At 38.4% G+C, this 72,089-nt stretch overlaps 2 protein-coding genes across 6 annotated transcripts; one reads left to right on the forward strand and one right to left on the reverse strand.

The window, feature by feature from the left end:
• The first annotated feature begins 396 nt into the window (after positions 1–396).
• LOC110157986 (solute carrier family 41 member 3) lies at positions 397–30,840 on the forward strand. 5 transcript variants are annotated; one of them, XM_020922401.2, is made up of 11 exons: positions 397–525; positions 2,580–2,887; positions 11,562–11,669; positions 12,458–12,529; positions 12,617–12,761; positions 13,081–13,227; positions 15,432–15,576; positions 16,125–16,204; positions 22,682–22,816; positions 24,746–24,894; positions 27,639–30,840. In XM_020922401.2, exons 2-11 carry the CDS (start codon positions 2,585–2,587, stop codon positions 27,810–27,812), a joined length of 1,458 nt encoding a protein of 485 aa, XP_020778060.2. In that variant the 5' UTR covers positions 397–525; positions 2,580–2,584; the 3' UTR covers positions 27,813–30,840. The 5 variants fall into 5 exon arrangements, with proteins under 5 accessions (XP_020778060.2, XP_055022471.1, XP_055022469.1 ...); XM_055166496.1 differs by having other exon boundaries at positions 510–520; XM_055166494.1 differs by lacking the exon at positions 397–525 and adding an exon at positions 629–753.
• A 3,297-nt stretch (positions 30,841–34,137) lies between these two features.
• Positions 34,138–58,854, reverse strand: LOC110157995 (carbohydrate sulfotransferase 11-like). Its single transcript, XM_020922411.2, has 4 exons — positions 58,385–58,854; positions 42,337–42,416; positions 39,655–39,816; positions 34,138–37,972 (listed from the first exon to the last, which is right to left on the reverse strand). The coding sequence occupies exons 1-4, from the start codon at positions 58,521–58,523 to the stop codon at positions 37,289–37,291; spliced, it is 1,065 nt and encodes a 354-aa protein (XP_020778070.1). The 5' UTR covers positions 58,524–58,854; the 3' UTR covers positions 34,138–37,288.
• Between the last annotated feature and the right edge of the window lie 13,235 nt (positions 58,855–72,089).

Below are 72,089 nucleotides of genomic sequence, written 5' to 3' on the forward strand. Positions count from 1 at the left end.
TGCACAGTGACAGAAATGCATGCTATTCAACTATATATTCTTTATTGTCTAAAAACTCAGCACAATGTAAAAATTTGCATTGGGAACTGGGAGTATTAGACTGTTAGATCAATGAACAACTAGAAACCTAAACCACATATGAGACTATGAGCATGTCTAACATCTAAAATAACAGCATTTGCCACTTCCATTAGGGAAAGTTTACAGTCGTTAGGTTAATTAAATGTCCTTTGCTTCCTAAATTTAGCAGGGATTCCCTCGGCAGCTGCTCACTCGCTGTCATTGGCGAAAAGAGGGCGGGGCTAACGTCAACACTAATTTTGGTCCAATCAGAGCGCGCCTAGTGGGTAACCCCTAGTAACGGGGGCGGGCTTTGCTGGAATGGGCGGAAGTAGAGGAATGTGGAAAGAGAGTGACACAAATCTGGTGGTGTCAGTGTAGATTTAGCGGGTTTTTATCTTGCTAATCAGAGCGAAATGGAGCAACTGAATGCACTTTGATAGATAACACCGGGCTTAAAGTAGGGTAATGTATAGAGTTTTCTGTATTTGCATGTCCTGTTTTAGCTTTGACCATGTGCTGTAGGCTGTGGATAAACAACATACAGATGTGCACGTACTATCTTCTCCGCACAGCATGTTTCAAAAGGGCTGAAAACGTAATATGTTCATGTTTTTGATCATCTGTATGAAATCAGTGCGGTAAATTAATGCAAGATTATGTCAACTTTTCCTGTCAGTGTCTACAATCTGGGTATGTTAATTATATAAAGGTTACATTAGTTTATTCGCCATATGTAGTTAAAAACATGTCAAAGTGCACCATGAGACATTAAAAACAACAATGTAGACAATCATAACAGACGACATGAAATGACTGTGAAATAAACAACATACAAAGATTAAGTAGCCAAAAAAAGCTGCACTAGTGTGACCAGATTTTCAAAAGGAAAAACTAGGACACTCCCAGTTTGGACTGGTTGGAATAATAAAATTGTCAAACAAGTGCATAATTATGGAAAATTGTTATGCACTCGGCCCATTCATGATGTAGTCACGACTAACATGTGAGTCAGTAGTCACATTTTCTGTGTTTTGGTGATTTTTAAGCATTTACTAATCATCTGTATTTTTCCTATACACATGACAATTTATGCCTCTACTGTTGGCAGGTATCAAATTTGTCAAAAATAGGGACATGTCTTGTATAAAACTGGGACAAATCAATGGTTTTGGATAAATCTGCAGGGACTGGGTACACAGGACTCAAAATTAGGACTGTCCCAGGTAAATAGGGACATTTTTTTTTTTTTTTTTAAGCATAACTGCAACATTTTGACCACCTTTCACCATATATATTTATTAATTGATAATTGCCCATAGATAGGCTACTTTACGACAATATTAGGTGGTCGCAGCAAGGAGATGAGGGGTAAATTCAATAGTACAATCTATTTGACCTGGTTCATTTATATAGAAACTGTCCATTTAGCTCCATAACTATATTATGTCATATGCGATGTCTATGACCCAACCTGGGGTACAGGGCCTCCTAGGGGCCTATAAGCACTTTCCAATGGGTACTTGGAAAGGTTTAAAAGAAGTTGAAGTTAAATGGCATAATAAAAAAAAAAAAAAACTACTTAAGAATCATTTATGAGGATTCTACACGCCAATATCATTTAAACAAGAATGAAAAATATGAATATATTAGTGGTAAACATATTTTTTTGCTTGTTACTGGAGTTAGGGGGTTACTTGGATTGTGAGACAAATCTTAGTGGGTACTTGAGACAAAAAAAGGTTGGAAAACACTGGCATAATACTTACATTAGATTACATTAATTATATTTTATTGATTTATTTACAATAGTGGCAAAAACAACATTCATTCGCACACATTAAACCTGCAAAAACGCATTTAAGAGCAGCAGGAACAAAAGTCTTTCTGAAATGCTCAGATTTGCACTTTGTTGCCATCTGTCTGTGATTGAATGTACTGCTACTACTTTGCTATATGCAGTGGTGGAACATAATTTACATAACAAAACAAAAGTAGTTAAATACTGAACTTACTAAGTATCAATTTGAGTACATATGTACTAATACTTTACTTCAGTACATCTTAAAGTGGATACTTTTTACTTTTACTTAACTACATTTGAGAACAGCTATCTGTACTTTCTATTACTCTACATTTTGAACTGCACTGAAAAGTAAAAGTAAAGTAAAGTAAAGTAAAGTATTTTTTACTATTTTCCGAAACCTGTTAAAAGGACTGGGGGTGTTACACATTTTTTATTTTTTTTTAAATCAAAATCTTTATTAAAATCACTGCATTTTAAGTTTTATTAGATCTTAAAATATGCATGAAATACTACTCTGCGAACATTTTTAATGGGTACTTTAATACTTTTACTCAAGTAGTAAAAGTAGTAGTAGATGTGATATTTAACTTTTACTTAAGAATTCTTTTGCTCTGGTATTTAAACTTTTAGTTAAGTAACAAAATTGAGTACTTCCACCGCTGGCTATAGGTTGACTCATAAAGTATATGTGTACATACTCTTTTCTACACAGGCACGATGGCAGGAGAGGACAAGCCCCCAACCAAAACACGACAGAGGAAAAAGGGAAAGAAGTCCCGCTCTAAAGAGAAGAGTCCTGGTAGCAGTCCCAGTGCCCACCTCCAGGATGACGACGACTTCCTGGTTCCCCCAGCTCCACAGCCTCCTCCCCAGAAGAAGAAACAGGAGGAGAAGCCCAAAGTGGCAGTGGCCAAAGTGGCGGAGGAGTCGTCCATAGCCATCTGTCTGCAGGTTCTGTTCCCCTACCTGTTAGCCGGGATGGGGATGGTGATGGCTGGTATGGTGCTGGACATGGTGCAGGTGAGTGGAGGTGCCTCTACACAACCCCTTTGTATATCTCTTGTAGTACTATTTGGCAAAGGCATAAGGTTACTGTAGTACATAGACATATGCATTATCTCTCAATCCAATAGGGAACTCCATATATGACTTAAAATACCATTAAAATTACAGTGTGACTTATTTGTACAAGCTATATGATTATTTAAAGAGAGATATTTTAGTGTAATCGACCGCCTGTCCCTTGTCACTTAGAGAATGCTCCACCTTTTATTGATTCTACATAAATAGTAAAAAAAAAAGTTACATTTACATAAAAATCTATCATTTTCTGGTGTACTGGAACCTTCTAACTGATCAAAACAAAAAAATTATGTGTTATTGCAATTTTTATCAACATGAAAAGGATCTGGCTGTGTAACAGAAACAGAAACATGTGGAAACTATTAGTAACTTCCTCAGATGCATTGTTTTTATCAACCCACTTTCTTACATTTGTCTCACATTTGCATTTATAAATTATTGTGTAGGTATGTTGGTAATGTTGGGGTACTATTTTGCAGTTTTATATTTTCATTACTCTCCAGGACATTATAAAGGCTATAAACATTTATTTTGTAAAGCATTACATTACATTGGTCACTGTCAAATTACTTCACACTAAAGGCCACCACACACTACTGGAGAATTTGCTCGATTTAGGCTGTGATTTTCTTCTCCCCGAGTTCAGGGAGGCGTGACCCGACTTTGTGTCTTCGTCTGCGATTTTGAAGTCACTGCGCTCCTCCTGTATGTGGTGTCAGTGTGACTCTGAGCTACTCTGTCAGACCGTAACCACAAAACATCAGCAATGTTACAGTAACAGCCAATAAAACACAGTGTCAGGGGCAGAGGAGTGACGGACACAGAGACGCAAGATACAGAAGCAGCATCCCATCCATATTGTCCATAGAATTTGTCCTCCACAAGTAATGACCCTAGTCCACAAAACAGCTTTTAATCCAGTTTGAAGTGTTCTTTAAAGGTAAAAACACGAGAGTAGATCCTCATGTGTGTCTGTTTACATCATTGCAGGGCGCGTATTGGGGTGAAGTTGCAGATTAGCGATCAAGACTATTTCCTGTGTACTTTATTGCCAGTTTTGACTTGCATGTAAACTAAAAGTGCACTGCTCTGATCTTTTTGAGTCTCAAAGCGAGTGGTTTTACTCCAGACAGGAAACTGCAGACATGAGGTATGCTTACAACTTTATAGTCTGTGGTACGCAGCCATATCCCATAGCAATCTTTGCAATCGCAGATTTTAAATCTCATAAGATTCTCCTCATGGCTGTTGTGTGCACTTTTTGTCACATTTAAAAATTGTTTAAGACTGAAAAATCCTGTAGAGTGTGATGGCATTAAGGCTGTGCATTTAATAGGCCAAACAGGGCAATCAAGGTCATTTCTGATGCCACACTGTATCTTTTTCGTAACTAGCTTTGACTAAATCTTAGCTATTTCATATTTCGTAAGTTGCAAGTAAACCTTTCAGATCGTCCATTGTGCACTTTCTTAGAGACTGAGACTCATGGACATTCTAGGCACAACTAAATGTAATTCTATTATGTGCGTGTTTCTTCTGTTCTGGTTTCCAAAGCTGAATTGCGTGTATTGTGCAAAATGCATTTGACTCTGAACCTCTCTTGATATCTTTAATTCCCCCTGTCTGTTGCTGATCAATTTCATAGCGTAACACTTATTTCCTCTCTCCATCTGCTGCTTATCAGTATGTCTTCCACTCTTCATTGCCTCTGTCAGGAGCTGCGAGAACAATTAGTCAGGAGGTTGGCTCATAGCCTTGTCCAGAACTACAGCGGACAGTGAAGGACATAGAAAAGGTGGCCTAGTTTGTTTCAAATTGGCTAGGAGAAAAACACAGGAGAATGTTATTGCATGATGCAGATGTAATGGTGGAGTTGTAGTGCAGGTTTTTAGATGTCATATGTCAAAAATTCTTAAGCCCTTGGTGGAATATAGTTGGTAGAAAACTTGTACACAGTCATATAACTTTATGTACTTGTTACTGAGAACATGAAACCCTCACCAATATTAAACAATTTACTGGCAGTAGATTTTTAGTGCAAATGTTTATGATGAGGTTTTACTGCTCTATGACTATACTGTCTTTCCTAGAGCTTTGTGATGGGGTTTATGTTTACTGCTGAGTCATTTCTCTCAGATATCTACCAGGCAAAGAGCTTGTGGTGAGTGAGTCAGTTAGCAAGGGACCTCCTTTTATGACTAGATTTTTGCTTTTGGGCTGACATTTGGGGTGAAGGGCCATATATGATGTCAGTTGCTGTCAGTCTTTAAAGGTGCACTATGTAACCTTTCTTGTGTAAGGTCTGTCTCCTGCTTGTCTCCATGGAGATCATGTCATTGCCACAGTATGGCATTAAAAATATCTTTCATGCATTAATTATGTGTTTTTACTGTTCAAAGATCCCTTGATAAACAGTCATTCTAACTGTGAGTGGGCTCAATTCTCCACTGATCTGACCCGTAACTTGGTCTCATGGTGTCACCTGCTTGCCATGTAGATGGATAAGCTTAATGCCATACTGTGGAACATGCCAGCAAAGCAATAACAGCTCAATGTAGACAGATCAGTTTACAGACCTTGCTAAGTCATACATAGTGCACCTTTAAATATCAGTATGTATAAGGTTGTTTTATTTTATTCAAAAACAGAACTGACCTTTTCTAAGAGCTTATTAGACGTCCTGTGATTAAACTCTAAAACATCAGGCTGAACGGGGGAAGTGATGGAAATCATGAACGAGTGAGTCACGACCAGGAGGAGGAGAGAGAGAGAGTAAATGACCAATCACAACGAACGACACAAGAGGAAGGAGTCAAATCTGGGATGAGAGGAAACGCGCAGCATGAGATAGAAATGATGTTAGTGGACGGCAAAGGACCGGCTGTTCCGCTCCAGAGTGTGCACGTCTGAAGGAGGAGACAGCCTCTTTCTCTGCTACGTCACTACAGACCGAGCATGATGCCGCTGAAGCTGAGGGAGCTGATATGCACTCACCACACACTCTGCCGATAAGAAGCAAGAGGAGAGATTTTCTACTGCTACAAGATTGTTCTGAAAAGGATTTATTAACAGGCGAAAAAAAAACTGCACTGTCGTTTTTTTTTTTAAAGCTACTTTGAGTAAATACGATGTGCCAAGGTACTTAAAAAAAGTAGAGTGATTTACAACCCAAGGCGAAAGTCAAGAAAGGAGGATGTCAACAATCATAAAGTGTCAACTATCTTTATATTAACTTTCATTTTTCCAATTGGACTTCAGTCGACTCAAAGTTAAATCAGATTGGACTGCAAATCTGAATCGACAAGGCTTATGTGGAATGTCGTGACCTACAATTGCAAAAGGAAGTTAATAACTGTGTTACCCAGTGGTGCTGACAAATGAAGACATCATCAATGCTGACTCACCACAGGATTAACAGGTGCCACGCTACTGTTGGCTCCAATTGACAGCAAACTTTCTCATCCTTTGAAGACTATTTTCAGTATTAAATCCTGGCGTTGCTGGCAGGATTATCCGGCTATCTCAATTTACTAAATCTGGGTCATTCAACATTTTCACGGATTTTCAACATGAGACTTTATTCGATGTTGTCTGGACATAGATAAGTGATACAATGGTGGTAACGCGTTTGGAGTTGGAGTTACGGTACCAGGGGGAGAAGCTGAGAGGCGTCACATGGAAGTTGACTCGATCAGAGTATGGGTTCCTTCCAGAGAGTCCCTGGCTGATCGCGGCACAGGTCACGGTGCCCCTGCTGGTGTCTGGGCTTGGGATGGTCTCTGCTGGAATCGTCATGGATCTTATACAAGTATGAGAATGGTTGAAACAACAAGGAATATAATAGTTGCCTAAATTTTGAAATCATTTGAAATATTTACCTATAATAACAGAGCAAACTTAAGGTGCACTATGTAACTTTTTGGTTGAGGGTCTGTCACCTGCTTGTTTCTGTGGATATGTCATTGCTCTACCTAGAATGGTCCACAGTATAACATTAAACAACTCTACCTCACATGTATTCAGTTATAATTCAATTTAAAAATACCTAGAAAAACAGGCATTCCGACTGTAAGCATGGTTGCCTCTCCACAGATCTGACCTGTAACTTGGTCTGGTTTGGTCAATACAATGTAGTTTTAGCGTTTAACTTTTTGGTTCTTATCTGGCTTAATAGTCAGAACAGGACTTGAGGTTTAGCACATCAAAACAATTTCTATTTGGTTTCATGAAATGAATAATTAGATATGTTATTTTATTACAACTTACTTAATCTTTTACATTAGATGAAACCACATCAAATGTCTTCTTAGTTCAGGTTTTAACGGCACTTAAGGGTCATTTACTTACTTTATGGGTTTCCTCATTAGTTGCTCATCTACACTGCTTGCCAAGATTGAGTTTATTGAACGAGTTATTGGTAGTGGAGGATACTAGAGTCTTCTATACAGTCTTATCCCTGTGGTGCTATTGTGTTCATACCCTGAGTCAGAGCTTTTCTGTTTAATGCACCTTTTTAACGCTTTCGCATTTTCTTAGACACTTTCCCCCACCCACTTCTCTTATTTGTTAGCCTCTGTGGGAGTCTGAGTGAGTGGCAGGTGGGTTTAACCAATCACAGTGAAGAGTAAACTTTCAGGAACAGAAGGTGGCTTAGAGATACTTGCAGGGAATATAAAGATATTTGGGTACCATGATCAAAAAATAAAAAATTTGGTATATTGCTGAGACGTCTAACGTCTGAGAATGTAAATGGCCCATATTACTTTATTTTCTGATCTATGTTATAATGTTGTTTCCTAATCACAATCATACCTGGACTTGTGTTTTGTTTCATTCACACACAAACCCTGCATATTTAGGCTGAATTCTCCTCTCAAATAAAAAACATTGTTCCACCTTATGATGTCATGTGGTAGTACAGGATGTGCTCCACTTTGTTTTTAAAACTCCATACACCTTCACTGGAATCATGTGGATGATTTCAGTCCTGGAATTCCCAGTCTACTGAACAAAAGGTAAAAGGTAGTAGGTAATTTGAAAACTACCACTTCATGACATCACAAGGTGGAACAGAGCATTTTGGGCTTTGGATCAATGCAGGATTACTCAAACATGTGTGAATGAAACAAAACACAACTCCAGGTATGTTTTTGATGAGGTAACTGCTAGGGATGTAGCGATATTCAAATCCCTCGATATGGTATTTTCACGATATACATTCCCTGATATGATATTTATTGTGATATTTTGTAGATGCTAAGAAAATAGTGAAATGCAACTTTTTCCTTTTAAAATGCCTTCACAAGACTTTTGTTCTATCATAAACCAAAGAATTAAGATTTAAATTTGCTTAAAAATTATGATTCTGTTTATTATTTTTATTAATTTTCATGTAGTCTGCACTGTAATGTAGCAGAAGATCATGGTATATGTAGTTCACTCAGTTTTTGCTGCACCAAAACAATGTTTTTAAGGAAAGAGACATATTGATATATTGTTTTGGCCCACGGTATTATTGTGAGACTTTTGACAACACGATATCACGATATTTCAGTTATTGTTACATCCCTAGTAACTGCATTATAACACAGCTTAAAGCTCGCATAATAAGGGACCTTTAACATGATTTATTTGTTTTTATAAACCTAAGAGCTTTCTCCTGTGTTACCTATCTGGTTGCACAATGAATAAGCACAAAAACAGCTAACCAAGTTATTTGCAACATTGATATTCTTTGCTGTCGAATGAGTTTGAAATGCAATGCAAATGGATGTCCGCTAATGTGGTTACTATTAGCATACTACGATGATGGTGCAGTTATATTGTGCTGAGTGCAATGGATAAAGTATCTTTCCCTGTTCAACAGATGGGGCCCACGTCTTCAATTTCCAAATCACATTAGACGTATCAGATTGAGCTTAATGTAATGAGGTCTGCTGGATGAAAAATATGTTATATAGAAGAAAGGGCTGTAGTCTGGATCATATCTCATTCATTTGCATTGAGGTAGCATTTGGAGGAATATCGTACAGTCAGCACAGTCCTCCTTATGCTCAGTGGTGGAAGAAGTACTCAGTTTTGTTACTTAGTAAAAAGGTACAAGAGCAAAGAAATACTCAAGTAAAAGTATCACATGAAAAAAATCTACTCAAGTAAAGTGCTTGTTAAAAATTGTACTTGAAGAGTAAAAATTAAAAGTATTTTTGCGCATATTTTGAGATCTAAAAAAGCTTCAAACGTAGGGATTTGGATAAAATCTTGGAATTTTGCTTCAACAGAAACGATTAACTCCTCCTGTGTGGAGGAGTTCAAGTATCTTGAGGTCTTGTTCACAAGTGAGGGGAGGACGGAGCGTGAGATTGGAGGTGGATCGGTGCAGCGTCGGCAGTGATGCAGTCGCTGTATTGGACCATCGTGGTGAAGAGGGAGCTGAGTCAAAAGGCAAAGCTCTCAATTCACCGGTCAGTCTTCCTTCCTATCCTCACCTATGGTCATGAGCTCTGGGTAATGACTGAAAGGACGAAATCTCAGATACAAGCGCTCGAAATGAGTTTCCTCCACAGGGTGGCTCCTCGCTCCCTTAGAGATAGGGTGAGTCACACAGTCACACGGGAGGAGCTCGGAGTAGAACCGCTGCTCCTCCACGTCGAGAGGAACCAGTTGAGGTGGCTCGGGCATCTGTTCCGGATGCCTCCTGGGCGCCTCCCTCGGGAGGTGTTTCGGGCATGTCCCACCAGGAGGAGGCCCCGGGGAAGACCCAGGACACGCTGGAGGAACTATGTCTCTCGGCTGGCCTGGGAACGCCTCGGGGTCCCCCCGGAGGAGCTGGAGGACGTGTCTGGGGTGAAGGAAGTCTGGGACTCCCTGCTTAGACTGCTGTCCCCGCAACCTGGCCCCGGATACTGTCTCAAACAGTAATAAAAGTCTACTAACTTTTCAATCCTGTTAAAAATTTAGTGGAGTAAAAAGTACAGATATCTGCTCTCCAATGTAGTGAAGTTAAAGCAAAAAGTACCCACTTAAACATGCACTTAAGTAAAGTACAAATACCCTCTACTTTAACTTTGTTACGGCCGAACACTGCTTACACCAGACCTCTTAAAATCTTTTGCTTTCATCCTATTCCTCATATACCTTGAGCTCTCGGTCGGTGGTTCTTGGCTAGTGGCCCATCTCCTTTTGGCAGCAGTCGCACAGAAGTGGGCCATGTCCCAAGATAGCCTCGTAATATGACAGCAATCAGCCAGACCCACAGTCCAGAGCCCAGGGTAAAAATAGACTGACAGTGAAGTCCGTAACTGACGAAGATAAGTGAAATCAAACAACTTATGATTTTCTGTTACGTGACACATCAGTTCAAGTGCTGACCCATAAAACAGACTAAAATAAGGTAAATTGCTACTGCTATTGCAATATTCAGACATTTAACTCTCTTTTCTTAACACAATGTCAAAGGATAACCAGATATTTCCATTCAAAATTGTCTTTAGAGCAACTGCTGGGTTTAAGATGGCATTGCGTCCTCTAATCCGATAATATTTAATATAGCCAGAGGGGTTCCCCTGAAATTAATATTGTTAAAATGTATGTTTTTGTTGTAATATAGTGAGGTCTCAGGTTCACAGCAGGCTCAATGATTTTAAATTAATCTTTTTCAGTGGAAAGTAGACAATGTGGACAATGCATTTTACTACTGTGTATGGGGCCCCTTTTATTAGCTAAAGTAACTTCTAAAAAAAAAGAAAAAATCATAGAAAGTGAATTGTTTTCAAATATTTTGGAAATAAATAAATAAGTAAATAAGTAGGGAAAATATGCTATTGACTTGACATTCTATAGAATCTGAAAACCTCCAATAGGGGAACATGGCTACGTAATTGTCCTATAATCACAAAGTTTACTGTCAAATTCTTACTTAATATTGTTAGTTACTTCATCAAAGTAATGTTGATGTGGATACAGAAGTGGTTTTCCAACATAACCAAGCATAAACATCATAATTTGCGATGAGAGCATGCTAATATTAATAAAATGTCTCCACCGCCTTTTGGTAAGTATCCAGTAACTAACAGGTACATATCTCCACTTGCCAAATGTACCATACTGTCCTCAACAGACCCACATTCTCAATCCATTATTTATCTCTTCCCAATGTGAGTTTATTTCAGGGAACAGGCTAAAAAGGCTATAGAAATGCAAAGTGTGTTTCTTGGCAGACCTATTCAATACCCTCTGTCTTTTTTGTCTAATTTCAAAGTTCGATTCATCCACCTTCCTCATACAAATCATCACATCCGACTTGATGAATATTTCAGTTAAGCCATTTTCTTCTCGTCTTATTCTCATGCCCCTTATCAAGTTTGTTCTAACAGCTCTCTTATTTTAAAAGTGCTGGAGTCTGTGACAGTGGTTCAAACTCGCTGAACCTGCCCGATGTGAGGTTGCGTGAGGCAATGCTCGGAGATGTGGAAACGAGGCTACTGGGTTAGACTAGAATATGTGATGTGTCAGTTAAAGTGCTATGTCAAAGAGTTCATATGTACTGCCTGAACCCTGATTCATGCCCTGTTTTTTCCTTAGTTTAAATGGATGTTTCTTTTGTGTGTTGCAGCATTGGGAGGTATTCAAGGTGATCACTGAAGTGTTTATTCTGGTACCAGCTCTGGTGGGGCTCAAGGGAAACTTGGAGATGACCCTGGCTGCTCGCCTCTCCACTGCTGTAAGGAAAAATGCCACTACTTCAACACTCTTTCTATCATTACATAAATCTACATGTTATGTGATGACAGCGCTAGTTTCGCCCAGTTCTACTCTTGGTTTAGTCCTGGTTGTGTCCAAGTTTATAGTTTAATCCAAATTTCAAAGGAACTGTATGTAAGCTGCACTTTAACTGATTTTTCTTTACTACAGTCAAAATTACTACAGTTGTCAGTGCCTAAACCTGCATAAGATATACACGTTTTTGTCATTCTCAGTCTGTGGACAGGTCATGCCTCATGTTAAAACTCAAAACCTCCAGAATTCCCTCACTGAGCTGCAGAGGCTGCACTAGCACTGATGAATGACTGGCTACAAATGCTGGGGTTTAGGTAGTGACAATTCAGATCAGAGAGAGTCCTTTTATAGTACAGTAAAATTTAAATAAACAGGACATTGTGTCTAATTTTTTTTGTAATAAATAAGCATTATAATTGTTTTTAGTAAAAGCATATATGATTTTAACATGTATTACGTGTATCTGGTACATCAACTTTATAAAATTTCAAATCTAAATCTTACATACAGTTCCTTTAATGTGGTATTTATGAAAAGTTCTATTTTATATCATTTACTAAAACGTTTGCTCATTTGCTTATTGGCTGATTACAGAGTACCAGGTACACACTCCACTGTACAGTATTTTTTGTATTATATTAGGGAACATGATTAAACATGATGGTGTTGTTGAGGTGGTCTGGTGCTCTGCCTCCTGTTGTTGATGAATGAGTGCTTTTATTTTGTTGACAGGCAAACACAGGTCAAATGGATGATCCAGACAAGCAGTGGCTAATGGTGTACAGCAATCTGGCTCTTATACAGGTAGCATTAAAGTCATGTGTACTGGTCTGGTGTCTGTTTTTATACCAACACAGATTTCATTGAGCGCGTGTGTTCCTCTGTCTCCAGGTCCAGGCTACGGTGGTGGGTTTCCTGGCTGCTGTCGCTGCCATTTGTTTAGGAGCCATTTCCAGAGGAGGAGTGGAGCTGGACCAAGCAGCTGTCCTGTGCGCCAGCAGCATCACCACTGCATTTGTAGCAGCTCTCTCCTTAGGTCTGACAGTTGTTTTCAAAGCTTAGAATAGTTCTCCTTCAATGTTTTTATCTTGCAATGTCAAACTGGGAGTGCAGTGGCCCCATCTAGTGGTTACAGATCAAGTTAAACAACGGTACATAGTAAATAAAACAATAAACAGAACACATTTGATACTTTAAATTAATACAAATGGTTAAACAATAGAAAATCATAAACTATGAAATGAATAAAATACAGAGAGGAACTGGTACTCCCTGGTTTTAAGTCTTGTCTTAGGCACCACAGGCTGGAGTAAAATTAAAGAGTTAAATTCATGTGTTTGGATTTGTTCTCGTAGGTCTGGTGATGATTGGAGTAATCATCGGTTCCAAGAAGGTGGGCATCAACCCCGACAATGTGGCCACGCCCATCGCTGCCAGTCTGGGCGACCTCATCACTCTGTCCCTGCTGGCCGGGGTCAGCAGCACGCTCTATGAATATATTGGTGAGTGTTGTTAACATGTAGCCCGCTAGCAGTGTCTTTAAACAGTGATTTGTTCTTTCGTTTTTTCTTCCGGCAAGAGATTACGAGAGAGGGGAAGTGAGAGAGGAGGGAAAAAAAAAGTTTGTACTGTTTCTCTGTCACCTGCTGTATGTACACAAAAAAATAAACTAGGTCATAAAGTTGTAATAAAAAACTAACAAAAAATGTGATTGTCTTTGAACTTGAAAATTCCCATGTCAGTAAATATATGTTTTTTCTTCTAAAAAATTGAATTCCCAAATTTGGTACAAATCCGACAATGTTGACTATTCATGTTATGGTAGGGGGCGCTATAATGTTCACTTTTCATATGTTTTATAGTGTATTATATTCAGACTGAGATCACACATTAGTGATTCAAATTTCAACACGATCGGACTAAATCTGTGCGAACAGGAGCAAATAATGTCACCTTGAAATTAGGCAAAATTTTTATCGAAATTTGTGGCTTCGCCGCGCGTAAACCGTGACAGTTATCAAAAAAAATCAGCTAACTTTAGATGTTCCACTTCTCTGGATGATGTACGGTGATTTTCAGCCCTGTGGGTGAAGCGCCTTCAGAGGAGTTCGTTCAAATGCAACGTCAGCGAAAAGCGGACTGAAATTTCAATCCAAGATGGCCGCCTTCTGGTTTGTCAGGGGGCGTGGCCATAAAAACATTTTTTGTTTGTCTTCACATGATGAATGTGTGTACCGAATTTCATGGCTCTACGACAAAGTTGACCGGGACGTCTCCCATAGGCGCAAAATTGTTGAGTCTTTGCGCCCTGCTGGCCAACAGTGAAATTTTAACATGGCCATAATATACTTTTTTACTCGTAATCATATATAGAATTTAATTGCCAAATTTGGTGCAGATCCGACAATGTTGACATTTCATGTATACGGTAGGGGGCGCTATAGTGTTCACGTTTCATATGTTTTATAGTGTATTATATTCAGACTGAGATCACACATTAGTGATTCAAATTTCAGCACGATCGGACTAAGTCTGTGCGAACAGGAGCAAATAATGTCACCTTGAAATTAGGCAAAATTTCGACCAAATTTTGCGGCTTCGCCGCACGTAAACCGTGACAGTTATCAAAAAAAATCAGCTAACTTTAGATGTTCCACTTGTCTAGATGATGTACGGTGATTTTCAGCCCTGTGGGTGAAGCGTCTTCAGAGGAGTTCGTTCAAACGCAACGTCAGCGAAAATGCAGACTCAAACTTCAATCCAAGATGGCCGCCTTCTGGTTTGTCAGGGGGCGTGGCCATAATAACATTTTTTGCTTGTCTTCACATGATGAATGTGTGTACCGAATTTCATAGCTCTACGACAAAGTTGACGTCGGGACGTCTCCCATAGGCGCAATGTATTTTGACTTTTCGAGGTGGCGCTGTGTCGCCATTTTTTTATGCCCGTGCACGAAACCTATATTTTATCGAATTTTTCGCCACTTCTGAATTTTGGGCAAAGTTTGGTGAGTTTTTGAACGTGTTTAGGGGGTCAAATTAGGGTTTAAAGAGCAGAAGAATAATAATAATAAAATAATAATAATAATTCGAGCAAAAACAATATATCCGAAAACTTTAGAACAACATATTATACATTTTTTGAAAGCTCTCGACCTTCCCCACGTCACCGTGGGGTCATTGGTGAGTGACGGGCGCGTCTGGACCATCTCGCTGGGGTCACCCTCTGACCTCCCATTGACTTCCATTCATTTTAGCAGTAGTAAATATGAGCCAGGCCTTGGACGTGGGTGACTGGGATACTGCTGTTCGTGCCGGGGGCGACCGTGGACATAGTTGCATGTCGTCTTGTCGCATTCGGACATGCGCACGTCCCTTCCCATTTGCTCCGCTGAGCGGAAGCAATAGGCCCTACGCCCTGTCGGGGCTCGGGCCTAACTAACAAAAAATGTGATTGTCTTTGAAAAAATTCAAAACCTCAACCAAATGAACATTTTATTTATTTGTTTTTAATTACTTTTTGACTCTTATGCAAACATATCAAATATTAGATGGAAAGAATATTATTAAGAAGCCCTCAAAAATGCCCACTAGAAGCTAAAATGAACTAAACATTTTCTTAGACTTACATTCTTGTTATTTTTACTTGCTGTCACACAAACTAATCATTACATATAGTGATATTTCCTCTCCATGTTGCTCCTCAGATGTGTGGTACCTCTCTCCGCTGGTGTGTCTGGTGTTCCTGGCCCTGATCCCTGTGTGGGTGCTGGTGGCCCGTCAGAGTCCTCAAATCAGAGAGGTGCTGAAGTCTGGGTGGCAGCCTGTTTTAGTAGCCATGTCTATTAGCAGGTCAGTGAAAAAAAATTTAATCAGTGATTAAAAAAAATATATTACACGATTATACGTAAATATGTGCATAGTGTGTATTAAATGGCCCATATTACACTGATCTATGTTATAATGTTGTTGTTTCTATATCAAAATATACCTGGAGTTGTTTCATTCACACATGTTCAACACACAAACTCTGCATATGTGAGTTTTTCTCTCAAACAGAAAACACTTTATTCCTCCTTGTGATGTCATGTGGTAATTCAGGAAGTGCTCCACTGTGGTTTTAAACTACATACACCTTCACTAGAGTCATTTGGATAATTTGAGTCCTGGAACTGCCAATCTCTGCTGAACAAAAGCTAAAAGACAGCTGCATAACATCAAAAGTTGGAACAGACTATTAATAAAGGATTACTCAAACATGTATGAACGAAACAAAACACAACTCTGGTTTGAAGCTCACAAGAACCAATTTAGCGTAATATGGGACCTTTAATCAAAAGCTAGCTTGCAAAATGTCTTGCAGTGTCATCAAAAAGTGTACAATATGCGTCTCTACACAGTTTTGGAGGCCTTATACTTGACAAGACTGTCAGCGATCCAAACTTTGAGGGAATGGCTGTCTTCACACCGGTTATAAACGGTAAGAAAAATATTAAGCTCAAAGTGAGACTGACATTTTGGCTGATGAAATGGTTCAGCTATTATCGAACCGTCCATCTTTGTACAAATCTGAAATGGAGTGTTGGAAGTGGATGGAGTTATAGGCCAGTCAATATTGCCCCCAAGTGGACATAGTGTGTTACTGTCATTTTATTAGGGAATTTTCTTGGAAATTGAATTAAAGTTTTTTGTGCATGTCCTTTGCAAAACATGATTCTTAAAGCAAATTTTAATTTAGTTAATACACTTTTTGTCTCAAACTTTAAAGGTGCATTGTGTAACTTTTCTTGTGCAGGAGCCGTCAAATGCTTTTCTTCATGGAGATGTTATTGCTTTGTCTGGAATCTTTATAGTATAGTATAAAACATTTCTATATTTATGGAGACCAAACCAGATTAAGTTACAAGTCAGATCTGTGGAGAGGCGACCCCGCTCACAGTCAGAATCCCTGTTTTTCTGTGTATTTTTGAGCAGTAAAATCACCTATAATTGAATATATGTAAGGTAGAGCTTTTAATGTGTTACTGTGGAACATTCCAGGCAAAGCAATGACACAATGTGTATACTGTGTATACTAATGTATACTCTGCAGTCAAGGCTAAGGAGGAGAGAGTATGGAGGAAACATACTGTATCTGTTACACTCTTTCATTTTTGGTAGATGACTCTGCACTATCTGTTTATCATGGCTCTGATCTGGTCCAATAGGGAACCAGAAAACTAATTACAGAATACCACAGCATTACAGAATCATGGACATTTCAGAATTAATTAGTTGTTCCAAACCAAAAAGCAAGTTGTCCATTCTACTTAAGTTTCTTTTATATTCTTAACCAGCATAAGATATATTAGATGATTGTTATGCAGTAGAAGTTTAAGAGCAATGATTAAGACTTAGTGTGGATTTTCTGAGTTTATTTGTCAAATGTAACACAAGATGGAACATCTGCTACAACGTTAAAACCTTGAACCGAAATATGCTATTTGAAGCAAATGGACTAAAAACTGTCTCGGCTAGGTTAGTAAATGAACCTTGAAACGTAGCATTTTCAGAAGCAGTTGGAGCTATTTCAGACTGCACTCCTGTGGGTAAAACTCCCATTAAATCCCTGTGTGGAAAAAAACTGTACAGCTAACTTTTTAATTTCACTGTGCCAGCTGAGTCTTAAAGTTGAGACACCATCTTGAAATTGAATAAACCACCAGATTTAATGTTCATAAAGAACTCATTTCTGTTAAATAATCCTGGATTACTCAAAATCACAAATACAGTATTGACAAAATCCATTGAGACATGTTAAGAAAAGTTGTGTGGCTGTGAGATGGTGCGTGCAGGCCTAGGAGCGCTGGAAAACTGGAGATAAACCACTAATGGTGCTGCCCAGAGCCTTGGCGTCTGACGTGCCCGTAATAGGCAGACTCTCACCGTCACCACTGTGCGTTTAGTCTGTGCCCATCTGGACCTGTCCTGCAGCAATGCCCAAATCTCCCATGCTCTCCTCTCCATTCACCAATCTGCTTTAAATTTCCCCCTTCTCCTCCAAGTGTTTTTCAGCTCACAAAAGAACCGTGTGTGCTGTTTTGGCACAAATAAAGGGATATGTGTTTGTATTTAAATGAAGCACAGATATTTCTTTCAACAGTGCAGTAAGTTTGGTCTGTAGTGACTGTGGTTCTGTATGCACTGGTTGTGTTTTATAAGGAATTAGGAAAGTTGTGGCTGGAGCATTAGGCGTCATTATGATATGTTCCAAGTTGTTCTTTGGACACTGGATGTTCGGCACAATCTGGAAATTCAAATAAATATCACCAATTTAGGTACTTTTATACTGTCCATGTACCGAGGAGGCAGATACGTAGCCTGATTCATCAGCCGGTTTCACTTCATTTCACTTAGTTCAAACCACCTGACCTCACACTGTTAGAATTTGTTCTCTTGACAGTAGGTGGGTACTTTTTATCATTTAACCAGTCGCTGCTATTTGGTAGTCATGTATGTAATGCGCCGCTAACAGGGCTAACAGGTATATTAAGCTTTTCCCAAATCCCATAAGAAGAAGGGCAATAATGTCTTTTCCCTTTGATGAAATTCACCATATATTCTCTTTATTCTATCTTTAAGTCCTCGATCTCAGGAATCATTGACAACACTGAATATATGGCTCTTTGCTGACTGGCTGGTGCCCGAACTTGCACTTCCAGGGTTTTTGTATTTTGAATCCTGACCTAGTCGCTGCAGAAAAATTAAATTAAGTGGAGGCACTAGGTGGCACCAGTCTGACTAGCTGATACGGGCACTTGTCCTTGTTCTTAATTCATTTCTGTTTGTCCAGCTTCTCATAAAAGGGAACTCTCAATCTCATGGACATGTAAAACGTTAATGGATATTTGTAACCCACTTATTTGCAGTCAAATCAACCATTCTGTGAAGTATCTGGTTTGTACTCCAAACCCACAAATTAAAATAAATAAATAAATAATTAATAGGAATTTTATATGAATTCCGCCTTGCCTTTTTGCTTAATCTCAAGTTTAGTAAGATCTGCTTCAGCTTTGACGTGGCCATTGTCAAGACCTATCAAAAGCAATCAATACCTATTCTTATATTTACCCCATAAAATGTGGGCGGAATTTGAAATCTGACTTTCCTCTGTGTAGAGCTTGTTCCCATTTCAAATCAGAGTACAGAGAACTATTAAAGTACAGCAGAGGCCAAAACTCCAGAGCCTCAGCTTCACAAAGAGTCCAGTCATTTGTTTGTGCTACAAAGGGCTCAGAAACAGAGTCTGAATTGAGAGTCGTTTTGGTCAGGCATTTTAAGAAAACTAGGCCAAAACAATAATGGACAATATAGTAGGAGATGAACTGACCTTGTTGATATGTTCCGGCTGCTAGCTGCAAGCCATCTTCAGAAATCACCGGTCTTTGTGGTGACCATAGACTGTACATGCATTGTAATACCATTTTAAAAGATTTATAAGGGTTGGGCTACATACATACAGTTCCTTTCACCGCATTATTTATTCGTAGAGGTGGGTAAGCAAGTACATAATTTATTTAGTAAAATCCTTTGTCCTTTGTATCACTTAAGTATCATTCATTTCACTTCATTGTGACCATGCCAACCTCCTGGATAAACTTTTCAAATGACTGTACAACCATTGCCATAGCGATTAACAATCTAAATCAAATATTTATATAGTTTGTATGGAAAAAGTCCTCAAATGTTGCGTATACGAGAACGCTGACGCCCATGAATACCCTGTCCAAAGTGCTAGAGGGTTTGTGGAAATTAGTCTTAATCATTCCACTTTTTGTGTGTGTGTGTGTGTGTGTGAATGCAAACCACCAGACCATGCTGTGTTAGAACCATTAAACCAATTCACCAGTCCATTTCAATTCAGCAACTGTTTAACTGTCTACATCTACAATAGTTTGATGTGACAGCAAATTTTAGATATATTCCTTATTCCAATGAGTGCTAACAGTTCAAATCTGTCCCTGCACTTAATGGGTTTAGCACAACTTAAATCATCATTCACAATAAGAACCATATGGCAGAGTCGGATAATGGTCTTTCCTATTGTGGGCTTCACCATTATCTGTGAACTGTCTCCACCAGCCGTTTTTATCTACTGTTCAGCCTCTCCTGCCTTTCAGATGCTCTTCTCTAAATCCTGAACGGAGCCAGGCCTGCGTCAGTGCTTAGTTAGACTTACTCGTGAAGCCAAAAAAGAAAAAAAAAAAAAGAGGGAGCATTACTGATTTGAAGCAGTGTTCATTGCTTTTGGTCTGGTGTAAAAATGCACACGCTTCCTGTTTATGATCTGCTCTGTGATGTTTTGAAAAATAGAATGTGTGTCTTTGGATATTGCAAAAGAAATTGAATTCTGTCAGCTTTTGGAGTGAATATGTCTTATTCTGCCAAGTAGCTTCTATAGTTCTGACAGTGTTCTGGTCACTGGAGTAAACATCTCCCTGAAGGGAGGAGCCGACTACACTAACACTAACACTGTTATTGGTTAAAGATGCACTGCTCATCTTTTCTGGTGGAGGATTTGCTACCTACTTGTCTCCATGGAGATGTTATTGCTTTGCCTGGAATGTTACATGGCATGACTTTAAACATATCCATCTCACAGTTATTAATTACTGGGGTTTTTGTTGCTTAAAAATACAAATAATTCCTTCTGTGAATAAGGGCGGCTCTCCCCAGATCTGAATTGTAATCTAGTAGTAGTATGTTGTCTCCCTTGTGATATAGGTTTAATCTGTACTGTGGAACATTCTAGAAACAGCAATAATATTTCCATGGAGACAAACAGGTGGCGGACCCTATAAGTCTATAAAAATATGAAATATGAAATACCCTAGGACAGATATTTTAGGTGGTGACTTAATACAATCCTGGCAGTTTTGGATAAAGGGTGAAACTATTTTAATTTTCTTGTACAATAGGACCTTCCTGAGAATTTCAGCTTCTGTGGAAATATTGGAATTTTGATTTGGTGAGATATTTCTCTAAAAGTTCTCACAAATTTTGGAGCCCCAAAAGTTTGATAAGGATTTGGACGACACACTCTGACTCCGATAATATAGCGGGGGAGACCACAGGAATCATAAATCATTTCTGCTTTTGTTTGTTGCTTATGTTTGGCTCAGAACTCGGTACATTTGTGGGTCATTGTGATGAAGGGGTGCTTTAGAGCCTCATCTGGACTAATCTTTTTGTTTGGGTTCTAATCCAGCACTATCTGGACCAAATCTAGAAAAGCCGTCCTGTTTTATACCCAAGTCCTGATCTAAATTCACAATAATTACAACAGCAGCTTTGAGGTCAGATGCAGCTTGTACAATGCTCTTTCCCACTGGAGTAGTCTCTTTGTTGTCTCCTTGTAGTCTCGTAGTGTTTTAAAGGGCCCATATTACACTGTTTTCAGATCTATGTTATAATGTTGTTTCCTCATCAAAAACATACCTCAGATGTTTTGTATCATTCACACATGTTTAACACAGAAATCCTGCATATTTAGACTGAGTTCTACACTCAAACGGAAGACACCCTGATCCACCTTGTGATGTCATGGAGTAATACAGGAAGTGCTCCACAGTGTTTTTTGTTTTGTTTTTGCCAATCTCTACTGAACTAAAAGTAAACGGCAGCTGTTACCTTGAAAACTACCGCTTCATGACATCACAAGTTGTAACAGAGCATTTTGAGTTTTGAGATGCAGACAGACTAATAATGCAGGATTTCTCAAACATGTGAATGAAACAATGAAACTTAAAGCTCACAAGAGTCAACTTTACATTAAAACCACAATACCAACAAATCAAAACATAAATAATCATCATCAATTAACATTAAGAGAGAAAAGTGCAGAATGAAAATATCATCACAGGAGGCAAAATCCAGCTGCTTGGCCATTTAGCGAATTTCACTCAGAAAATGCCGTATTTTTATTCTTCTGCATCAAATTCCATGTACTCACCGCCAACTCCATTTTGTGGTGTCCTGCAGCAGATTTAAAATTGATTAAACTAGACGTTGTTATTTTTGTCCAGGTCCAGGCTGCTAATTACTTTGAGCATCAACAGCTCTTTATTAATCACATAATCTATGTCTCTTCTCATTTTTACCTTTTCAGAGCCACAATTTTCCCCTTTTCCTTATTATTCCTAAGTATTTTGTGATTTTACCTAAAAAGATTCTTCCATACTTTATAATTGTTCAGACATATCCATCCAGTCTGCAGTTGTATTCATGTTTAGGGTGTAGATGTTAGACACCGTGTGTGGCTATGCTTGCAGGAAATTGTTGAGAGATTGTTGCAGACAGATAAGGAAGGACAGTAAATATCGGTTTTTAATATTCACAAGTGTCTCAAGTTGAAGTTCAACTGAAGTGAACTGAAGTGAAGACTGCTGCTATACACTAAACTCAAAGGCTTTGTAAAGACTCATTTAGACATCTAGACACATACAGATATGCATAGAGGCTTGTATCCATCCTCTGCGTTGTTTTGTCCATAATCCTTAGAACATGTGGAATCTCAGCAATGGAGCTGTACATGCGCTGACCACTGGGGGCAGTAGTGAACACAGCTCAATGGTGGAAGCTAAACTTTTTTAAACATGACTAGAATCAGTTGTAAAACAAATAAACCTAATAAACTTGGCTCTTTTCCTACAGATGTGATCTAAAACTAGCCGTGGGCACCTTCATGTTTGTTTATCTGTTGCTCTATTTTGTCTATTTTGGTCATAGAAAGTCGTGATGTCGTACTCTCAGATGGGGGAAATTTTTTTTCTAATACTGTATGCTTGAACTCACTGTATTACGATAATTATCTGCATTTTAACTCTCCATCTCCATCTGTTTTGTATCATTGATCTATAAAATATTTTACATTTGGAACCCAGTAATTCTGATGTTTTGTCCATTGTCGTGTGTGCAGGGGTCGGAGGTAATCTGGTGGCGATCCAGGCCAGTAGGATATCCACGTATCTACACTTCTGGAGCATCCCTGGTGTGCTGCCATATCAGATGAGGCAACACTGGCCCAACCCTTTCATCACATTCTTTTCCTCAGGTACACGTATAGACTGTATGAACATCACTAACTCGCTAGCCGCCGCGTTCCAAGTAGGAAGGGAACATGGGTGTGCTTCTGGCTCCAGTTCATTTTCTATTGAAAAACTGTCACATCACTGTAACTGCTGCTGTGAGCCTCATCATTTTGGTCTTAAAGAGACAGTCCAGAATTTTGGACACAAGACCTCATTTCCTAGTTAACCAAAGTGTTGGAGACTTGTAAAGACACGTCACGTTTTAAATATTCCATCCAGTCCTTGTATTTGCTGAGGTCACTGGTGCTAGGCTAGCACATGTCAATGGCCATAGTTAGCCTGCCACTTAAAATAGTCTTACCCACTCCACAAAACACCCGAAGCAAATCTATTATTATGCCAGACTGTCGATGTGAATATCTGTGTTAGTTTTATTTCAAACATTATTCTACTAACCTTGCATTACCTGAATTGTTGCATGTTGAGGGACTATTTTCTCATATGCCAAGCTTTCTATCAGGAAGCACAACTCACTGCTGCTGCTCAGACATAAATCCTTCAAATGCAAGGCTGGTTTTACTTCTAAAATTATTCTATCGACACAGACATTCACATCGACAGTCTGGCGTTGTAATAGATTTGCATCGGGTGCTTTATAGAGTGGTTGAGACTGTTTTTAGTGGCAGGGTAACTATGACCATTGACATGCACTAGCCTAGCACCAGCGACCTCTGCAAATACAAGGACTGGATGGAATATATTAAAAAGTGTCTCCACACGTCTCCAACGCTCTGACTAACTAGGAAATGAAGTCCTATGTCCACAATTCCGGACTGTCCCTTTAAACCCACTCTACATGATCCTGAGGTTTTTAGTTTGCTATCTGGTCCTTAAATAAATTCCTATTCCTAATACGAAACTTGGATCCAAATTCACTCCTATAACAGAGCCTTGTGAGATTCATTTGACTGGAGTGAAACGCTATGGCTGACATCACACTCTCTTAGTCCATTTCTTTGTATAGCCTATGGGTACAAGTCAAGTTCTAAAACAGAAAAATAGGTAGGTGGTGTTACATAAAGGGGTAGGTAGAGTAAAGTTATAAAATACATTTGGGATAATACCTGGTGACATTCAACTAATCCGATTCATTGCCTTTTTCTTGATGAAGCAATCATGGGTACACTTTCCAACGCCCACACCTCTTATCCAGGGGTTCAGAATCATAAAAAATCATTTAATAAGTTAAAACGAGATATTGTATCTGTTGAATGGGAAAAAGTCTTCAATAAATAGTAGGAACTAAAACAGGAAATAAATAACAGGAACTGAAACACATTAATTTATTAGCCTTCTTAAAAGCAATACAAAGCTCTTATGTTCTTTTCATGATGTTGGGACAGTAAAAAAAAAAGCATATTAAACTGTCCCAGTCCAAATCAGGTCAATTTTTTAATGTTGTGTCCTTTTCACAAACAGACCTGGAGCTGGATTTTGTTTAATTTACACATTTAACTCACAAACCCTGGATATTTAGGCTGAGTTCTTCTGTTCAACCTTGTAATATCATGTTCAGTGTTCAATGTTTTCATACATTTTCACTAGAATCATTTGGATAATTTCAGTCTCATAATTGCTAATCTCTACTGAACTAAAGGTTAAAGGTGGCTTCTAACTTGAAAACTGTCACCACAAGACATCAGAGAGCATTTTCAGATTCAGTTTTTGAGGCGGTAACAACATTCTAACATGAATAAACGCTCTCAAGAGTCAGTTCTGTGTAATATACTGTAGGACCTTTAATTCTAGCCTAGCTGACAGTCTCCAAAACTTCTTATTAAGAAAGCCACACAGATGGATAGGATTAAAATATCTCTGCACAGCTCTGCACTTTGGCTGGTTTTCCTTTGTTATATGAATTCTTTTCTAAACACACTTTTGTTTTGTCCCAGGGTTGAACTCAAAGTCTGCGCGGGTGCTGCTGATGCTGGTGGTCCCGGGGCACCTGGTCTTTCTCTATGCCATCTCTCTGCTGCAAGGTGATGAAGCACCCATCTCTCTGGCCTTCGTCATCTGCTACCTGTGTGCTGCTCTCCTCCAGGTAACAAAATGCACATTAAGATATCAACTAGAATTTCAGAAGCAGCTACTTTTATTAAAGGTCCCTATGAATTTTAGCAAAATTTGTATTGCTCCAGTATATAAGCAGCTCTTGGGGTCAAAATATGTGTGCTGCCGTGTCAAAGTCTGATTATCAGGAAGTGCACGTTAGCATGCTGTTTGCTGATAGATTTACAGTGACCCCAGTCTTGTCTCTGAAAGCTGTGAAAAGCAGTTAGAAACTTGTTTTGTTTATAGCCAAAGAAAAATTACATTCTGTCAACTGGACAAAAGTGTTTTTGTTTTGTTTTTTTTGAGTGATGATGTTCTGCAGCTTTTCGCAGCCAAGTAGTTTCTTTATTTCAGGCCAGACATCGTTTTAGTCTAGTTTTAATTCACAAATGTCATGCTTCAGTTATATATTTTTGACTATGATGAATTGCATTGAATTGTTTCTTCAGACTTGTACAGACATGTCCCTTCGACACTGAGTTTGTTCATGGTCTGTTTGGGGCTCTGGGATTGAACAGTAGAACTTAGATCTAGTCTCTACTCGTTCTTTATATTCATTCGTTTAGTTTTTGTCATTTTAACTTTTTGTTCAGTTTTAGTTAGCAAAACTATGATATTGACAACAACTATGAGGAAAATATTTTAATCAATGAAATTACCACAGGTGTCTAGGACTGGGAATCATTAAGAAGTTGCTAATACAGTACATACCTGTGCATAGGCCACGATACAATACATATCTCGATACAGTGCACTTTCGATTTGATATGATATATTTCAAATCGATTCAATAAAAAATAACAGCTAAATCATCGTTGTCATACTTAAAGTCTTTCTTAAACCACTTCTCGTGCAAAGTTCATATAAAACACATACACTTTAATCATCAGAACAGTGAAAATGTCAAATGTGTTGCATAAATGAGTTTCCTTCCACTGAACAAACAACAAAATTGTAGCACTTTAATGAAATAATTTTGTAAAATATACCAAAAAATACTCTTGGCGATATATCGATACAGCAGTCCACGATATCGATACTGTATCATCACTTTAAACAACACGATATATTGATATTTCAGTATTTTTGCCCACCCCTACTGGTGTCACCAAAATGTACTGTTTATATAATTAAAACAATTGCTTCTTCTTACTTATAGTTACAAATTGAATGACACAATTTGCTATAATTGATTAGCATTTTAAAAAATGATTATTAATCATGTTTTTGTATTATATAAACTATATATCAATATATCTATTTCTATTTATCTATTATAGGACACTGGACATCATAAATAATTTAGGAAGTAAGAAAAATAAAACATTAACACATAAACATATTAAAAAATATATATATATATATATATATATATATATATATATATATATATATATATATATATATATATATAATATATATATATAATATATATATAAAATTAAAACAATAATAGTAGTAATTGGTTTGCATTACGAAATGTTTGAAGACTTAAAACGCTTTGAGGCTTGTCTTGATATTTTTACGACAAGTGAAGTGCACATATTTACGTAACACGTGGCCATCATAGTGTTTACTCCATAATCCCATACTTCCTTTAGCTTGTAGCTTTATTCTGACCACTTTTGCAGAAATAGTGACTGGTTGAGTTGTTTTAAATAGCAGTGGTTCTGGTCTCTCCAGTCTGGTGAGATAACGATTAGTTCTAAAAGTGTGGCATTCGCCCACTGAGTATTTAAACACGAGTCAGCTGTAGGAATATGAGAAGATCTGTGAATCATTACAAGCTGTAAACAAAAGATTCTTCAATGAATTATTGCCATTTCACAAACTGTTTATTCTTTGGAGTGAACCTGGAGATCTGGGCAGTACAATATTTAGCAACACTTTTGGCATGTTTTTGGTTTGAAATATGTTTGTGCAGACTTTGTTATACATGGCTGATAATAAGGATAAATGGAGGATCTTAAAATAGAATTTGATAATTTGTTACTGAGAGTGACCTTTAAAGCAGGCCTATTATGCAAAAATTGACTTTTCAGAGTTTTTAACCATGCTACGCTTTCCTCTTACCATTTACTCATATAAATTTGTATTTGGAGTGATTCATGCATGTTTGCGTAATTTTTAATCGCTTATATTCAAGACGCCATATTGGTGATCAACACCTGTTTTCAACTACAACTGCTTTGTACTTTCTTTGCCCAATTTTATTTTCTTAATCGGTGATGCACATAGGATTCAGCAGTGTCATGTTGTCATTTTTGTACAGACGAAAACAAAAAATCCTCTGTTCACCAGCAGGATCTGCAGCTATCCATCAGAGGTGCTGACTTTTTGTTGTGATGACGTTTATGGTGGTCAGTGCACTTGTGTCTTTTATTAAGTCCTCTTAGAGATGTGTGAAAAATCCCTCAGTCATCCAGGTAGAATCCATGACAAATTGCAATTTAAAATGTCCAAAGTACAACAGTCCACGGGTGCCATAGATTATAGCTATAATATAACAGACACAAGCACAATAGGTCCTCTTTAAAATCGGCGAAGGCTACAAAATGTATTGCAATCAAAATCACAATTTGAGTTGGCACAGTTATCAAATTGCAAAGTCTGAAACTAGTTGGACGTCTTAATGTCTTCTAATCATGTAGCTCTATTTTACAGCCTAGGTGCCACAGAGTAATTTCGGGATACCCTTTTTTTTTTAAATATCAGTCCTTTTTTTCTTTGCAGGTGAGCATCCTCCTGTACGTGGCAGACCTGATCGTGCGCATGATGTGGAGGCGCAGTCTGGACCCTGATAACTTCTCCATCCCGTACCTGACCGCTCTGGGGGACCTGCTGGGCACTGGCTTCTTGGCCCTGTGCTTCCACGGCGTGTCCCTCATGCACAGCCTCGGCCTCTGAACACAAACAACAGTATTATTCACACCGCACAGAGATGGACTGCACAATGTTCTGTTCCTATTCACTGGGCCAGTACACTCAACCGTAAAGTGTAGCGTTTTAATCTGAATTCAAGACATTGCACGTACATCAATACATCTCCAGATCTATTTGTTGAGAATGTAAGCCTGGAGTCATTCCTTGTCATCACCCATAATCCAACATCAGTTTTTAGCCAACTATAGCATTCTACCTAGCATCTGGAATCATTCTGAGGCGAGCTGTCACAATTTATGTTTTAGACTTATTTTTGTCTTTGCGGAAAAGTAGAAATGTGATGTTTTGTGAATTATGTGTTCAGGCAATAGCTAGACCATGACAAAGCTAATTATTACTTGATGACTGGAATGAATTTAACTCAGTAGCAAATATTTGAAATTTAAGATTGTCCAGAATCAAAACATCTTACTATTAGTGGGTATGGCGGTGTCTAGCTAATTCAACCTAATAATTGGTGTATGTTAACATGTGTCTTCTCCACTGGCACACACAGTGAAGTGTTTTGTCTAGCAGGTGGTAAAATTACAGCTTGTAGCTATTGAAAAAAAATAACTGAATTTGAAATTGCACTAGTGCTGTTTGTGCAATTTAGTATGTTTGTGGACTATGACTGTGATCATTTTGGTGAAGCAATAATCTGCACAGTGACGTTACCACATAAACTGTACGACATGGATCACCTCAATCCACTTCAAAGCATTTAAAGCTGCACTGCGTAGCATTTCTAGTGGAGGGTACATGACCCGCTTGTCTCCATGGAAATAACGCTTTGTCTAGAACCTGCTTGTTCAGTAGGGCTGAACAATCTTATTGTTTTGGACCGAAAATTGCGACCTCAGACAACATAATTTTGGCAGTATCGAAGCCGCATTTTTTTGCAGTGCTCCTAAAGCCCAATTTTAAGAGCGAAGTTTAGTTCTACGTCGATTCAACGCACAATGCCGCTGTCGCCTTGTCGCTGTCGTCTTTTATTTATGGATCTGCGTCGAGGTCTATGCGCCGCGAAGTAATTCACTACCACAACGCAAGGAGGCTAGGATTTAAACCTGCTGTTCATGTAAAGTTTCACATGAACTATCTCCAACGCGATAGAAGCACAGAACAGACTCACCATCAGCAGCACATCCTCTGTCACAGGAAGAACACTCATATTCCACTGAGTCATGTCCTTTAGTCTGACAGAAGCTGACGCATCAGGGCACAAGGAGCGAGCTGTTTTTTTTTTCTTCAGTGCTTATAGTTTATGCAAATGAGCCGTGTGGTTTTAAGGTTCATTTCTGTTAAACGTAAACAAATGTGCGCAAAAGGTCCAACATCAAATCATCGGACTCTGGTATGATGTAAGTTTCTGTGATTTTTGCAAATGTTCATGTGCATTAAAACTTAATGGATGAAATCGAAATCGCAATATCTGTGAGAAAAATCTTTTTTTTTTAAAATTTTTTTTTATTAAAATCGTTCAGCCCTATTCCACAGTATAGATTACACCTATCTATCACTAGGGAGACAAACAGGTTACAGCACTACGCTACATTACAATTCAGATCTGTGGAGAGGCGCCCCCTATTCACAGAAGGAACTATTGTATTTTTGAGCAATAGAAACACCCGTGATAATAAATTTTAGATGGATATGTTGAGTGTTTTACCACGAAACATTCCAGGCAAAGCACTAACATCCTCATGGAGACAAGTAGGTAGCGGATTCTCCACCAGAAAAGTTGCACTGTGCTGTTTAAAATTTGAAATACATCTTTGTTTCTCAGGCATTGACAATACTGTGATCTGTTTTTTTTTGTTATTGAGTTGCATTACTTGACTAAACAGGACCCAGCCTTACTGTTCATTCAGCTACAATATCTGCACCATAAAGCCTCATCTACTCATTCGAGATTGTTACATATTTGACTGTATCATTAACAGTTGCTGGAGCTTTTGTTTTTGCACTTTGGTTTGAATGGTCATTTTTCATATTTCCTTTCAGTTAATGCTTTTGACACTCTGCTTCTTACAAATTTTCTTACAATCAGGCCTGTCACGATAACAAATTATGAAGTGGGATATATTTCTGAGGTAAATATAGACGATAAACGATAATACTGAAACGAATCTATGCCACTGACACGAAAATCCAAGACCAGATTTAAACCACAAATATTCAAAATCTACAATATTGTTCAAACATATCACAAACTGCAACAAATAAACAGCAGAATGAGACACTTTTAGTACTTAGTTTGCATGAGTAACCTGCTTGTTTCTATGGATATGTCATGTTTCTGCTTAGAATGTTCCACACTATGACATTAAACATTTCTACTTTACATTTATTCAATTACAGGGGGTTTTATAGCTCAAAAATACCTACAAAAACAGGCATTGTGACTGTGAGCGGGGTTGCCTCTCCACAGATCTGACCTGTAACTTGGTCTGACTTGGTCTACATGAAAGTAGAAAGGTTTAATGCCATACTGTGAAACATTCCAGACACAGCAATAACATTTCAATGAAGAAAAAACATTTGCTGGACCCTCCACCAGAAAAGTTACACAATGCACCTTTAAATCTTATAGTACAGCCAGAAAATAGCTCAAAATTTCCCAGTGGTGCAAAGAAAATGAACACACGATAAATTCTGACCCCAAAAATATTGTTCCAGCTTTCATATACTGAATGATAAGTTGATATAGTATTTATCGTGACAGGCCTAGGTACAACCCTAAGACTAAATGTCATGTATGTGATTCTGTGTTTATGTCCTTACAGACTCATCTCACTTCAAGCTTTGTTTTAAAATATGAAGTTTAGGCATTTCTATTGTCCTTCACTGCCATTTGAGTCTGCCATACAGTGTCCTGCTCTTGTTGCAGGTTAAGAGAGCTTCCACAATGATGTAAAAACTAATGTAAGTGCTAATTATGTGTGGTCTCTCAATGTTTGGTATACTGTCATTCTGTGTTTGTGGCATCAAATAATATTTTATTAAAAACCAACCTATTTAAAAGCAGTATTTGTGTGCGGATCCCTGGACTTGATGCTTAACCACTATCTCTAAGTTTTCTGTTCTTATTTAGGATTATTAGTAGATAGATAGATGTTGTCAAGATACTCAAATTATTTTAAACTCAATGTCAATACTAAGGAATAGACTCAATACTCAATACCGATTCCAATACCACTGTTATAACAAAAAAAAAAAACAAGAACAACACTATATTTAGTGACAGTAATTGACTATAATTGTCAACATTAAATTAAACTACTTTCTTTTGTATAACCATGTGGCCTTTTATCTGTGTTCTCCCTCAGTGGTCCAGGTTGGTTCCACAGTGGTCCATGGGTGCATACTAGTCTATTTGCTCTTATACTTTTTGATTCAGCTCAAGATCTTTCTAAAGCTGTTCAGGAAAGGTTGATTTCTGTCCTGTGAATGCAATTTTTTAGTATCAATACCTGCTCAAATTAGTATCTAGTTAAGATACTAGTTTTAGTGTCGATTAATATCAAATGTTTCGATAATTTTGACAATCCTATTAGTAGAGAAAGATCCTGTTCATCCTTTCAATACTTTACATATTCATATGCCATCACCACAAGAGGCCACTAAAGCCCTAAACTGCCTCTTTAAGAACTCATCAGCATTTGTGAATAAAGTATGTTCACAGTACTTTTTAATGATAACTGTGAATACTTTTGTTAACAATTTATTTGTATTTTGGCAGTGACACAACAATTCAGTCATTTTCAACCTCATACAAGTGCATAAAAAATAGCTAAAACTAATGTGGGTATTTTTAAAGGAGCTGTACTTGATTTTTATGGTCTTAAAACATGAAAAACCAAACTAGTTTAATTCTAAGTTGTTTGCAGTTTGTGAGAGCTTTTCAGAACTTTCAGAAACCGGAGCAGAGTTTGTCATCCCAGTGATACTAACAGCAACTAGCATGCTAAGTGTGCACTTCCTGATTATCGGAGAATAAAATGCTTTCTAATTGGATGCAGACAAAACACATCAGACTTATTTTAGCTGCTTACAATATGTATCTGTACAGTACTGGGGCGAGACACATTTTGCCCAAATACACGGACTAAAAAAATCGGGTACACGTCCTTAAAGTTTACAACCGAACTTTGATAGACAAACTATGTAGGTCTGCATGGTTAACCCTTGGATAGCCAGTGTCCGTCCCAACAACGGAGCCTCTGACCCGGGTTAGTGCAGCTCTGAACCGGCCTGACCACAGATATGCCTCTGTTTGTTCAGTGTACAGCCAACTGACCACAGCTAAAATGGGATTACATGGAACGCTTTCATTAGGATCTAACATAGTGTGGCTGCTTATGAGAAATTAAAGACAGAACTAAATGTAATGTTTAAAATATTCTATTGAAAACCACATTCAGAAACAGCGGACTAGTTACCTGCACTGCAAATTTCTCTGATCTGGCCAAAACTTAAATCAGGTTATTCATCTTGTTTTCATCTTTTAATCTTGCATATTTCTAGTCTAGAGATAGTTTATTTTAAGACAACATGTTAAGTAAAATGATCTTGCTACATGGACAGATAATTTCACATTTTCTGATAGTTTTACATGTTTATATCTTACATTCTGGCCAAGCTTTTTTGCAGTTTGACCAGCTCTTCTACATTCTGTTTGAATCCAGAAGGGACTGGAGCCGAAGCATAGAAGGTGAAAAACCTCCGTCCAACCTTGAGTCGACCCAACCACAGTTGCTAATTTGTATCACGTCTCTCAAATTCAGAAGATATCTCCTCTAGAAAATTATCTTAACATTCAGAACAAAATGTATAACTTCAGATGAAGAAAAGAGGCAGAGCGCTTCACTGGGGCATAAAAAAGTACAAAGTAGCAGTACAGGTGCTCTACGAGGGTTAAACTTGTAATCTTAGCAGAATGTTGCCCTCACTAAAAAATGTGAAAGTGGGCAAGGTACAAACCCGAGGCACTTCGAATGAATATATTAGAAGTCCTTTATTACATGTAGGAACGCCAACGTGTTTCGACCAGCAGGATGGTCTTTGTCAAGGCATCACCATTATACTATAACTTTTTTTTATCTGAAATAAGTCATAGTTTGGTGCTTTGGTTGATTATTCTGTAAAAATCTGCACTTTTTCCTCAGTCTTTTATGACGATTTTTCTCCTTTTTTATGTGTAAGCATGTTTGTTTTTGGTGCGAAACATGCTTTTCTCTGATTGGTTAACCTGCCAGTCAATCATGTTCCCTGAAATTGGTTAGACAGGTTAAGGCTCCAGATCCACTCGTCTTTGTAAAGTTTTCTCAAAGCGTGTGGTACTGGCTGGTCAGGTAGGCAGACTACAGCTACACAATATATTGCAAGAGCATATGGTGCATTAAGACCAGCGGTGGAAGGTAACAAAGTGCAAAAGTAAAAGTACAAAATAAGTACAATTTCTATGTATCTGTCATTTGGATACTTTTTTACTTTTACTTCACTACATTTGAGAGCTTGTATCTGTACTTTCTCCTCCACTATATGTTACATCTGGACTGAAAAGTAAAAAGTGCTTTATGGTTTGAGACCTACAGACAAAACTGAGACTTATTGTATTACTTATTTTTAAACTTTTTACTTCCAACTTCCTTTGAACAAAAACACAAATACAGTTAGAAAAATTAAGAAACCAATTGAATTTCTTAAAATCAGCAGAATTTTTTATCAAAATCTCTACAGTTTATGCTTTAATTGTTCTAAAAGTCTCTATTTCTGCACTTTTTCTTCGTCTTTTATGTCGATTTTTCTCCTTTTTTATGTGTAAGCATATTTGTTTCTGACATGGACGAACACGCTTCTCTTTGATTAGTTAATCTTACCTGTTCTCTGAAATTGGGGAGACAGGATGAGGCTCCAGATCCATTTTGTGAAGTTTTGTCAAAGCGTGTGGTACTGGCTGGTCAGGTAGGCAGACTACAGTTACACAATATATTGCAAAAAAGATTAAACTGCATTACTGGCTGACTCATGAATCGATGAAGCAAGAATCAGTGTTGAGTTCTGCATTTTAGAGAAACTTACTCTGTGGGTGCTTATGAGAAATTACACAAAAAACTGACGGTTATGTATAAAATATTCAACTGAAAATCACATCCAGAAACAGCAGACTAGAGCTACACAATATATTGCAAACATACTTGAAACAGCATTATTGGTTGATGTATTAATCAATATCTCAAAGTTCTCCATTTCACTCAGATTTACTGTGTGGGTGCTTATAAGAAATTAGAGACAAAACTGCAGGTAATGTATAAAATATTCTATTGAAAATCACATACAGAAACAGCAGACTAGGGCCACACAAGATATTGCAAAAGTATTGAAACTGCATTATCGACTGACACTATAATCAATATCGCAAAGTTCTCCATTGTACAGAAATGTACTTGTTGTTTTTGTGAAAGTAAAACAGACAAATATAGTTATTGCAATACAAAACAATGATCAAACACCGCATCTTTTTCTCATACCGTGCAGCCCTACAGCAAACCCATGGACTTGTGTGGTATTTGTTACAATCTGCAAAAGACAAAAACAGGTCTCACAAACAAATATTCCTCCCTCATCTGATTGACAACAAGCCCATACAAATAAATACTCAGATACTCGCCACAACATGACATACATAAATAGGAGACAGTAAAGATGGTGAGATGTGGTAGTATTCACAGTCTAGACATTCACCTGTGCGTTCACAAGAGAAGAGCCTGCTTCTCTGGCACTTTGTTAAGGCTTCGAGTGTCTCTGGGCAAAAAAAAGAACAAAAAACTGTAGTGGGCACTGCTTAGGAAAGGCAAAATTAAATGAAAATCAATATGAAAACAAGACATGAGATTTAAAGGCGCATTGTGTAACTTTTGTGATGGAGGTTTCGTCAAATGCTTTTCTCCATGGAGCTGTTATTGCTTCATAATCCGCGTATCATTCGTTCATTTGTTTTTCAATATAAAATTCATTATTTGTCTCCAAAACCAAAATGAAAAAATGGAAACTTTTTTTTTAGTTTTCGATTTAGTTTTTAAACAAATAATGGAAAAAATTGGATACCGTTTACGTGACTTAAAGTGTGATGCTGGACTTTTGTGTTGCATAATGACTGAACCAGGATTAAACCAAGACTAAACCAAGACTAAACCAGGACTAAACCAGGACTAAAGCAGGACTAAACCAGGACTTTGGGTTTGGAGGCAAATAATGAAGAAAACCATTGTTTTTGTTTAGTTTAGTTTAGTTTTCTTACTTTCAGTTTTATATTGAAAAATGAATGAACGAATGATGCACGGATTCTTCATCTATGGCATTAAACATTTCTATCTTCATGGAGACCAAACCAGACCAAGTTACACGTCAGATCTGTGGAGAGGCGATCCATCTCACAATCAGAATGCCAGTTTATAGAGCTACAAAACCATGTAATGTAATAAATGTAAGGCAGTGCTGTTTAATATCATACTTTGGAACATTCCGGGCAGAGCAATGACCTAAAGAAACAAGCGGGTGACGGACCCACCACCAGAAAAGTTACACAATGCGCCTTTAACGCAAAATCAAATGAAAATGCAATGTGAAAAACAAGACATGACATTTAAAATCAAACAAATGTGTGAACCTGCAGGACAGGGCTGGGCTATGGTAGAAGTTTGGAGTCTCAAATCGCTTCGCGGTAACACTGTATTTCACAACTTGCCAGGGACTTTTGTTAGTTTGTTTGTTCCACTCGCAATAACAGTTGAGCTCTCTCCTCACCACAACAGAGCGCCACATTGAGAGCAGATATCTGTTTTCAACTCTACTGTCCGAAGTCCTCTTTAGACTACTCTTTCCCCGTCTCAGAAAATACAATGGTACAAAGCACAAAGGTGGAGAAGGGAAAGTCAGGTCTAACTCTCATTCTTTCAGACCATTCATTGTATTGTGTTTCTTTAGAAGTACAAATGATATGATATGGATTTTTTGAGCTGATGCCAATAACTGATATTTGCAGATACTCATTAAGCTTTTAAAATCAAGGCAAAAACCAAATTTATGTTGAGTTACAGTGACGTTTACAAATTAACTTTTCATTTATGTAAAAACGATAACGAAATGAATTTAATAAAGTCATGTTTTTGCTCATCAATTACCAAATATTTGAAAAATTTCCATCGAAACATCGAAACGATACTGATATCTGGAGAAAGCAAATACTTTTACTGTTTCATTCGGTTATTTATTGACTACAGCTCATGCTTTTTTAACAATATTGTGCATTCAGAATATTTAGGGAGTAACTCTGCTTGAGGGGGATTGCGTCAGTGGCATAAATTAGTTTCAGTATAGTTTTTAGTCTATGTTTTCTTCATCAGAGGTCTATGCAGGGGGAATTTCCAGCACGCTATTAATAAATGTTATGTTTATTATTACGGCTTCCTTGCGTGATTAGCATAAATTACGTGAATACCAATTATGGAAAATATTTCATTCAGTTTCATGCCCAGCCCTTTTCTGGGTGTTAACAAGTGACACATTTTGCTGTAATTTTAGCTTGTGAGTAAAATGGTACAAGAGAAATTATCACATCCACAGCAAACAAATTGTGCTTGAAGAGGTACGCAAAGGCTAACCTCAGAATAAATGTCTAACAATCTACATCTGAACTGTATATAAATTAAGATCAGTGGTGGAAAGTAATGAAGTACAAAAGTAAAAGCACAAAATAAGTACAATTTCTATGTATCTGTCATTTGGAAACGTTTGTACTTTTACTTTACTACATTTGAGAGCATGTTGTACTTTCTACTCCACTATATGTTATATCTGGACTAAAAAGTAAAAAGTACTTTAAGGTTTGAGACCTGCAGACAAAACTGAGACTTATTTTATTACTTATTTTTAGATTTTTTACTTCCAACTTTGAGCAAGTACACAAAAAATACTTAAAATCAGCTGAATTCTTTATCAAAATCTCTACATTTTATGCTTTAATTGTTCTAAAAATCTCTTCAAAATACTTACTGTTTACTCTTTAAGTACATTTTTGAACACGTACTTCAATACTTTTACTTAAGTAGATTTTTCATGTGATGCTTTTTCATGTAATCATTTGTCCCTGGATCTGTACTTGTACTTGAGTAACTAAATCGAGTACTTCTTCCACCGCTGATTAAGACATACACATTTAAGCAACAAAGTGTGTGAATGCTGTGTCCCACGGTAAAACGAGAAAAGAAAATGATGCAAAAACATAACACAAAGTACATCACACTTGCAGTTTTAAAACCCTGTTACTGCATTTGACCAACATCTTTTTTAAAAATGGCTCCACTAAAAGAAGATCAGTCTGTAACAGCAGATAAAAAGTCTGTGACAACAAAAATAGTGCAACATTTGAATCCATCATGTTCATGTTTTCTCCCTCATCTAGTTCTGAGATACCCGGGAGTGGAGTAATTAAAAAGGAGATAGTCCATGCGATACAGGTTAAAGAGTTTCTTTTGGTAGAAGGGGTTGATGTGCTGGAAGAATCCGGCAGCCATGTTTCCATCAGTTATGGTGCTCTTTTGGGAAGTGGGGAATTGGATTGTCTGATCAACTCCCACCAGTTTTAACACAGCCTGGGCATCTGGCTCTAAAGTCTCGTACTTTCCTACCACATCATAGTGAATCAAACATGGGTGGCAAAGAGAGTGCACCCGCTCCCAGTGCTCATTAAAAGAGTCCTCCCTCTGCGTTCTTGGGTCCACGAGATACTGCACAAACTCTAAAAACGAAACGTCATTCCCCTTCTCCAGAGCTTCGGGTTTGGGGTTGGGTCTGTGGCGGCGGATGATTTTGGTGCCGTAGCGTTTGTGGAAAGCTGTGTTGTAACTGCGGGTGAACTTGTTGCGGTAGGCGGACACCAGGCGCTCGAAAGGCTCACGCACGAACAGGAATTTGAGGTAGGAGCGGAGGCGCTGGTTGATCTCGGAGACGCTGAGATCGGACATGCGGCGAAGGTTTCCGGGCACGTGGGCTTCGCTGGCCGGGATGGACAGAGGGTCTGTGTAGAGGCCATTACTGCTCAGGACCATCAAGACACGCTTCCAGTTTGTGCACGCAACCTGTAGAGGAGCAGAAACACATGTTAGAGAAGCTGTAGGGGTGGGTTGGGGACACGGGGAGAATCAGGTTACATTAACACTGAAACAAATCACCATATTACTGGATCGGAAAAGGTTTGCATCCAGACTCGTCATTTCTGTGTCTGCAATCAAAGCCTTCCCTATCCACACAGTAACATAAAACAGCCTGAAATGCTAGTCACATGACTAAGCTGGCGTTACAACATCTCCTGGGGGGTAAAAACAAGGGAGTGGAGCACCGTGTCTGAAGTTTCAGTAGCCGATTTCGAGCCAAGGAAGATAGCAAGCTTGAAAAGTCTTTTTGTGGACCGACCACGAGGTTCAGTTGTTACTGATCGTAACACTGGATTTTAAGATTGGATTGTTTAAACTGTTTTCCGCAATAGCGTCACATGACTGATGTCACGAACCCAGCGAATCAGGAAGGCACAAGTCACAGTGACATGGTCCAATAAGGATGCAACTAGAGCTCCTACGTCAGCGTATCAACGTTTTCAGGTGTCCACACTGTGCTGGATCAGATCCATACTCAGATGAATTCATGGGAGTTGGCGGTACAAGATTGTTCCGTCTCTGGAGCCGTTTTCCATCGGATGAGTGTGGGCAAACACTGCATCCACAACAAAAACGACTCAAATACGTACTAGTGTGGATGGGGCCTCAGAGGCCGTGAGATGAGATAAAGCTCCCATAAAACATGATAAGGTATGAGATTAGAACCACAATCATAATCTGTTCATAATTTTGGCCTCACCATTTTTTATTTATTTTATATTTTACTGTCATTGTAGCACCGCCTTTGTCTCAACAGATGTAACTCACCAGGGCTTAACTCTTTTTGTTCAGTTCAAGAGTAAAGACATGGAGAATAAATCTCACAAGATAATTTTCCTCATGTGTGCATAATCTTTTATCTCATAAGATTTTGTCTGAACCTATTTGATATTTGAAATACACACATGTCACATCCATTTTCATATAGCCATATCTTCTAACTATTATGTACAAAAGGGAAAGGTTAATTTATGAAAATAACTACATCTTTGCTCCAATTTGTGATGTTTAACTATTGCTGTCGATATTGAAAAAATCTTATGTTATTGGCCATAACAACAAGGAAAATACTTGAACACCCTGAGAAGCTGGTTTACTCTACTGTCCCTCATAATTTTATACAATGGTATACACACTTAAAAATTGTCATTAGGAATACATAAACAGCCATTTTATGAAATATGACTTTAGCAGATCTTTCCAAACACTGACTGAGCAATGAGCAGCTCAGTGATGTATGATGGAGAAATGATTTGGGTCATTTGCTCTATGACTCTGACCAACGATTTGCAGATGATGTAAGTTTTAAGTTCCACATTCCAAGGTTGTGAGTTTTGTTCACTGACAAAGGCAATACAGTTTTCATGATACAGTTAGTTCATATAGTACCAAACATTACTTCACATAGGGAGTCTTGATGCGCAGTTCTCCTATTTCAACTTTCTACGAACCTTCACCACTCCTTGATGACAGCTATTTCCGGACAGATATTTAAGGAGCCTTATAGAAAAGCCATTAAGCCAACATATTTGTTCTATATCCATGGAAACCGCGTTTGCATTGGCTGGTTTTGGAAGAGCCCAAACGTTCACCTGGCCTGAACTCACCTTGGGTACATAGCAGTATATAAGGCTGTGTTTGTCATCCACAATGAGGTGTTTGAGATCGCCGGGGGAGAGCACGCGCCGTTTTTTGGTATGGCTCAGACACGCCTGCTCCAGAAGCTCCCGACGCCCTTGGAGAGACCTTTGAGCAGTCAGCATCTCCGACTACACAGGGAAAAAGCAGGCAGTATAAACAAAATATGAGATCACAAATATTGCAGTGATAAACAATTCATTATCTAGACCACAGGTGTCAAACATAAGGCCCGGGGGCCAGATCCAGCCCTCCAAGACCTTGAATGTGGCCCTTGGCTGATTTTCTACTAAAATATTTTAATTATATTTTCAATTAAAATATTGGTCATTTTCTGCGGTGTTTATCACAGCAGCGTCTCCAGCGTCTCTGTGCTTGAGAAAAGTGGAGCCGAGTGCAGGATTTTCCAAGAAAAATTTACTTATTCCTATTTACATACAAGTTCATGTTAAAACATTGTGTTGAAATTTCTTCAAGTTTCAGGTTGTTCATAAAATTATAATATTTTGTAAAAGAAAGAGTTCATCAATAAAAAAAAAAAAGTGTAATAGATTTGCGTTTCTCTGCACAAATATTTGAACTTATTGTTTTTGGGGTTTATATGCCATGAGTTTTTTGATCCGGCCCCTTTGGATGAAAGTAGGTTGGATACGGCCCCCAGACGAAAATGAGTTTGACACCCCTGGTCTAGACTATAAGCCCTGTTCACGGAGACCACTTGCTAGTTTCGGTTTCTTCAAAAACTGCAGATCCACACTTCCTGTCCCATTCACTGTGTACTCGAATTAGCTAAAGTCGTGCTAAAATAAATCTATATTTAAATATGAGGCAGATGACAGGAAATTACATATGCATAATCACAGACGGCGTGTTAAGAGCAGTATAAACACAAGAATGAGATCACATACATTTCATCTCGGCTAACATAAAGCATTCATTATCTGGACTATACAGACTCTGGTGAAGGGCCTGCACCTGATTCCAAATCATCAGTGGTGGAAAGTAATGAAGTACAAAAGTGAAAGTACAGTTTTTAGGTGTCGGTACTTTAGTTAAACAGCTCTAACTTACATTTATTCAATTACAGCTAAATTTATAGCTTGAAAATACCTAGAAAAACAGGCATGATGATAGTGAGTGGGGTCGCCTCTCCACATATCTGACTTGTAACTTGGTCTGGTTTGGTCTCTACATGATGATAGAAAGGTTTAATGCCATACTGTGAAACATAACAGACAAAGCAATAACATCTCCTTAGAAAAAAAGGATTTGGCGGACCCTCCACAAGAAAATTTACACAGTGCATTTCATGTAGAGACCAAACCAGACCAAGTTACAGGTCAGATCTGTGGAGAGGCAACCCCACTCACAGTCACCATACCTGTTTTTCTAAGTATTTTAAAGCTATAACCAGCTGTAATTGAATAAATGTAAGGTAGAGCTGTTTAATGTCATACTATGGAACATTCCAGGCAGAGAAATGACATCTCCACAGAAACAAACAGGGGATACTTTTATTGTTACTTCATTACATTTGAGACCATGTATCCCAACTTTCTACTCAAGGACATTTTATATCTGGACAAAAAAAACAAAAAAAAAACAGGTACTTTTCTGTATGGTTTGGGACCTACAGAAAAGACTGAGATTTATTTTTAATTTGTGTTAACATGCAAACCGAAAAACAGAAAAAAGTAAGAAATAAAATGAATCACTTAAAATAAGATCTTTATCAATATCTCTACATTTAATGCTTTAACTGTTCTAAAAAATATCTACAAAATACTTTTACTTTTTACTTTTAAAGTAAATTTTTTAACAAGTGCTTCAATATAGTTATACTTAAATAGATTTTTTCATGTGATACTTTTACTTTTACTTGAGTAATCTTTTGCCCCTGGATCTGTAATTTTATTTAAGTAACACAATTCAGTACTGCAAACAGTACACTCAGTACTGCAAACCATGAATTAGGAACATGTTTTAGTTTGTACTCTTAAGTCCACCCATTTTCTGCTGATGCACTGAGATTGCATCATGACAGAAAAAACTGTCAAGGCTAGTGCACTTGTTTCCTTAAAGTTCCATAGTCTCTGTTTAGTATTAGGTTTCTTCTGTCACTTTTATGAATGCGCCACCAAGTGTCTGGGAAAGTGTCAGGCAGTTGGTTTCCCATGATTCTTAGCAATAATGTTCCTGATTGGACAAAAAGCGGACCTAGCATCTGTATTAGTTGTTACTTATTTAGCAGCATGTCTCATACAATGCATTTATCTTTGTAAAAATACATCATAAAATCAGGCACAGGCAAGAAATTAAACATTACAATTACAATCTGATTATAATCAATTACATACTACATACAATTGCAGGTATTATAGTTTGGTTTGACTGTGCTCTATGACATGAAAAACAAATGATTAAAAAAAACAAACTTCAACAACAAACAACAACAAAGAACATTTTAATAACTTCAATGAGACAGTTTTTTTTTTTTTAATGACTAACAACTGTTACCTATTATCGGAAATCCCACAACTTGCTCAAACACGCAGGAGCACACACTCATTACTGTTGTCATATTTATGGTAATATGAAACAAGAACATATTGTGTTTTTGTTACTTAAGTGTGTATGTATAAATAACTCACCTGATCTCCATTGTACAGAGTCTGGAGTGGACTCCTTCGGCTTTTCCCCGCAAGCCTTTTGTTGGTTTTAACACCAGCATCTGTAGGAGAAGAGAAAAGGGTTCAGATGGGACAAGATAAGATAAGATGTGACATTAACGTTCAGCAGGCCTGTCTGAGTGTATGCAGGCTCATGATTTAGGGATCCATTTTGTCCTCAGGAAGTCCACAGAATGGTCAGAATGAGAAACACATTTTACTATGTGTCATGTGTTTTGTGTGCAGCTTAAATTACACTGTAAAGATGACCGTACAGAGTTATAGGCGAGTGAAGTGAGCGCCAACTTTCCGAGTCTGCCCTGCCTCTCAGTCTGACGGCCCTCCTCCTCTCATTATAGACTCCATAAGAACACTGTGTTCCTGCTCAGCTCTATCTGGGACTGCTCACAAACTCCAGAGGCTTCAGTGACTGTGACACCAAATGTATGCTTCTCCATATGGAACACTGGTTACAATGAGCACTATGAGCTGTCAGCAGAGACCAGAGCCCACTCTTAATGCCATGAATGAAGTGTCACCTCGGTGCATCCTAAGATGAGCTTTTGTGCCTTGCCTTGGACCAAATGTAAAGGCTGTCTCTTCACAATTTCTGCTGCTATGAGCTCACACTTTTCATGGAACATATACTTGTACAATTTCAGAAATACCTGTACCTAACTTACCTTCAGTAACTAAATATAACCTACTTGCTAACTGATTTACTTTTCAATGTGTATCCCACCAAAGTAACTTAATTATTTGCTTCTAATTCCAGCATGCATGAGATATTCCACAGTTGCCCTCCTACCTAAGTCCCTGAGCACATCTGTTCTCATGTTACACAGCACCGCTCCATCACTCCCCTGACCCTTTTGAAAATATCTGGTACCAGGAAATGCACCTCCAGCTGTCTTTATCTTCCACATGGAAGGAGAAAAGGGGAGGGAGCTGATGGGAATGTCCATGATCTGTCCAGCCTCCAAATGACGCTTATAGAATGTGGGAGCACACGTTTGACTCATATGGAAAGCATATCATAGCAGTAAAAGGCCAGGCCAAAGGGTACAGCCTGAAGTATGTGATCCAGACATGACGGTGTCTGCAGATTTACATAAAACAAACAAGCAGGAAATGCATCACAGTAGACAGCCTTTGTGTAAGACTTTTATTCCATTGCCTTTATATTTTGTGTCAGGCGTGGGCGGTGAACTGGCCACACTGTGACCGCATGCCCTTCCAATTGTAACTACATAAACTGCACTGTGCCAGTTGTAGGGCTATCATCAACAAAATACATTTTTGGTCAACTAAAGACATGTCCTACTAATCGATTAGTCGTCTTAAAGGGGGCGTGCCAAAAGCTCTCAAACTATTATCTCTATGTCTCTGGTCCGATCCGACCACACTAAGACTGTATTTGATTTGAGTACATGCAAAAACAGCTGGAAAGAACTAGGAAAAGGTGTATTTATATGGAAAAGGCAGATTAAACACTGGATTCACTCCCACTCTCTACCTACTCCTTTCTTCTGATGTGCAAATAATTCCTTATAATCTAAATAAATGATTTGTCCAAGTCAACAAAGACACGCTCAACCGAATAATCAACCAACAACTGCAGCCCTGGGAGTGTCTTGCATAGAGAAACAATAGAGTTTGAACCAGCAACCTAAAGATTTGTGGGAAAACACTGATGCCTTACTTACTCTCAATTGAATAAAATGTTAAACTTTTAAAAATGACACAATAAAGCCCTTCCACAGTTATATTTGTGACTCTTCTGGTGGTTGCATTACTCACTGCAATATGAAGTGCAAGGTTTATGATAATTATAACATTGACGTGCCCAACCCCTTTGGGCAGCAATAGAACATTAGTTTATCAAAATGTTAGTAATCAAACTCTGAACCACATCTGCCTCCTTTAATTAGGAATAATCCAGGCACAAAATGGAGGAACAAGCACACGCAGTACTGGTGACTAAGCAAAACCAGTACTGTCTTCTGTCTGCGGTGCCCAAACATGACAAGGCAAAGTCTCCAACTCCCTCAGAATGATCCATTTCAGTTTCTTTTCAATCTGTAATTAATTAAAAGGTATTATTTATGTTGTCAAAAGAAGCAATATCCAGATAGTACTCCGTATTAAACTTATTTGATCATAATCAAGACAAAATTGGAGCTTTCTTGAGATGTTTGAAAATAGTCTTGAGCTATAACAGACTTTTTTTTAACACACGTTGAAAATGTAGACGTTTAGAAAGATGAGATTACAACTTCCGTCAGGCTCTATTCGCAGTAGTAACTGACAAAATCTAGGAAAAATGAGAAAATGGCCCATTTTTCTTCATCTTCATGTCAGTGTAGCGTTCCATTATGTTCGGCTAATCAATAATTCCAACCATATCTCAGTTTTCATCATTTCCCCACTGACACACAACTCCGAGCGCACTGGGTACATGAGATTAGAAGAGATGAGGGCGCCAAACTCAAGATGATATTAAACAGCACATATGTATGCAGTCTTCATTTTACCGTTGATTATGATCACATTTACTTCAACTGGTTTGATCACAGTCGGTCGGCGAACCCAGTGTCAGTAACTACACCAGAAGTTGTAATCGCATCTTTCCAGACGTCTTCCTGGTTTGTGACATAAGCGTGAATAGAGTAAGTTACACACTGAACCAACATGATGTATTTTAGCAAAAGATAAAAATACTGATCATCTCTCTTTAGTATACGTTTCTCATCATACTTCCTCATTCAATTACTGCCATACGCAATTGTCAAGGTAATTTAAAAAGTATCTGACTGTATGGAGTACAAGTACCACACTAATGTAAAAATGTGCATTTATTTCTTTCATGTACTTATTATTTTTTCTTTTTTTCTTTTCTTTCTGGTGCCAGAGACATCAAACTACAGCCGACCCAAACTATAGACACATATCTGGCTTAAAAGGCATTCTTGGTTCAATGGAAAATAATGAATGGGGAATCTAAGACCATGATAAACACAACTGTATTTGCCGGCTGAAAGCCCAAAGCAAACTCTGTAAAGCCTCTACAGGAAGCATGAGGTCATGCAAGAAAGCAGGCTTAGTTCATTTTAATGTAATTTGGAGAAAAATTGAGAAACGACTTTTGAAGCTACCTGTGGCGTGATTGTGAATACTGCAAACGTGGATAAAAGTGCACGAGGATGTGGGTGGTCTGTATTTGTGTAAAGTTGCGTGCACAGTTGGTTTATAAACCCAAACAGAGCATCAAACAGGGATTTACTCCTCAGACTCAAAGAGGCTTCCACCACTAACGGATGTTCTACTGGCATGGGTTCTGTGGCTTCTCTTGGCCAATGTTTAGCAGAGGTGTAGAGTCACTTGGTTTTTTTGTAATAACATGCTCTTATATTCATATGTTTGTCCTTTTTTTTTTTTTTTGTATTGGAGCAAACTTTACCTGACTAACACCAGATTGATATGTGTAGTTCTCTGAATTGTCAACCCATCACTCTCCCCTTTAATCCTCCAGAATGTGCCCCTCATGCCACGCACTCTCCCCTTAAGTCCTCCAGACCCAATCCCTCCTCCTCCCACAATCTCCCCTTTAGTCCTTCAGACTCCGTCTCCCCGCCCGTTTAGCGCTCCAGACTTAGACAAACTTTATTGATCCACAAGGGAAATTATTTGGACGCAGTAGCTCACACATCACAATATAATATAATAACAACGAGCAAAAATATAAATGGTAAATAAATTCTAAATAAGTAGTAAAAAAGATAGCAAGAGCCAGGTGAGAAATAAGATGTAATTATATAAATGTAAATGTGCAAGGCAAAATAAAATAAACATATGTAATAAAATATAAAAGAAAGACCCAGCCCCTTCTCCTCCCTCACTCTCCCCTTTAGTCCTCCAGATACTTTTAATCCTTCCGATACTGCCAACTTTAACAGTTGCCCAACTGGACTGTGGTTGTGGGCAGAGTTTAGGTGTTTAATACCACTTTAAGTATGTAAGCAACATACGTATGCATACCATATTTTTCGGACTATAAGTCGCACTTTTTTTTCATAGTTTGGGTGGTCCTGCAACTTATACTCCGGTGCAACTTATATATTATAATTTTCACACTGACAGCCTTGAGAGGGCGCTCTAGGCTTGTGTGTCAGTATCTACTACAAATGTACTGCTGCATACTGCTGTTACTTCATCCTCTACTGCACATATCTCCTGCATAATAAACTGCTGTCCTGCTGCAAGTAGTGAAATATGCAGCAGAAAACGGTAATCAAGCAGCAGAAAGAAAGATTCGAGTGAACGAGAAACTTGTGAGGGACTGGTGAAAGGTGGGGATGGAGAACAGAGTTTCACGGCAACCGTCCGAGTGCACCATGCAACTTTCCTGGAAGTCATTGGATGCATCGACAAAGCCTGGACTTCAGTGACAACCGTAACCATCCTGTCACGATTCAGAAAGGCTGGAATAATTCTAACTGGAACTGATGCTGAGTCTGATGACAGATACGCAGAAGAGAAAGGAACGCTCTGTTTACCTCATGGATCTATGGTTTACCTCCGGAGGTCGTGATGTTGCTCAGAAATGACACCAAGGATGAAGAATTCAATGGATTTAGTGATTTGGAGTGAGATCGAGAGTTTGGTAAACTTGTTATGTTCTGTTGTTTATGCTCTAATTATCTGAATAACTGTTCATATGTTATGTTAACATACCACATGCCTATTCCCCCTGTTGTTCTCTAATCTATTGTTATTACTTTAACTTGCCTGTCAAGATGAAAAGTTGGTTCCTGGTCTCTTATTTTATAAAACAAATTTCCCCCAAAAAGTGCAAATTATATATGTTTTTTTCTTCTTCATCACACATTCTTTGACTGGTGTGACTTATACTCCGGAGTGACTTATAGTCCGAAAAATACTGTATATAGTATAGTGTATAGAAGACGGAGACACTGAAGATGAGAAGCACAGTGTTTTCCCATAGAAATGAGCTGTTATATTTGAGTATGACAGAAAATAATAAAAGAACTTGCGTATCTGTGTTCCATCACAGAGACCAGAAAACCACATGTTCTGTTACTCACAGGAAGTGACACAATTTACTCAGTGTCAGCACGTGAAAACATGCACAAATGTACAAGAGAACTGTGCCATAATGTTGTACACAAACTAAATGACTTTTCTCTGTGTGAATGAGGATGGCACAACAATCACATTCAGTCAGCAAAGTATGGACCAGTCTGACTCGATCACTGACAGCAACATAAGCATCTCAAAACTCTGAAAAAATCAACACTACAGACGTCAGGACAAATAGCAGACAAATGTATTACGTTAGAAAACACTTGCAGTTTGCAGCAGCAGTATCGTCTCTTTACACATCAGAGTCGCCACTGAAATAAAAGGTTTCCAATAGTTTATAGTTTAGGCTCTTGGTGTTTCCTCAATTTTCCTCACAAGAGATTTGAGACCATTGTTTAAAAATCGGGTCAAATCAGTGTGAAATATTTTGTCATTCACTTTGATAGGAGTCCATTTTCAGCCCATTTTCTAATACAACAGAAAGTGAATCCAAAAGAAAAGGACACAGCGTGTGTAAACAGTTAAAGACAGGAAGAGATAAAGAGACTAGCCTGTAGTAACAGGATGTAGCTCAGTGAGATGAGGAGGCGTTAGTATTAGCCACATGATCTGAGATAAGTGCCTGCTGCATATGCTGCTAATTACAAGAACAAGATGTGGCAACCTCACAACCGCTGATGACAGTGAGACATACGCACCCTTTTAATCTGAATCACACACAGGGATTCACTGGATTAACACCTTTCAGATGAACACAGCTAAATAAAGACAACGCAGACAGACATTTACTCGATTCTTCATCTTCAATACAGAACTCTAACGTTATCTTTTGTCAGGGGAAAGTAGAGTTAGGTATAATTTGAAGGTACCAGTAAAATGAGAAATTAAAAGGTTTGGGTACAGACTGGTACAGAAAAACATTGGTATGGATTAATGGGAAAAAATACTACAAGTTTTATTTTGTAAATTTTAATGCTTGGGAGCACAATAGAAAACTCTTTATTAACATTACAGTTTTGTTTTGTCAAAACTGTAATGATAAAGATTAACAAGAATAGGATAGTTACCAAAAAGTACCATGCAGGTAGCAGTGGTAAACTTCAGTATTATTCAACAATTTAAAAAAAGAACTGAGGGTACCCAGCCCTAAAGTAACATCATGTTTCCTCTTTGATTCATGTTAAACAAACTGAGGAGTCACCATAACAGGTCATCTTGTACCTTTCAGGCCACTTTACTATAACTATATATAACTGTGATTCCTGTGATTATGTACAGTCCCAAATACAATGGTGCATTAGCCAAAGTGCCAAAGCTGACAACATGGGTAGTATTTCTTTTCCAAAGAGCATTACAAAATTGTGTTGAACATAATATGACAGTGCTTTTCCAAGCTAATGTCCACTTCCTCACAGACACCCAGACGGTCGTGGCCGGAGGTGCAGTGTGGTCCATCAGGGGAGTCAGACAGTAGCAGCTGAGTCAGAGCTGTAGACATGTGTCAGTGTGTAGCCCTGTGTTCAGACATGAGTGCAGACAGAAGTGAGAGAGAGGCCCTGATGACAGACAGAGGTTTAAATGAGGCCTTTAACTGCATGGCAGTAATTAGACATAATGAACTGGTGGGTGCCTTATCCCAAACACTGTACACAAGGTACAATTGCTTGGTACAGTGGAAGAAAGTAAAAGACTAAAGGCATACAAAGTGCATACTGACACTATATTTATAGGCAATGTATGTAACATTTTATCACCAATTGTTAGAAATATGTGTTAGATATTTTTGGGAAAAATCCAACAAAAACTGGCATTTTCAAAATGACCAGTCAGACAGACTAGTTAGATCACTGTATGCTCATACCCCTCATGCTTTAATATGATCATAATGCTAATTCTTACACCATTTTAAAGACATGTCTAAAATGAAAACCATAAGGACGTAATGGCATAAGGACACACTATGTAGTAAAGCTGCACAACGTTTAGACTCTTACTTCAAAGGGCTCCTCTTTGGTCTGTGCTTTATTCATTGTAAAGCCCAGATATGAACTGTTAAATGATGTGAAATTACAGCACCAAAACAAAAGCCTGCTTTGTCCCAGCCAGTGGCATAAAGCCAAATATGTTCTGTGAATGTCAGCAGCATCTCCTCACGAGGGTCTCATCGTGTTTGCCTACATTCAAAATAGTGATGAAAGCCCTGGGTTTTCTCTAAGAAGTATGCTTTATTTGACATGCTTGAATAAAACTTCACACTAACTTCATGCTGTTTCTGTCACCTTTCATTATAAACGCTGACCAGTTCACTCCCCGCCCCCCACGAGCTCTAAAATACATGCTGAGCCATGACACTTCCTTTTGTTGCTACTGTAAGCAAACATGCCACACTCACTACCAGTTCTTCTGTGTTAAAGTAACAAATGTCAAGGCAGATTTCCACTTCATGTACAAAAATGTTCATTACGTTGGCTGGAGGGGCATTTTTAGTCAGGAGAGAAAGATAAATGATGAGTGGAACCTATAGTACAGAGAAGTCTGAACATGTAGCTACGGCGCTGTACAGATTCTTGCATTACACGTGTGTTGGGTCTCGTGCTACAGCTTCTTATCAGAGTAGACCTTAATATATTTTACATGCAATTATTATGGAAATAAATAATAATACAAACATGTTTACAAATGTTGTAAAATATATGTTGTGTATTGTATTTCTCATGCTCCTCGGCTTTGGAATGACCTGCCTGAGGAGATGAGGCAAGTACCATCAGTATAATCTTTTAAATCACTTTTAAAAGCCCACTGTTATTTTTATGAAACGTCTCTATTTTTACCTCCACCAACGAGGTTATGTTTTTGCCGGCGTTTGTCTGTTTGTTTGTTTGTTTTTGTCTGTTAGCAACATAACTCAAAAAGTTATGGACCGATTTTGATGAAATTTTCAGAATTTGTTGGAAATGTGAAAAGGAAGAACTGATTTCATTTTGGGGGTGATCCGGAAGAAATCCTGGATTCTGGATCACTTTGAAATTTTAGTTAACATTGTGGTAAATGGGGCCAAAAATTTTGTTTCTCAATATCTCGGTTAATTATTGACCAAACCCCATGAAATTTGACTCAGGGATGGACAATGGGATCCTCTTTCATATTCCAAAGGCTGATCCAGATCTGATCCAGAAGACTCATTTTATCGCAATTTATATAAAAAATGGGGGTAGTCCTTGGCGGAGGTCTGCGCTCTCTGAGTGCTTTTCTAGTTATATGTGTATCTTTTCTATGTATATTCTATGTTTTGTATTTTATCTTCTGGGTGTGTACTGTGTTTTTTGTTTGTTGTGAATCACTCTGTAAGCCCTATTTTTTAAAGATGTCACATAAATTAAGATTATTATTACTGAATGATTTTAAGAAAAAAATTAATAGCGATTTTTCTAGCAGATATTGCGATTTCGATTTCATCCACGATTTTTTTCAAATCAAGTTTTAGTGCACGTGAACATATGCAAACATCACAAAAACTTACATCATACCAGAGTCCCGCACAAACGATTTGACGTTGGACGCTGGATTTGTTTACGTTTTACAGAAACAAAACTTAAAACCACATGACTCATTTGCATAAACTATAAGCGCTGAAAAAAACAGCTCACTCCTTGCGCCCAGATGCGTCAGCTTCTGTCAGACTAAAGGACACAACTCAGTGGAATATGAGTGTTATTTCTGTGACAGAGGATGTGCTGCTGATGGTGAGTCTGTCCTGTGCTTCTATCGCGTTGGAGATGGTTCATGTTAAACTTTACATGAACGCCAGGTTTAGGTTTAAATCTTTAAAGTCTTCTCGTGTTGTGGTGGTGAATTACTGTGCGGTGCATAGACCTCAACACAGACCCATAAATCAAAAATGACAGCGACAAGGTGACAGTGTTCATTGCGTTGATGCAGAACTAAACTTCGCCCTTAAAATTGGGCTGTAGGGGCACTGCAAAAAAACGAGGCTTTGACACTCCCAAAAACGTGTTGTTTGAGATTGTGATTTTCGGTTCAAAATGATAGATGATTCAGCCCTAATTATTATTATGATTTACGCAGAGAGAGATGAACCCTTCAGACCTAACCCCTACATGAACCTTCCAGATCATTCGCCTTCATATCTGCAGAATTGGAGCTACAGAAGATAAGGAGCTCCCAGGATGAGCTTGAACTACAGAACAGTTAATGGCGAAAAGACAGAAGAATAGATTGTTCTTTAGAAAGGGCAAAGAGCAGAAGAAGGCATTTACAGTGGGCTATTGAGTTGGAAGAGTAGAGCGGATAATAGCTCTGATCACATCTTCACGAGTTCAGGGAAGCGTGACCCAAGTAGCATGTCTCCTGATCGATTTTTTGTAGAGGAACTCGTCATGGCTGTGGGGTGAGTGCAGTTCTGTTATGGATATTTGTCGTGTCTCAGTTCCAAATCCTGAATTTATAAAGTTCCAACTTGGTAGTATTTACAACTGCCACTTATTTTATTTATGTATTTATTTAAAAGAAGGAACGTGCTCAGAAAACATTAATCCAGGGCCTTGTCATTTTGGTCTTAAAATGTTCGTATTAATCCATTCTACATGATTCTGTTGCTTTGTTTTTTTCATTATTTTGTCTGAAAATAAATTTCTAAACATGGCTCCACATTCGCTCCTATAACTGCTCGCCTCGTGAGCTTTTTGAATGGAGCCAAACGCTATGGGTGACATCCGAAACCCTTAGTCCATTTTTTTATGTAGTCTGTGGGTCTATGTGTCAGCTTATGTGTGACTGGGCTGAAGGCTCCAGACTTGACTTTTAGTATCTGTGTTAGATATTCATAGTTTTGTTATTATGTTATTTCTTGTTACTTTAAATAGATAAAAGAATAGGAAAATGGCTTGTATATTTAGATTTTGTATAGATATTGAATGACCGTGTACGTAGATCCTTCTGATTGTTATAATGGTTTTCTAATGAGAGGCTGCGGGTGTTTCCTGGTGCAGGGTGGTGGTACAGGAAGTGAGCGAATGGGAGAGCACAATAATATGCTCCAAGCTTCCTGTCCAATGGGAGTAACAGTGTACTTAATTAGGACAAATGGCTTTGACTGGGAGGAAAGTAGATAGTGTGGTGGGCAAGGATTTGAGGCCAGTGTAAACGTGCGTGTGTGGCGTAACAGACTGCCATCAAAGCAGAAAGGAATTTTATCACAAGAAAAACATAACAGACCTAATGAAGTGTCAAATACAGGCTTTACATTATAAAACTGGCAGCAAAATAACTTGAAAGTGGTAAATGGACCATTGTATTGAATTTGGTTTCAAAGCATAGTTTCAATGTGATGTGCCCTAGAGAAATGCCAGTTAAACCAGACCTGTGCATTTTGTGTCACATCTGTTTTAATCATAATTATTATAGCAGAGTACTAGATTACAGTAGCCTGATTTTACAGAAATCTGTTTATGAGAAGAAATCTCACCAATGAAACCATTGGTACTGCCTTCCACCACATGGATTTCAATATGGTCCTCAGGAAAAAATAAATCTGCCACTCCTGAATTAAGATACTATTAATCCTCTGTGAGGGAATTTCAATATGTAAATATGAGCTGTCCTTGAATGCCTCTGGGGCAGTGAGCTGCTGTAGTACAGTGCTCAGGTACCATCTCCAGATCTTGGACTTGGTCTTGGACTACTTTAACTGGAGGATTGTACCTCTGGTGCATGTTTTGGCTTGATGGGAGAAACCGGCGGGCTCTGAGGAAACCCACCCAGACATAGGGAGAAATATACTCTCCACAGAAAGACCAGAAGGCCTGGGAGTCGAACCCGGAACCTTTTCCTACTTGGCGCTCTGTGCCGCAAATGTGACTGCAGGAGATTCATAGATTCTGAACATTAGACCAGCCCCGTGCTGTAGGCTCTTTTCACACGGCATTCTTCACAGTGGAGGACAGGGTCTGATATTGAGAGGATTTGCCACAGATGTGCAGATATGAAAGCCATCGTTCTGTTGGTTCCATGTGACACACAGAGCCCTGCCTGTGCCTGTGGGCCTCTCTCAGCCTGAGCATTAGATCAGTCCAACTGAGACCATAAATTAGACATCTTTGGAAAAGTAAATAAGACCTCACTGACAAACACTGCTCATACTGTCATGCTCTGCTCTGAAAACTGTACCAGGAACTCTTTACTGGTGAATATATTTGACAACATGTACACAATAAAATAATGGAGAGAGGATTCATGATTTTTTTAAATACTCTTCATAGGAGTTCAGTCTGTCTTCAGTTTTAAACTTAGAATTTGTTTATCTGATTCCAAACATGTAAAGCAGGTGAACAGATGCTCCTGTCTGGCAAAAGGAATTGCTAGTTTTGGCCAAATTAACACTGAGTTAGAGGCTTGCAGCTATTGTTCATGCATTGGTTCAAGCTGTGACTATGTAAAACAAAACTTGACAGCACAGAATACCAATATCCACTGTGGTTTTCTTGTTGACCAGCAGTAATAACACCTGGCTGGTTTTCAAAGGTGATAATAATATAATCAAATAAATAAGTGTATGACTGGAAGAAGCCCTTTGACCAGTTAGTTGGCAGTTACACGAGCCTGATGCTTTGTTGGCATCCTGTGAATTAGCTGTCTTTAATGTGGCACTGCTGATCTTTTCATGTGGTCTGCTGGCTGCTGCTGGTAAAACTGTAACAGAGGCCAACAGGCAAGACAAGACAGGCAGCGGGAGGCCAGGGCTATTAAACTGCAGGGTGGAGTGAAGGTCAGGGGGACGAGCCAAGTGTGTTCAGAGTGTGTGGAAAGCCAGAGAGAGGGTCAGAACTAGGGATGTAACAAGATCGTGATATCATCAAAAAGTAATATTGTGGACCATAACAATATATTGAATTAGAAGTTTCTTTGCTTAAATGTATTGCTATGGTCAAACAACAGCTAACAAAAAAACAGACAGAACTACACAGACCATGATCCTTTGCTCTCTTTCAGTCCAATCTGCATAATGAAAAAAACTGTTATTAAATATTTTTACATCTTAATTATTTGCATTATGACAGAAAAGTAGCATATTCAGACTTCTGTTAACCTACACATATATCGTGAAAATATCTTAACGACATATTAGATAACGTTACATTCCTAGTTAGAACTATGAGATTTAAGCACGATATGTTGCTGAAGTAAATATAGATGATAATGTTACGCCACTAACGCAATAACCCAAGAGCAGATTTAAAAAAAAAAAAAAAAAAAACTATTCTAAATCAACAATACTGTAAACAAAAAGACTTGAGCTCCATAAATAGCCGAATCAAACACTTTAAAGTTGCATTGTGTATTGTGCATTGTTGGTTTCACTTCGTGGAAACCGTCTGAACTCGCAGCATTATGATTCGTTCGCTTGACAGTAGGCGGGTACTTTTTTTTTTTTAACCAATCGCTGCTATTTGGTCGTGACGTATGTAATGCACCGCTAAAGGGGCTAAATGGTATATTAAGCTTTCCCCAAATCCCGTAGGAAGAAAGGCAATAACGTCTTTCCCCTTGATAAAATTCACTAAACATTCTCTTTGTTTCGACTTTAAATCCTTGATCGTTGGCAACACAGAATGTATGGCTCTTCACTGATTGGCTGGTGCATGGACTCGCACTTCCGGGGTTTTTGCGAACCATCTAGTGTATTCCAATTCCTGACCTAGACGCTAGAGAGAAATGAAATTAAGCGGAGGCACTAGGTGGCACCAGCCTGGCTACCGCAGTATGTCATTAAACTTTTCTAGCATAATAGAGACTAAACAAGGACAAGTTAATAGTCATATCTGTGGAGAGCTAAATTTGCGTCAGAATGCCTGTTTTTCTATGTTTTTTTGAGCTATAAAACCACCTGTCAATTAATAAATGTAATGTCGATCTGATGATCAATGACATTTCCATAGAAACAAGAAAGTGACAAGCCCCTGACCGAAAAGTTACATAGTGCTTTAAGGAGTATCTGCATCTATGAGTCACAGAAGTTGTAAAATCAACCTTTTACGGCTCAGATCTTATCATGTAGCCACAAAATAACAAATTTCCCACAATACTTGAACAATAAGTCACTATAGTAATTACTGTGACAGGCATAATTTACTGTAACTATTTCTCCATTGGGTGTGTATATAGCAGGTGTTGCAAAAGTGTGACGAACTTTAAAGTCTTATATTAAAATCAAAAGAACATGTGGTTTTTGTTTGTGGCAAGTATTGGTTTCATGATGCAATTTAGATAGTGCTTTGTTGCTAGAATATCTCACCAATCATCAGCCCATCATATTACATGCCCACATCAGAAATACAAATGGTTTTAGAGGAATCCTTTGTCATGATCTACTTTGCATTTTAAATATAGCCATACAGCAATGAGGGTGTAACCATGAATGATGATTGCTTAAAGGCCCACATGCTATTTTCAGATCTGTTATAATGTTGTTTCCTCATCAAAAACATACCTCTCACACAGAAAACACTTCCACCTTGTAAAGCCATGTGGTCACCGTGTTTTTAAACTCCATACGCCTTCACGAGAATCATTTGGATGATTTCAGCCTTGGAATAGCCAATCTCGGTTGAACAAAATGTAGCCGTCAACTTGAAAAGTACAGAACATTTTGAGCTGTGGAGATGTAGACAAACTAATTATAAAGGCTTACTCAAACATGTGTGAATGAAACAAAACACAAGTTCATTCCAACATTCTAATCTGGCTTAAAGCTCAAGAGTCAATTTTGCATAATATTGGACCTTTAAAAGTTACACTCTATATGAGCAATACTATAAATAATGGCAATGTGCTACAGTTCTTCTAGAAACGTCAATAAGTTCCGCTAAAGATATTGCAGCTGAAGCCAAACCACATGCTAGAGATAATATCAGATTCTGATAGTGTTAATTGCATGAAATCTTGTGTTATTAGTTTATTTGACACAAACTTTGCATTTTAAGTCTGCATAAGATAATAAACATGCTTATTATAATTTCCTGAACTGAAGTAATAGAAAAGTCCTTTTTCTGTCACAGTTATGGATACCAAGTAGTGTTTTCAGGATACTAAAAGTTCAAACTCAATTTTGATAATAAGGAACAGACCTGATACTGATTCTGATACCACAATGATAAAAAGACACACTTTATTTAGACCAAAGAATGTCATTTTCAAGATTAAATAATAGTACTTTCCTTTATATTACCATGTGGTTTTATATCTGTGTAATCCCTCAGTGGTCCAGGTAGGTTCCACAGTGGTCCATGGGGGTAAAATTGTCTATGTGCTCTTATACTTGACCTCATACAGCTGTGATCATTCAGGAAAGGTTCATATTTCTGCTGTGAATGTGATTTTAAGTATCAATACCTGCTCAAATCAGTATGTTGTTTCTATAACAGTTTTAGTACAGATTAGTAACAGATTTTCTATAGTTTTGACAATCCTATTCTGCACAAAAACATGACACAGAGAGGCAAAACAGCAAGAGGTACTGTTGTCAAAAACATCAACACAGGAAAATTCTTGCACACTGTATATTGCTCACAAAATCACACAACAGGGGACGTTTTAAAAACCACTCTGCTACTGTAATCCACAAGAACATTATGGCTTCCTTTGCTTATGTTTTGCTTCTTTTAACATTCCCACCGAGTACAAATCAATCACCCTGCTCCACTCCCTCCTGAATTGGGTTCTCTCCGAGGACCAATCTGTCTTTCAGCGTCCAAACTCCAGCTCCCAAACAAAGGGACAGGAGAAAGTGAGGGAGGGGGGGGAGAGAGGTGAGGAGCGGGAGCCCAGAGGAATGCAGGGGGTCTATATAGGAGAGGAGGAGGAGGAGGAGGAGGAGGAGAGGAGGAGGAGGGGGAAAAGGAGGGGGCTTCTGAAAACATTCCAGGCCACAGTGAGCGCATTCATACTACATTTCATTCACTTTTCATTATGTTTCTAGCATTTCACAAAGGGCATAGGGCCATACAGGTGTCCAGGTCACTAACCCTAACACGCAGTCTGGCATAATTATAGTTTTAAAGGCCCATGCTGCATGGTTGTTAAACTAAGATAATTGTTTGTATTAGCCACAGCGGAAAATCTGTCTTAAGAGTCTTTTTAAACACCCAGCATGTGTCTGAGCATTACTGCATGTAGCTTTAGAAAAGACTGCAACTTCAACATAAGCCTAATTTGTAACAGCTGAAAGGGTGAATGAGAGCCAGAGCCATTTGTCTAGCAAGATGGTGAGGTAAAAGTAAATAGGGAAACACTTATGCAAACTGCCAAGATTGCAATCAACAGTATAATGAGACGCAAGTTTTGTGTTATTATGTTATTTATGGAAGACCTACTTTGGAAATGGCGTACTGGGGACTGCAGGGAGCACGCCACAAGAGCTGCTTTTTGAGATGCTAAATGTCATCTACATACACAGCTTGCAATCTCTGAAATCTATAAGGTTATTGCTGTAGGTCTAATTGAGGGAAATGTCTAACAACTTAAAGAGAACACCATAAACTTTACAGTAATAAGTCGGTTTATTATGCGAAACAATGTAATTACCACTCAGTAAAAGGTTTAAATATGTCATTCTCAATTAGGTTTAATAATTCCTTCATAATATAACTATCTTTTCAATCAAAGCATGATCTGAGCTGATTTAAATAGACCACCACGCTCTATTTTTGTAGTGCTTGCCAATCAAAAGTAACTGGGCACTTTCAATCATTTTAACCTTCGCGTTGCCAGTGAACACAAAATACAGAGACTCCAACTCTTCATCCAAAACTGCATCCACAACTACAGCCAACTTTGCCTCTTTCTGGACACTGCGTGAAACCGAAACGCACGAGGCACAAACTGCGCAATAACTACGGTCAAACGGACGTACCTGGTTTGGTGACGCTCTGGAAGTAGAGGACGAGCAGACAGAGCGAGCCGAGGAGCGTGGCCAGGAACAGGAGTCCTCCCCTGGGCATCCTCATGGTGAAGCCCGGCTCTGCCCCCGACCCCTCTCCGCTACTTCGCATCGGTTCATACGAGACAACTTCATGCGAAAAATGTCAGAGGATAAAGATCAAATTAGAACTACTATAGAGTCATGACGATTACGCTTTGGCAACCACGCATCAACCACTTCGAGCCGGATAGAATAAAGAAAAAGCGGATGAGCAACCCGCTTAATGAATAACGAAAATAAACGTCAATTTGTCTAGAATATGATTACTGATAAAACTGATACAACATAATCTCTAATTGCTCTGGTTGAAAAGTGTCGTGGTAGCCCTCCGGAGCGGCGCGTAAAAGAGTTGGTCGACGCAACACAAACTTCTCTCTGCTGAACACGGAGGACTGTGGCACCGTGCCATGACGTCACGCCTCCTTCACTGACTCCCGCAGCGATGAGTTCACGGACCGTCGTAAATGTCACCGCTAGAGTGCAGTAATCTGTATTCCGAACAGCTGTCCACGTCCACTCAGCACTTCCAGGACGCGTTCACGGGATCAGGCACAGCTATTGAGTTGCTTAATTATTTAGTAAATTATTAAATAGTACAGAAGTTTCAAATTAGGCTACAAATAAAAGGGCTTTGGCAGTACTCCACTCTTACAAACAGAATTCAAAACTTTAACTTTGAGGTTGCATGTGGAATATTATAGCCAAAGGCGTTTAGACTTTAGACAAACTTTATTGATCCACAAGGGAAAATGAGGAACCAAAATGAGGAAGAAAAAATAACATGTGGCTCAAAACTGTGGCTTTAAATATGTTTAAATTGTGACACTTTAGTTTAGTGACTAGTGACCACATATTCATCTCTAACTACGTGGTAATATTTATCAAACACTTACTAATGCCTAGTAGGGGTGTGATGACATCCAAGTCTCAGGATACAATATCGTCACGGTTTGAACCTCAAGGTACGATATTGATTGCGATATCTTGTGGAGGCTGTTAATAAACTGTTAATATGCTACTTTTCCTCTTAAAATGCCTTGACAAGACTTAATCCAAAAAACTAAGTGCTTACAACTGTTATTTCTTTGTGTAGTCTACGTTGAAATGGAACAAAGGATCATCATCTATGTAGTTCCCTCTGGGTTTTTGGGGGGCTTTTTTTAGCTGTTGTTGCACCATAACTCTTAATTTAAGCAAAGGGACTTGTAATTCAATATATTGTGATGGTCCACGACATTATTGTGAGAACTTTGACGATATTTCGGTTACTGTTACATCCCTAATGCCTAGTGTATGAACAGAAACATCTATTGTAATCCCCACTACTTGAATGTGAAGAAAATAGTTAATGGCTTAAAACTAAAGAAGACGTAATGCAGACACGTCAAACTCAGGCCCAGGGGCCAAAGTTGGCTTGCGATATAATTATATTTGGCCCGCAAGATCATGTCAAATATTGGAGCTGGTCCACCGGGTACAGATAGGCTATAGAGACATTATTTATTTAAATTTTTTTTATTATTTTATATTATGCTTGTTCTGGATTCAATGTTTAAGCAAAACTATTATTTAACATTTATTTTAATGAGAAAGGGTTCTTGAAAGAAGAGAAAACATGCAGATGTTGTTGAACTTTTTCAATAAATATTTAGTTTGGGCTACAACTTAGTCCCAGTTTTTAATTTTGGCCCTCTCTGAATTTAAGTTTGACATGCCTGATGTAATGCAGTGTAAGTGATTATGCATTTTAGTATTGCTTCACTATTAATATGTGGTTCCTAATCTAAAGAGGAAGTAATGATGATACTACAATAAATTCCAAAACCAACAAGGGAGATTTTACATAACCCGAAGTCACTAAAGAGGACTTTCCAGACTCATAACTACATAAAAATATCCAACATCCACACAAACCCTGTCTTTATTTTCAGCTAGACAAATTCCCACGTGAAAAACCAAGAGAACTATGACATGAACCAGCAAATCAATTATATTAATGTAGTTTCTGACACTGTAGGAATGCCAAGTCAGCATCCAGGGAGTGTTATTCCACAGTGAGGACATAATTACACTCCAGGCCCTCATCACAGCGCCCCCTGGAGTCCTGCTGAGAGCTGAATGAGAGAGTGCGTCTGTGGGTTGACTCATGGAAGTATATGGGTTGACAAATGATGTGGTAGTAGCAGCTCCTCAGGCACATGTTAGTTTGGCCACCCACTGATTATGATGCTTCAGTCTGGTCGAGAGTTAACTTGTTATAAGATACGGGTACGTGCAGGCATTTCAGTTTAACTATAGGCTCCACCGTTAAGGACTTGGTAAGGACTAAACCAGGCACGACAGACTTAAAGGAAATGATGAGAATATTTTTGTGATTTTTCTGTATAGAGATTAGTATTGCAATTTATGTGCTGAAATCAGGCTTAAATTAAAAGGACAGTCTGGAAATTTGGACATAGCACTTAATTTCCTAGTGAGCCAGAGTGTTGGAGACGTGTGGAGACACTTTTTAAAATATTCCATTCAGTCCTTGTATTTGCAGAGGTCACTGGTGTTAGGCTAGTGCATGTCAATGGCCAGAGTTAGCCTGCCACTAAAAACAGTCTTACCCACTTCACAAAGCACCCGAAGCAAATCTATTATTATGCCAGACTATTGATGTGAATGTCTGTGTTGATAGAATAATGTTTGAAATCAAACCAACCTTGCATCTCATGAATCATCATATGTTGAGGGACTATTTTTTCAGCAGCAGCGGAATTTTACTTTGCCGGTAAGAGGTGCTCGGTGATATCAGTCCGTCGCTGCCAAGCTTTCTATCAGGAAGTACAACTCACTGCTGCTGCTCAGACAAAAATCTTTCAAATGCAAGGTTGGTTTCACTTCTAAAATGATTCTATCGACACAGACATTTACATCGACAGCCTGGCATTATAATTGTTTTGCTTCTGGTGCTTTGTGGAGTGGGTAAGACTGTTTTTAGTGGCAGGCTAACTATGGCCATTGACATGCACTAGCCTAGCACTAGCGACCTCTGCAAGTATAAGGAGTGGATGGAATAATTTAAAGTGTCTCCACATGTCTCCAACACTCTGGCTCACTAAGAAAGTCCTAGGTCCAAAATTCCGGACTGTCCCTTTAAGTGTGAATATTTTAAAGAACACCTATTGTGCTTGAGCCCGCTAAATAGTTGTAATCTATAATACCTGTGGATTATTACCTCCACCAAGGAGGTTATGTTTTTGGAGGCGTTTGTCTGTTTGTTTGTTTGTTTGTTTGATTTTTTGTCTGTTAGCAACATAACTCAAAAAGTTATGGACCGATTTTGATGAAATTTTCAGGATTTGTTGGAAATGTGAAAAGGAAGATCTGATTTCATTTTGGGGGTGATCTGGAAGAAATCCTGGATTCTGGATCACTTTGAAATTTTAGTTAACATTGTGGTAAATGGGGCCAAAAATTTTGTTTCTCAGTATCTCGGTTAATTATTGACCAAACCCCATGAAATTTGACTCAGGGATGGACAATGGGATCCTCTTTCATATTGCAAAGGCTGATCCGGATCTGATCCAGACGACTGATTTTATAGCAATTTATATAAAAAATGGGGGTAGTCCTTGGTGGAGGTCTGCGCTCTCTGAGTGCTTTTCTAGTTATGTTATAATTTGCACATTTTAAATCTCAATATTCATCACAAAAAAGAGTTAGCAACTGCAAAATATGGCTTCAGGTCATGAAAGCGAGCAACAGATTTTTTTTCTCAATTCTACCAAAATGACTATACGATACTGCCAAATCCTGTGTATGACTGATTAAGAAAATACAATTGGAGAATGAAGTAAATACAGAGCAGTGAGCCTGTGGTGGTGCAGTGATCGTGTGGTGGTGCTGAAAATGGTGGTTGACTGATATCTAAAATAATTCTGAAGGAACAATGCTATGATTGAAACAGAAACTTCTGAACTTAGACAAGATACTCATACAGATAACTACAGGGTTATGTGTTGGTTTTCCATTACATTTTGCAAACCATATATGCTTGCTTAAATCTTTGTAAGGAAAAAAAATCATAATTGATAACTGTAACACTTCAAATCATGATTTTGTGTAACTGACGTTGATTTTACTTCAATTCAAAACAAAAAGACTCCTGAATAGGGCTGCGCAAAAATATTGAAATATGGATATATCGTTTAATGTGATGATACAGTATCGATATTGTGGGCGGCTGTATCGATATTTCAGCAAGAGTGTTTTTTTGGTATATTTGCTTGTTCAGGGGAAAGAAACTCCTTTATGCAACACATTTGACATTTTCACAGTTTTGATGATTAAATTGGGCATGTATCATATGAACGTTGCACAAGAAGTGGTTTAACAAAGACTTTTAGTATCACAGCCATAATTTAGCCTTTATTTTTACTGAACTGTATCAAATTGATTTAATATATAGTGTATTGAATCGAATCGATAGCGCTCTGTATCAAGATATGTATCGTATCATGGCCTATATATCGAGCTATGTATCGTATCGGTAACTTCTGAATGATACCCAGTTCTACTCTTGAATACCAAAAATGGCAGCTGCAGCACTGTCTGAGAAGCAGTGATCTGAATGAGCGTGAAATACAGTCACCAAAATCTACAATAAAAGTCCTGTGTGTCTAAATTAGACATCTAAGTGCACGGTGTGACCACTAAAGCTAAAGACACTGGGCACAATGAACCATATGAACCAGTAGAATCCTGTCTCCCACAGAAGTTATGAATGCTCCCAGTGTCCCTGCAGCGCGCTCTGTTAAACCTGCACTTAGTGGTTCTGCTTATTACCGTGGCTTTGAACTGGCCTGGTTCTGTTTATGGCTCAGGGAAGGGCACATCACTGGACTCTGCTGCTGGAGACACTTCTAATCAGCCAGGAATACGGATTTACTACTGATAGAAAATTTGTATTTATGTGCCGGGCCAGTTTCCACATTGCTCAGCTCCTCAGTCCTTGTAATCAGCGAAAAAGCATTAACAAGGCTTTTTCCTGTCTACGTTTCCAATGAATCCTTGAAGCGCACCTGATTTACCCCTGAGCTACTCACTTTCTTTCTCAGTTTCAGTCCTTGTTATCTTAGCGTATGTCAGCAGAGGTATAATACTCCCTACAACGGAAGCATAGCATGTCGTAAAGCACAACTAAGTAACTTTTCAACCTTATTGCAAGGCTGGTATTCCTCATGAACACAGCAGAGACTCAGTCAGACTCTTCAAACACTCCAAAAATAAGTTAACCATTACATAGACTTAATGACTTTTAATGAGAAAAATGTTATTTAGTTCCACTTTAGAGATTTTTGTCTCTAGGTCCTGGGTCCAGCCTCATGCCTCTTGATAACTTTCGGACAACTTTGATTTATTCTACTAAATGAAAATATTCAAATATTCAGTATTCATTATTGTTAGGGTAACATGTTTTGGACAAATGTTAAATTATAAAAAGAATGTTTTCATCTTTTTGATGATAGACACTCCATATGGAAAGAACGAAGAAAAGAACAAACATTGATTCTATAGATCTTGAATTCTTGTTTGACTTCAAACATTTGGCTGGAACATTAAAACCCCTATGTGCACATGGGATTCATATGTATTTCACATACAGACGTGTATGTGCAGATGTGCTGAGAACAATATGGCAACAGTGAGATGAATAAAATGCATACATGCCTGACTATTCAGTTCTTTACTTTCACAACAATGGCAATGATTCATTTTTTCACCTTTGATGTCATGAGTTTCACTTCTCTTTTCTTCTAAGTGTTCTATTGCTACACATTTAATCATCAAAACTGGTGACCATGTACTCATTTTTACCTTTTTGACTTGCAGTTTTTGAAAGTTAGAGGTTAAACGTCCTAATTTATGCAGAATTGACTCTTGTGAGCTTTAAACGGTGTTGTAATGCTACCATGTTGCCTGTCTACATGTCCAAAGCTCAAAATGCTCTGCTCTATCTTGTGATGTCATCAAGCTGTAGTTTTCAAATTAACATCTACCTTTCACCTTTCATTCAGACGAGATTGGCAACTCCATGGCTGAAATCATCCAAATGATTCAAACAGTGGATCACTTAATGTATTACCACATGCTCTGTCTGATGTTTGTAATGTGAGCGTCATATCAACACAATCTGACCAGAAACAACACCATGTGAGCTGATGTGTACTGTTAAACAAGCCCCTATCAAATAACGTAACAGTCACAAGTTAGTTCACATTTGCCATGAAAGCTTGAACTGATCATAAGCTTTTTGTATTTTTTCTTGAGGTTCTGGAAATCATAAAACTTATTTGCCTGTTTTTGCCCATATGTGTCACCATGTTAACTCTTGAACATTCCACCATACACAAACATGTAGAACACCCCCAGCATGATGTCACTGCGCAATATAAATTTGACTATTGAGTACATGAAACTGTGATTATGTTAAATTCTTGCTGTTTTTGAAGTCTCTGATTCTATTTCTGACCTACTTTCTCTCATCATGTCAACAAATTTGGGGTGAAAAACTTGAAAACTTGAAATGACCCCCTCCCTCTGGAAACCCTCAGCCCAAAGTGAGAACATGCGTGTCCTCCTTGTACATGCCTCTTGTCCATATATAGTAATTACATGGTCTGTGTTAGCCATTAATCTCCTCGACATCAATGAGCCTGTATAAACATGTAACATACAGCGCACATGTGACCCAGGTTCAAACCCCACCCGCTTGGAGAGCCACCACCCTCCACCCGGTCCCCACGCACTTTCATCTGTCAGGGAAGAGTTAAGTATAAGCCCTACCATTCCATTGCACCTATAATTTAACCAAAGTGTTTACCACAGAGAGAAGAAATGAGTTGGTAAAAGACTAGATACAGATTTTTGATGGTGTTTTTGGCCGACTTCGTGCATAGTTTTGTGTGATGAACTATGACTGTTAAATAGGAGTTTGTTTGGCAAAAGTAGTACTGTCAGTGAGTGGGGAGAGCACATGCACTTTCAGAACCACACAGCTCATTACGATTTACCAGTGGTGGGGATTTGTGAGTCGTGACTTAGACTCAAACTTGAGTTACTATTTATTGGGCTTGATAAGACTTGACTTGATAAAATGGACTAAGGCTACGTTCTGACTGCAGGGCTTAACGCTCAATTCGGATTTTTTTGTGAAATCCGATGCCTTTGCGAGGTCGTTCACATTTCCAATTAAATGCGACTTGTATGTGATCTCCAGTGTGAACATTAAACGGCCCAAAAGTGTCCCGCATTGGAGGACACGATGACGTCAACCGCAGCGAGCGTGCTCTGTGTTTACGGAAGTTGTCCAAACACGGACCCGAGCATTGAGCACCTGGCGATTTTAAAGTTCCTCTTGTACCAGAGCCAGAACATGTACAACTTACTTGTTTTAAGGAGGAGATTGAGAAGGAGAAGGACGAGGTTTTTGTCCATGGCGTTTTGTGGAACAGTCAGTTGAAAGGAACGTGTGGATGCAGAGATGTAGCCAAGAGTGGTGAGTGGCGATTTGCTTCTCTTCAGTGACACGGAGTTCATTAACAATTTTCACCTACTTCAGCGCAGAATAGTGACGTTTGTGCCTTGTTGATAACATGTAGGTCAGATGAATGCGCTTTGGCCGTTCAGACTGAAGTCACATGTCAAAAGATCGGATATGCATCGGTTTTAGGACCACGTATCTAAATGGCCTGGGTCGCATTTGAAAAAATCTGATCTGTGTCGTTCAGACTGTCATTAAAAGATCAGATACAGGTCACACAGGGGCCAAAAAATCGGATTTGGGTCACTTCAGGCTGCAGCGTGAACGTAGCCTTATTAAGACTTGGGACTCGACTTGGACTTGAAGGTCAGTGACTTGGGACTTACCTTGGACTTGAGCCTTAGGACTTGAGGAGACTTGATGCTTAAACTAGTTGACAAATTAACTGTTACTGTGCATGCTTACATCTTAACTCTCTCTCAGTTCTGAGTGTAATAATTCACACTTTTGTCAAACCATTTAAAATTTCTACAACTCTTATATAAATACTCATATACCATAACTTTTTATGTACAATTTAGTTTTAAATTCATGAAAATTGTAAAAACCAAAGCTATATTTGGTACTTTGGTTTAAAGACTTGAAATTACTTAAAGCTCAAAGCAAACAACTTGGATTGACTTGGACTTATGGGCCAGTGACTTGAGACTCGACTTGGACTTGCCTGTATTTGACTTTAGACTTGACTTGGACTTGAGGTCAAAGACTTGAGACTTACTTTAGACTTGCAAAATAACAACTTGGTCCCAACTCTGAGATTTACTATATGTGTATATGTGTACTACAAGTGTGTGTTTACAAAGAACAGTGGAGGAACATAACAAAGTAAAAGTAGTAAAGTACTGTACTGTAAATATTTAGCTTGAGTCCATTTTAAAGTGGATGTTTTTTACTTTTATTTCACTAGATTTGAGGCAGTAGGTTGTACTTTCTCCTCCACTACATTTTTTCAACAGGACTGCAAAGTGATTTCTTCCAAAAAAAATTACTTTAACTGGACTGAAAAATAATTGAAAAAGTAATCAGACATTTTTTATGATTGCATTTGACCTACTGAAAAGCCTGAGGAGTTTATTTTTAACACATTTGTAGTTTGACAAACAAAAATATACAAAAATCTCTATCAAAATAACTACATTTGAAGCTTTATTATATCTCAAACTGTGCAAAATACTTTCTTTTTACTCTTAAAGTACATTTTTAATAAGGTTCTTTAATACTTACTACTACTACTACTACTACTACTACTACTACTACTACTACTATATTATTATTTTTTTTTCATGTGAAGTAACAAGATTGACTACTTTTCCCACCACTAACAAATATATATATATATATATATATATATATATATATATATATATATATATATATATATATATATATATATATATATATTTTTTTGGTTTTGGCTCTGGAAGACGTCTTTGGAGATATTTTGCTTTTTCTGAAATGTGGCGGAAATCTGGCATTAAACATGTCTTCGAAGCATTCATTTAATGGCCTGTCACTGTCAGGTTGCACCTTGTCTAAATGGAGATAAAATATAGATAAGATTAATGCCATACTATGAAATATTCTTGGCAAAGCTTCTTGTAGACAGACATGTGATGTATCCTTCAAACACAGATCAAATCAATATGTGCACTTCCAACATTGTATGGGGCCAAAAGGCCAAATCTGAATGGAAAAGTTAGGTCGCTCTATGTTGTGTAAACTCTTTTCGGACCAGATACTTTACCAAATCTCTGTTACAATGTCTGGAATGTTTGTTTTACATATAAAGGCAGTGTCCATGATAAAATGTCCCCTGTGTAGAGCTGATAAAGCTTATTTCAATTTAATTTACCTTAATGCTTTCTTCCTGTCACAGTATCCAGGCCACAGGGTTAACACAACACTCTTTACTTTCTTTCCCTCTCACCACAGTAAGACATTCTGTGGTATAGGCGCAGACGAATGTAAGAATGTGCAGTATATTTTAGAGAACGATCCACCTAGTTTAGAAAAGATTCAGACACACAGGACACACAGATTCAGGTTGAATGCAAGAATTTAATAAAACGATTTAACATATTTCAACAAGAGCAAGAAGCAGATGGTCAAAGAAACTGTCCATGGTCATGAGGGTGCTGAAGCATGAGGTCAGTTTAATATAACACAGGCAATACACATGCTTAATATAGAGAAAAAGCAATATTAAACATACATGAACAAATGGTCACCAGAGAGTCACCAGAAGTACCCAGCCACTAGAGCAGACTTGGGCCACATACCATTTGCTTGACTCTGACAGGCCCATTTAAAGTAATTTGAAATTACAAAATAAACATATTTTATAATATTACCTCATGCATAGACAATAACAGCAGTTCTTTTATTTTAGAGTTGTTTTTTAAATGACATTTTTTGTAAGGCAACCTTACTTTTTCATTGCTTAATCATAACATAAACTCTTACCAGCCTGTCAAAACAACAATATTTACTGCTTTTTATAAAGAAATACTATTAATATTATGCAGAATTGAGTTAAGTATTTTGGCCCGGCCCTCCACAATATTTTCTGTTTCTCATATGGCCCCACGGAAAAAAAGAATTGTCCACCCCTGCACTAGAGGCTGATCCATATATGATAGTCAGGTTAGGCCTTATCTGTGTAGTTTGCATGTTCTACTCATGTTTGAGTGGGCTTATTTCTGAATTCTCCCCTCATCATCATGCTCAACTGAGTCCATCCATCATGGTGGATCCTAACAGGCTGCCCAAGCTGCACTGAAGAATAAGGGTGTGGTGTGCTCGCAAAAGCAAAATGTGGTCCTGTTCTAGTCCTTGTTTAGTCCCGGTCTAGTTCAGGCTTGCTTTCTGAGTTAGTTCTGGTTTAGTCCCAGTTTTGATGTAGTGGTGCAATAGTGAGAGCCTGAACTAGACTAAACAGGAACTAGAACAAGACCAAACCAAGTCCAAGACCTCCCCACCCTCGTCACTGAGTCAGGCCAAAGGCTAGTCTGACCACGGCGCGCACATGTCCTCTCACTTCCTCTGTCTGAAAACTGCAGTGACCAAAACGGAGCAACAACACAACACAATACCTTTCTACAACAGCAGGTGGCATCACTGCTGTTAAATAAATAAATTAAGTTAAAGGAATTGTGTGTCCTCTGTGCTCTTACAGGTTTACAGAATTTACTACAGTCACAACTGAACCCGGATTGTGCCTTAACCTGAAGATAGATTCTCAGTAGATGGACTTCTTTGCTTCCTGCTCTAGCACTGATTAACGATGGGCTGCAGAGGCTGGGGAGAAGATTCAGATCAGAGATGTCATCATTTTCGGTTTTAACCAACTGGATTTTGGCATTGAAACTGGCCACACAAATAGGAGACTCATATGAGGTTCATTCTGCTTTCTGATTAGATAAGTGTCTTGAGAACCAAAACACCAAATTAGAACATAAACAACGTGGGCAGCATGTCCAGTGTTTTTGTAATTAAGAGTAAATCAGCGTCACAGTTGTTATCAGTGAAATCTATAATTGATTCAAACATGTTTATCTTGTATGTGGAGACATTTAGGTCATGTTTATGAAATTTGAAATCTTACATAGAGTTTCTCAAGGGTGGAAAGTAACAAATTACAAGTAGTAAGTAGTAAGTAATTTTAGAAATAAATCATTTTACTTTTACTCCATTAACATTTGACCCAAGTATTTTTTTCTTCATTACGTTGGAACCCTGAGTAAAATCTGATTGATAGAGAAAAAAAGTGCAATGTGGGAAAAAAAAAAAAAAAGATCTGCCAGAAATTAAATGAGGTTGCGTGAAATTGCGTGGAAGAGTTCCCACATTTCTCAACATAACTGAGCACTGAAATGTTAGTAAGATAACTGTGGCACAAAGAGAATGTTTGGTGAATTTTATCAAGGGGAAAGACGTTATTGCCCTTCTTCCTACGGGATTTGGGAAAAGCTTAATATACCTGTTAGCCCTGTTAGTGGTGCGTTACATACGTCACGACCAAATAGCAGCGATTGGTTAAATAAAAAAAGTACCCGCTTACCGTCGAACCAATGAATTCTAATGCCATGAGGTCAGACGGTTTCCACGAAGTGAATCCGGCTGATGAATCAGGCTACCATCACCCTTTTGTTTCTATAGATATGTCATTGTTCTGCTTAGAATGTTCCACAATATCACATTAAACAGATCTACCTTACATTTCTGGATATATAGCTGAAAAATATCTGTAAAAATAGGCATTCTGACTGTGAGTGGGGCTGCCTGACCTGTAACTTGGCCTAGTTTGGTCTCCACGGACATAGAAAAGTTTAATGCCATACTGTGAAACATTCCAGATAAAGCAATAACATCTCCACAGTGAAAAGCAGGTGGTGGACCCTGCACCAGAAAAGTTGCACCTGCACAAAGCACCTTTAAAGTCGAGGTGTGCAGGGGACGACTTCAGACAGGAGCCCTACGAAGAGGCAGAGACGTGCAGATTCATACTGCAGATGTGTGAGAAGAGGATGCAGATGCAGAATATATTATGAGAAATAAAGGAATATGTGACAAATAAAACGTTTACCCAAGATTGTTTTTACATTCTCCACAATTCTCATCAAACCGTCAATCACGAGTCAAACCAGTCGGCATGGTAACGGAGCACTCTCCAGCACTTTCATTTCTGGCTTGGTGCTTCCTCGAGTTGGTCTGGAACACAACCGGAATTCAGATCTTAGCCAAGAAGCTTAAGGAAGTCTGGTCCAAAAACAAACCCACATGTAAACACAGCAGAACCACTCAAATAAAAGTACCAGCTGGAATCTATGACATAATTCATTTAGTACTGCAATCCAAGGATCTGCTCAGTTAGTCTTTCTACTGTGGAACTGCTTCTGCTTTATTAATGTGTCTTAAACTGTTCTGTATCTTTTTCGGTGGAGGGTCCATCAAATCCTTTGCTCCATGGAGATGTTATCGCTTTATCTGGAATGTTTCACAGAATGACATTAAACCTTTCTATCTTCATGGAGACCAAACTAGACCAAGTTACAGGTCAGATCTGTGGAAAAGCAAGCCCACTTACAGTCAGAATGCCAGTTTTTTTTAGATATTTTTGAGCTATAAAACCAGCTGCAATTGAACAAATGAGATGTTTAGTGTCATACTGTGGAACATTCCAGCAGCGATCCTCGGGTCACCTGGGCCTTTCTGTATGGAGTTTGCATGTTTCTCCCTGTGTCTGGATGGGTTTCCTCTGGGTGCTCCGGTTTCCCCCATCAACCCAAAACATGCTACATTGATCTCCAAGAACAGTTGATAGCCAAGGTCAGTTCAATCATTGTGTGTCCTTAGGCAAGACACTTCACCCACAATGCCTAGTATGAAAGTGGTGTGTGCGTGAGTGATGGTGGTGGTCGGAGGGACCAATGGCGCCGATTGGCATGGCAGCCGTGCTTCTGTCAGTGTGCCCCAGGGCAGCTGTGGCTACAATAGTAGCTTACCATCACCAGGGTATAGAGTGAATGAATAATGCTGAATAATGCTCTGTAAAGTGTCTTTGGGGACAGAAAATGTCTGTGAAAATCATTATATAAATACTTACTTACTTATTCCAGGCAGAGCAATGGCATATCCATAGAAACAAGAAGGTGATGGACCCCCAAACCAAAAAAAGTTACATAGTGCACCTTCAACTTCAGTATTTAAGCTAAATAGATGTCAAGACTAAAGCCAAAAGCAAAAAACTATATATATATTATTCACATTTGAACACGTGAAATGATTAGATGCATAGACTATTTCAAGTGAGAAGATTATAACTTGAATGTCAACTTAAATTTAGGAATTGAAATTAAAGTAACTGAAATTACGTTTCTCACTATCCCATGCGTAGACAATGATTGGGACAGTAAGAGGCTGCTACATCAGCCTTCAAGTTTAGAAAGTTGCAATTTCAGTAGTCAGTCAGTTAACAAGAAAAAAAAAAAAAAAATAGCTGGCTTTGGTTTTAGTTTAGTCTCATTTTTGTATTTTCTTTTACTCCAC

Source organism: Boleophthalmus pectinirostris, unplaced genomic scaffold (assembly GCF_026225935.1).
Source record: "Boleophthalmus pectinirostris isolate CB_2022bp ecotype Guang Dong unplaced genomic scaffold, ASM2622593v1 HiC_scaffold_8, whole genome shotgun sequence".
NCBI lineage: Eukaryota > Metazoa > Chordata > Actinopteri > Gobiiformes > Gobiidae > Boleophthalmus > Boleophthalmus pectinirostris.

Excerpts from the sequence above, each read along its gene's own strand:
- LOC110157986 (XM_055166494.1), top strand. The coding sequence starts at position 720 with ATGTCAACTTTTCCTGTCAGTGTCTACAATCTGG. Across the intron at positions 12,762-13,080 it reads TGTAGCAGCTCTCTCCTTAG|GTCTGGTGATGATTGGAGTA; the intron begins GTCTGACAGTTG and ends TTGTTCTCGTAG. Across the intron at positions 16,205-22,681 it reads CTTCACACCGGTTATAAACG|GGGTCGGAGGTAATCTGGTG; the intron begins GTAAGAAAAATA and ends TCGTGTGTGCAG.
- LOC110157995 (XM_020922411.2), bottom strand. The coding sequence starts at position 58,523 with ATGCGAAGTAGCGGAGAGGGGTCGGGGGCAGAGCCGGGCTTCACCATG. Across the intron at positions 39,817-42,336 it reads CTCTGTACAATGGAGATCAG|TCGGAGATGCTGACTGCTCA; the intron begins GTGAGTTATTTA and ends TTCCCTGTGTAG. Across the intron at positions 37,973-39,654 it reads TATACTGCTATGTACCCAAG|GTTGCGTGCACAAACTGGAA; the intron begins GTGAGTTCAGGC and ends GCTCCTCTACAG.